The 72,089-nt window shown below is 37.5% G+C and overlaps 1 protein-coding gene across 8 annotated transcripts; it reads left to right on the top strand.

Annotated features, from left to right (window-relative positions):
* Window positions 1-23,318: 23,318 nt before the first annotated feature.
* On the top strand, window positions 23,319-54,991 carry Myb (MYB proto-oncogene, transcription factor). 8 transcript variants are annotated; one of them, XM_026391878.2, is made up of 16 exons: window positions 23,319-23,341; window positions 27,600-27,717; window positions 29,533-29,604; window positions 31,176-31,268; window positions 31,518-31,738; window positions 33,396-33,630; window positions 34,870-34,950; window positions 35,393-35,488; window positions 36,977-37,231; window positions 38,200-38,535; window positions 40,008-40,150; window positions 41,172-41,286; window positions 41,378-41,503; window positions 42,180-42,293; window positions 43,341-43,448; window positions 54,875-54,991. In XM_026391878.2, exons 1-16 carry the CDS (start codon window positions 23,319-23,321, stop codon window positions 54,989-54,991), a joined length of 2,253 nt encoding a protein of 750 aa, XP_026247663.1. The 8 variants fall into 8 exon arrangements, with proteins under 8 accessions (XP_026247663.1, XP_026247664.1, XP_026247662.1 ...); XM_026391879.2 differs by having other exon boundaries at window positions 35,393-35,497; window positions 36,977-37,183; XM_026391877.2 differs by having other exon boundaries at window positions 35,393-35,497.
* The last annotated feature ends 17,098 nt before the right edge of the window (window positions 54,992-72,089 follow it).

Raw genomic sequence — 72,089 nt, 5'->3', positions numbered from 1 at the left:
CCTGAGGTATTCATTCTCCCTCTGCATGTCAAGTTTTATTTTTTGTGGTGCTGGGAACCTAACCCGGGGCCTTGGGCATGCTAGATAAGAGTTTTACCCCTGAGCTATGCCTCTAGTTCTTCAACGTTTTTTGTTTATTTGTTAAGGCTAATTTCTATTTAATGTTCAGAAAGGGAGGTTGCTGCCAAGTCTTTTTAATAATACAACAGTTCTCACTGAGTACATAATTTACACAATTTCATCTGCAAACACAGGTGATGGTAGTGGTAACAGAGTTTTCTTATGGATCATTTAATTCCTGAGTTCTGGATTAATACCAGTTGTAACTACAAACAAGTACTGGAGCTACTCCTATGCACACCGCCTCTGAGAGCATTTATATCTATACTCAGAAATATTCTTAAGTAAAAATATTTAATAACTATGATTATTTTTAGAAAGTTATAATAAATTCAATTTACCATCCCACAGAACACAGCCCCTGATCTTGCTATTCAACACCAATCATTTCCAGAACATGAACCAAGATGGCTAGCTAGAGGTCTGTGGGCCTGTCCATCCTACACTTTTATTTTATTTGAATCTTAGAGTATTTAAAAATATTTTTGTTTGGGCATTTTACAGGACTTCTATCTTCTTATGAAAAATGGAAGATCTGCCTACACTGAGAGAAAATTGATGTATAGCAGCAATCAGCTACAGCTATGCAGTGGCCTCAGATGAGACACGTGCTGTAGTTCTCCACAATCCCCACCCCTTTCCGTTGCATCATTTCTAGGCTGGACACTCATGGTCTGTATCTGACTTATCCCTGTAGAAACATTTTACACTTCCATACTGTTCCCTCCAGCTAGTTCCTTTTTGGGAGATGCTGAGTTTTTCTCTGGTGGACTCCTACTGCATCTCTCCTCTGTGAGGTCCTTTATTTGTCTCCTTCCATGGTCTCCTATACACACTGTTATCATGGGATCGATCACAGGGTTTATTATAAGCATCAGTTCCCCAGATACTGTCTCCTTAGGCACAAGGCTTGGGTACTGTTTATCTCTGTACTGTCAGGATTCAGCACAGATGCTGATGAATGAATAATCGTTCAAGAGATCACAACAGGAGATAGAGAAAAATGAACTAATTCCCATGACATTGAAGGGAAGAGTGATTCTTTTTTCTGAGTCAGGCATCATTTGCTGTCAACAGTGGTTGAAAGTGGGGCAAAAAAGTAGGGTAGCATGAAAGTAAAGAACACATGCAGGATCCTCGCTGAAGAACAAATTCAGAAATTAGGACACAAAATTGTTCATACTTTTCAAATCCAGATACATAAAGAGGAAGAAGGAGGAGGGGGAGATGAAGAAAAAGGAGATTATGACAAGTTGGACGAAACTGTGAAGGAAATGTCTAAGAGGTTTTTTACTTATATTCTCTAGCTGAAAACATTTTCAAATGGAGTCATGTTAGGCTTAACCATTAAGGAAGAACAATTTCAGAAATTGTTTGTAGACCTAGTCTTACATATTACAAACCTACAATTTGAGGTTCAAACTACCAAATGTAGGTAGTGGAAGAAAATATAAAAACAAAGAGAAAGTAATTTTGGGGGGAACATTTACTGCAGAATGAAGTGGGGGAAAATATCAAATTTATTAACATCTAAAAGATTTGACCACTAGGTAACCCCTAGGCCAACTTGTGTTTTTCCAGAGCAACACTTCCCAGTACATAGTTTTAAAATCTCTTATGCTGGTGTATAAATGAATTCTAGAAACAACAAAGTTGGGGAAAATGGTCAAATGGTTGTTGACTGAGACATATGGTCAGTAGAAATTATTGGCACATATCATAATAACAAACTTAATATCCTGTGCTAGTAAACAATGGTGTGGCTTGTGAAAAGGAGTCTTTCTTATTACTTTAAGAGGTACCCCACTGTTGTGCAACCTGTAATCCCAGTGGTTTGGGAGGCTGAGGCAGAAGAATTGCAAGTTCAAAATGAGACTCAGCAACTTAGTGAGGCTCTAAGCAACTTAGTGAGAATTTGTCTATAAATAAAATATTTTTTATATATTCTATCAGCCATCTCCTATTCATCTACTCCTTCTTCTTTTCCATTAGCTGCTCTATTAGAAAAGGAAAAGAAAGATGTAGAAACTAAAGGACAGGTGGCTTTTTTATTATTTTAATGAAAGAAAGGGAGTACAGTGAATGTAAGGTAGCTAGTTTCTGCTGGGAGGTTATTTTGAATGACTTCAAGGAACCTCACATTTGTGTTGTCTAACATCAAGTTGGTAGTGTGCTCTTGAGAGCTTAAAAAAGTTTTCCCTCTCTTACAAAATCCTGCTGAAGAAATAAAACATACACATGAATGTATAAGATACTAATTTCCTCAAGTATCTTCTACAGAGTTACAAAACTCATGATGAAATAACAGCCTCTTTAAACACTGTGTTCAATATCTGGAGCTTCAGTTTGTGCCGTTAGGAGTTCCCCAGCTTTAGAACATTCACTCTCAATCCCACGTCTCCAGGCCTTGGCTCTAGGAGCAAATAAGAGGTAAAAATGATGAGAGGAAGAACTGAAATGGCTTCTTCTGGGAGGAAGAAAGTGTGTCTCCATTTTATCATTCTAAAAATCTATTATCATGGTCAAATCCTTTCCTGTCACCAGCTTTTTGAGTTATATGCTTTATTTTACTTCAATGAACAGCAAAACCTGTAGTCTTTACAGTTTACAACTATATATAAAAAGATGGTTTCTTGAATCCATTTTCTTGATCTTGAGAATTAAATTGCTTCTTTAGGAAAAGCGTCTAAAAATTCACCAGGATAATTAAGACCAAGTAACAATAACAATAGTCTTATTTTCTTCTATTTCTCTTCTTTGCCATAACAGAAATTGACCTTTGACTTTTAAGAATTAGAAGTTCATTATCTCTTTTTCAACAAATTAGTCAGCATGAGTTCTTCTTGCCTATTATTTTCCATTTAAAGGAACAACCTCCAAGTACAGCAGTGCCTTCTAAACCTTACTTAACTGAGCTTGTATTTTTAATAGGATGCTTTGTTTTACTTTTGTGGCTTTATTCTGTATTTGGGCTTGTTACAGTCCCTATTAACCACTTGTGCCCAAACCATTTGCAAGTGACCTCATCTTTACGTGTGGATATATATTAAATATAGAGCTTATATTCTAGTGGAGGAGGAAAAATCACAGAGACAAATAAGTCCAAATATATTGTACATCAGAAAGTGGTTGAGTGCTAAAGAGAGAAACTGAGCCAGGAAAGGGCATTGGGAACATGAAGGTGGGAAACTGAAATGTCTGAAATGTCAGAGTGCACAGGAAGGTCCGTGGTGAGAAGGGAAATTTGGACGAAGACTTAAGGAAGTGAGGGAGCAAGTCCTGTGGATAGAGAAAGGACATCTAGACAGAAGGACAAACGAGTGCAAAGGTCCTAAGCAGGAGCAAGACTAGCATGTTCCACAATCAGCCAAGTGAACACATGATAGGAATCCTGAGCAAAACAATAGGAAGATATAAGGAACAAAATTGTTATGGGGTGCAGGAAAGACGGAAGACAGCCAGTCAGAAGAACAATATTGAGATGGAGATAGCAGAGGCTAGGAACAGAGCGGTATCCATGGAGGTGGTGGTGAGGTGATGTCATAGTAAGAATATTTTTATAGGTAGAGACAATAAGATTTCTTGATGAATTATGAAGAGGGAAATCAAAGATGAGCCACGAGTTTTATAATTGGAAGAATAAAGTTGTCCATGCCCAGAAAGTAAGGATTGGAAGGTGCAAGTTTAGAGAGAAGTCTAGGAAATATTTAGCTATGTTGAATTTGGAGGTCAAAGGCAGATCCAAGCTGGAGATGAAATTCCTAAAACATAAATTTGTAGAAAGCATTTAGAGCCACTTGAAAGAAACTTTAAAGCAATGATGGAATTAACTCCTAACACTGACCTGACTGAGCAGAGCAGAGGACAGCAGAAAGGAACGTACATAGAAAGGAAGGGGATAGGTAAGGATGGTTCACTACTGGGGCTTTGGCATCAGGGTGCCAGGCACGGCCTTCTGTAGTAGAAAACTGGCCACGGGCAGATCTGGAAGGGCTGATGTGCTGTTCTGCCTTCTCCTTGTCCCACAGGCCCTGATAACCTCAGCCAAATCTCCACATTCAAGAAACACCTGTTTCACTTAATTTTTCATTGACAAATTATTGGTCTTACTATAATAACATGTTTTTAGAAGTTTAGAAAGAAATGTTTAGTTACACTTTTAATATGCAAAGAAAATGTCATGCTTCGATTGCCATTTGTTGACGGTTGTTAGGAACGTTCCTAAGGATTTGTTATAGTGGGATCTTTGAATGAGCCATCTGTTATCTCAACTCACGGCCTGTGGAGCCTGATGTTTTCAGGCGGTTTTCTCCCCACATTCTGTTCTTTGCTAGGTTTTCCTCTCTCACTCAGGAGCTCTTGGCCCCTTCCCCTTTTCATCCTGCAAACTCTAACTTGGGAGCTCAAACACCCACATAACCACCATTGTATCTGTTGATACCCCTCATTTTTCAGTTGAGCACTACAATTTCACTTCATGAAACAATGCTTCACGGGCATCTCAAAAGTCACATTTCCAGTCTGTGCCAGGTGTGGTAGCCCACACCTGTAATTCCATCAACTCAGGAGGCTGAGGCAGGAGTATCACAAGTTCAATGACAGCTCTACAACTTAGCAAGGCCCTAGGCAATTTAGGGAGACCTTATTTCAAAAATACAAAATCAAAAGGACTGGGAATGTGGTTCAGTGGTAAAGCACCCTTGAGTTATATCCCTGGTAATAAATAGATAGGTAGATAGATAGATAGATAGATAGATAGATAGATAGATAGATAGATCATATGTTACAAAACAGTATTTTTTTCTCCAGTCCTTCTCCTTATTCAGAATTCCCTCACACACAGGATGTGTCATCTTTAGAGTCAGAAACCTTGGAGTGGTCCTAGACTCCTTCATTTTCTCTTTCTTCAACCAAGTATGCTGTGAGTCTCACTAGTTCTACAAGTTAAATATTATCGCCTCCTCTATACTACTGCTGTAATTCCTGCATCGTTTTATCATCACATACATCACAAGATTTAGCAATTATTCATTTATATGCCTGTGTCTCCCTCAGACTGTGAGTTTCTTGAAAGAGATTACTGGAACTTATTGAGGAGGTAAATTCCAGATTTTAGCAAGATGTGAACAATTAGTAAGGATGAGGATATAGATATCAGTGACTGCAGTGAGGTGTTAATATCATGTAACAACAGAGGATGATGCCCCTAGAGTTTTGCATACACAACCAGCACAGACACAAGTTGGGGTCTTGATTAGATACACTTGAACAGATGAATGACAATTTAGTGACAGCAAACCAACACCATGATAGGCACTGTTGAGCTATAAATATGTAGCACAAACATTCACTACACCCACAAGGAGCCTTCCATCGAGCTGCAGAGAAGAGGTGGGTACAAAATACCTGACAGTATAAAACTGATGGATTTAGGATCTAGAAGATAAAAATTAATGAGAGTTGAAATGAAAGTTTTTATGCAAAAGATGAACTTTAGAAGGGCCTTAAAAAGGGGGTAAAATCCAAAATAAAGGGAGATTAAACAAAGGAAATGAACACATAGGTTTTCAGGAATGTGTTCATGGGATAAGCAAGTCTGTCACTCACTGAAGAAGAGGCTTCATTTTGTGGGACGGTGGGAAATTAGTTAGGGCAGGCGAAAGGCTGAAAAACAAGGCAGAGGATGAAATGTGCAAGCCTACAAGAGTCTAATGACTCTTGAGCAAACTGTAATTAAAATTTGATCCTATATTCTCCTGAGGTTGATATTTCTTTTGGCTCAGTTGAATTTCCTTAGGTCGTCTTACACAAGAAGCACAATGACATGGATCCAGTTGTCGGCAAAGGTGAAGGAAGGGAAAGGGCGTGTGCGGTGTCAATCAATAGAGACAGACCAGCTGATGAAGGAGGAGCACTATTTCACTTTAAACAGAGGCTCTTGCTTCCTCCTGGGAGCTAAAAGGCTGATCACTTCAAGGGGAAAGGCAACATCAAAAGAGCTTTAACAGTGGGCAACCAGTGTTAGAACTCCACAGTAGAACACCAATTACAGACTCTGCAAATATGCATTTAACTACAGAAAGAAAGAGAGGCTGGTCCAAAGAAACATCTTTGTGCATAAGTGTGATGGAAACAGAAGATATCAGTTAAAGACAAGACAAAGGAAATGAAAGAGAGGTGTGAGGTTTGTCAACCTTTTCCCTAAGTACCCTCTCCAATTCTCAGCGAATGCAATATCACTACCCAACATGACACAAAAACTCATCATGAAACTCAAGCCAGTGGCGAGGTAGAATGAGCAATTTCATAGAACAACAACTGACATGAGGTCTGCAGCAGAACTACAAAAGGAAGAAAAGTTAACTGTTAAAACCTCCAACAGTTATGTTCTGCCTCCTTCAGGAACAACAAAATTTAGAGGCCATGGAGTCTGAAATTGAAGCCTCAGATGTAAATGCTTTCCTTTTATAAGCTTGCTTAGAAACTGAACACACCAGACTGTAGGAGATTTTTTTTCTGTAATTTGTTGTGCATTATCAGCTATTTACATAATTACTCTAATTAAGCTAGTTACAGCAGTTCCTGTAAATATGTGAAAGATCACTGAAACATGTAATTATGTCCTTATATCATTAATTAAACTCTATCAGCTGGGAAAATTACTGTAAATACGTCTGGAGGTGTCATTAGTCTGTGTAATGGAGACATAGAGTTCTTTATTGAACAACAATAAAGTGCTCTGCATCAATAATCCATTTAAAACGCCACTTGTGATTTTTTTAAAGTTCCAGATCTCAGCATAAAAAGAAAAATGTATCTTTCATCTCACAATGGTTTGGAAAACTGATATATGTTGTGGGCTTCCTTTATTACCTACCAACTTAGGCGGAATGCAAAAGGGCAAGCAGGCCCACTCCCCTAGTGGTCATTCTTGGCATTGCAGTAGGAGTGGGCAGCTCCTGAGACCTTCCTTCTGGACCAGGCAAACCAAGGTCAACACAGGAAAAAACTCCAAGACTTGTCTGCCTCCTATGCAGGGGCCACCCCAGCTGTTCTCTCCTGGGTGCTCATGCAGGTGCACCAACCAAACTTTGTCTTCAGCATTTATGTGTAAATCAATGTCCCAATAACCCAGTCAAAATGTCTGATTGCTAACAGTGGGATTCCCAGGTAAGGCGGCTTTTTAAAAGACGCAAACATTATAAGTGTGGAAGATCTCAAAGTAATACACTTCTAGAGACAGAATTTCAGACACCATGAGCATTGAAAGTACGGAATCCAGCCCTTCACCCCTTCAAACTCAGACAGTTTCTGACTCCACCTGAGGTGTACCTGCAGTCAGCACTTGGAGCAACCTCAATCCCCAACACCAAGAAACAGTACCCTGAGTTAGTCAAGAAAAAAAGCAGCCCGCTGTGCCAGGGGATAGCAAACAGCTATTGGTTCAAAGGATGCTCACTATGAAAAAAGTGCCTAGGACTGAAAAGATGAGGGGATCCCCAGAGCTTCAGAAAGACACACAGGAAACCCCCTCCTTCAGAAAATAACAAACACAGAAAGCTTTCAGTTCTTCAAGTGCAAAAAATAAAGACTTATGACTAGAATTCTGATTCTGTTTAGTTGAATATATATTTCTGGGGAGAGGAAAAGGTTAACTTTGTTCTTCTACCAAAATCTTACAAAGGTTTTCATCTTTTTTGGAAATCAACATCTACATTTTAAAAGTAAATTCTTTGAAATAGACATGTCTCAGTTTTGGTAGAAAGAACATAATTTTACTTTTAATGGATATGAAATATAATACTTCTACTTATCTCCAGTGGATACAGCAAATAATATACTTGACTATGGTACCATAAAATTCACATTTATGGATAAATAAGTGATTAAAAATAGATTTGGATTAGAATTTCTGCCTTCTTTCAACTTCATTCCAAGAGTGAGGATTAAACTCATTTTACAAAATGACACATAATAATATACCAGCGACTCTGCACTTTTTGGATCCACCAATGACTTCATGAATCTAATGAGTACTGTGGAAATTCTCTCCCTTAAACAATGAAAACTTACATGAATTTATTTGTATTTTGCACGCAATTTTAGAATGTCCCCTAAAGTCTACTCATAGACCTGGGTTAACCCCTGAAATAGACTGAATTTTTAATTTTTATTGAACTGTGAGTGTTCTCTTTCAGGAACTCTGGAGTAAAGTGAAAAACTAAAGCATTTAATGAAAGAAAATTATGGCTGATAATAACATACAATATTAAATTCCGGCAATATTTTAATGTATACACTGGTCAGGAAATTAGACTACCTTTTAGGATACAAACACTGCAAATGTTGTTAATTATCCTTCCTTTCTTCAATTTATTTTCATATGGTTTCAGAATTTTATACACGCACACGCTTTCCTCACATATTCCTGAAGTGGTCTTGTCCATCTGATTCTGTAGTATTGTCATATCTGACTCCCAAAAGTGGGGCAACCTCAAGTAGACCATCAGTAGGTTCTGCATGGTCAGCTTCTGTCCTGACATCAAGATTCACTGACCTTCAGGAACATTCTGATCTTCTCAAGGTGAAAAATCCTCCATAAGGCAGTTTCCTTTCCAAACAAACAACAACAAATAAAACAAAACAAACAAACAAAAAAACACTGTAACAAAAGAAGAAGGGACTGTAAAAAGAAAAAGAAAACAGGAGAGACCTTTTCTCTGGATCTATAGGAAGATCAGGCCCCGATTTTAACTCACCAACCAGGGCATCTCAGCAGGAGACACACTGCAGCCAGCTTCCAAGAAGGGGCCTCAGTCTCCCAGAAATATCTGTTGCTTCCTTTTCACCTGATGACAGCCAAGGCCTGACCTCATTTGAAAGCCCTCAGTGAAGCTGTATAAAGTGACCTTCAAAATCAAATTTCTCTTAGATCTCTATTGAAATGAAAACACAACAGGAACACCGGTTGTTGCATATTGACCTGAGTTCTTCTGTAGCAAGCAATGTTCTTCCTGGCAAGCAATCGTCAAAAGAAATCTCTTGGTCAGCCAGAGTAAATAAGCCTTTGGGGTCACATACCTGGCCACAGAATTCATCCGAGGAGATTGGACTACAAATGGAGTCCCTGATACCATCAATGGATTAACTCATCTAATTTAGGTGGGTATTTGCTCTCAGATAGTAGACCAAGGAGTTTCAGCATGACTGTTTATATTAAGACAATAAGAATCTAGTATTGTAAAGACATCAATGATATTCAAAAGAACATATGTCTTTGAAAATTTTTGTTAGAAAAAACAAACGTTTTACAACACTCAGAGTACAATGGGCACTTACAGGTACTATATTTACTATGAATGAGTGAAAGTTAAAAAACCAGATTAATCCTAGGCTTCCTCCCAAGTCCACCAAGTGAGATTCACTCTCTGGGATTTATTCCCTACTGAATGAGTTTCTTCACTCTAGGGTCTAATTTGGGCCTGTTCTCAGCCAAACTCCCAACTCAAAACTGAAGGCACACTAAGAAGTAATAGTCATCAACAGATCAATATGATCATTTAATTCAAAGCAGTAGTTGGAACAGGAGTTTGATACCCTGTTAGGGTCATCAAGTGTCAGGTGGCCAGGGAAAGTGTCTTTATTTAGGCCAGTCTAGTGAAACACAGTAGATAGAGTTATCAGGGTAAATCCTCACCAATGTCTTACTTGATTATTTTAAAATTAAAGCGAACCTAAGCTTTCTCCCATCTTGTATGGTTATTACTACAAGTTGGTTTTCCCCACTGGACACCTTCAGGTCAGGAACTTATACACTCATCTTTTACTTACCACCTCCTGGCAATTGCCCATATGGCAAGCCCTGAATGAATGTTTTTCCTCCAAAAAAAAAGTGATAAAATGCTCTATTTTTGTGACTATAGCCTGAATGCTGAAAATTATTTTCAAAACCCCAGAAGAAAAAGTAAAAGACAAATAAATTTCTTTCCTTCTGTAATGAGACAACATTACTAGACTGTCTTACATCTTTTTTTGGTACAAATGGGGCCTACAGAAGGTATATAAATATGTAAATATAATAAAACCCTGCCTTATAATTTGGGGGAAGCTGACTTCAGCATTGGTCACCTCTGATCACTTGAGTACTTGTTGTTGACTTCCTTTATTTTCCAACCACCACATCCTGCATTCCATAAAATAAAAGCCTTTATTTACATGAAGCCTGATAATAATGTTACCAAAGCCTGGTTGTTTTCTTTGAGAGTGTACGACTAATCATTGCCAACTAGCACCTATGGCTTCTGGCATGAGTGAAAGCCAGAAAAATCCTTATTAAAAACTGTGGAGTTATCCTTCATTCTATTTGTTGTGATAAGTTAGCCTTCTTATAAACCCGGAATTCTATAATCCCTCTCAAAATCAGTTAAATTATCAGTTTGCTCCTTGTTTAAAATCATCATTAATTGATTATTTTATTCTATGACTGAAAAGAAATCTAAGAATCTCATTTTTTTTTTCCTTTTGGTAAAACTTCTAGGGAAACCTAAAGACTTCGGTATCAAAAAGGCCTAGGTTCAAATTCTGGCTCAGAAATTCGAAGATTGTGTAAATTTTCATATGTACTCAAACTCTCAACTGTTCTGTTTCCTTCTCAATCAAATAGAGTCAGTTTGCCTACCTGGCAAGGATACTTTGAGGATTAGCTTTGGTCCAGAGTGTCTGGCATATAGCAAATGCATAATAAATGGTACCTATTAATCTAGTGCTTCAATCATTCGTTTTAAACCATATTTGTGTTCTTGTAGTAATTCATTTACAGTTTACAATACTAAGAAGTAATAGTTATCAACAGATCAATATGATCATTTAATGACCATATTGACTTAAATTATCCACTTGACCTTCTGTCTTCATGCTAGGCTGCCTTCTATCACTGACCCAGTCAGCCCATTCATTCATTTAAGGGAAAATAATAATTAACTGTTTGAGTCAAATACTAATGTCAAATAATTTCAACCTATTGAGAAAAATTCCCTTATTTTAAACATTCAGAAATTCTGTAATCTGATCCTTATGAAAATTATGAGGGTATGACTAACTTGAAGATAGCTTGTTAATAAGTATGTATCATTGAACAATACCAGGTTCTAGAACTACATTTTTTAATATAGTAGCCATAGCTACCATATGACCAATTGAGTTGTGATGTGATCACTGAGAAACTGAATTTAAAATTTATTTCTTTTCATTCATCCATTAGTAATTTAATCATTAATTATTAATTTATAATTAATTATTGGTTTATTTAGACTTAATTTAATATTAAATCTGACACTTGCTTCAATTACTGGAAAACTCTTAAGTATGTTTCAAATAACTTGGTTATATGAACCTACTTTTCTAACTGTACATTTTATTAATTCTATATGCAAATCAAGTATCTCTGGTGAAAAATTAGCATCTGAATTGAAATGTGCCTTAAGTATAATATACACACTAGATTTCAAAGACTTGGTACCAAAAAAATAATACAAAATATTTTCTTAACAATTTTTGTTATTGATTACACATTGAAATGATAACATTTCTGATATTAGTTTAAATAAAATAAAATGTAACATTGCAACTGGAGTTTTCTGTTTCTTTCTAGTCTTTAAAAATGTGACCACAATAAATTTGTGTAATAGGTATAAAGCTCAGAGTAAATTTACTTTGTCATCACCATCCTATAGTGAAACCCAATTATCTGTGTAACTGGAAAAAAATTGCAGATAATATCCCTTTTCATTTTATTAGCTAATTTTCGGGTTTTTTTGATTGGCCTGAGTCTCAGCTTATTCATTACTCAGGTCTTTCAGAGGTGATATTTTTTTATGAGTCAGCCAGAAAGAAGGAGAAAATGTGAGGAGTTTTTTTGGTGGGGTGCATGTGGATAAACAGTCAAAGACCTAAAAAAATATCCTGAAATTGACGTAACTCTTGAAGTGAAAGCTATATTCAGTTTGACTCAGTGCCTCCAATATTTATGGAATATCTACAACATGCAAGTGACTTGTTATACAAAGTGTACCAGAACCCAAAATTCTCAGGTGCTTACATTCAAGTACAGTATCTCTCAAGGTACGGTCCATAAATCATCACATCATTATCACCTGGTTTTGCCTGGGAATAATGCTAGATCAATGCTATATCCTAGGTAGCATTGAATTAGGCTTCTGGACATCAGAAATCTTATGTTAAAAGATAATTCTACACCACTAAAATATGACTCACTGTTCCACAAGGTGAGAGGGAGGGCAGGGAGATATGAAACATCGGCCATGTGTAAGTACTTTGCTAGAGATAGTGAAGTATTCACAGCATGCCATGGAAGAATTTTTGAGCAGTGGGCCTCTAAATTGAGTCTAGAATGACAAGCAAGAGTTAATCACTAAAAAAGGATTTGAAGAGAATAATAAGAGGGTTAGAATGAGCAAGACACCTGGGCACAAATTCATATGGTGAAATTATTAATTACTTAATTAAAACTTTAATGTGAGAACATTGATGTACCTGACATCTTTCAAACATACTTACCAGTATAAGTCTGAAATGAGGCTATGAAGATCTTAGATGCAATGTAAAATATTTAAGGATCTTTAAGGCCAACAGATTTTTTAAGGTGAAAGGGACGTTGGTGGAAGTCACAGGAGAAACATATATGTAGTTTGAAAAGTTTCCAAATTACCCTGACATTCTGGTCAAGAGTCACTGCAGTAAGCAGGGTCTTAAGTCAAAGGAGTATTATGGCCAGAAGTGTGTTTAGGAATTCTTCTGTCTGCAACTGTAAAAAGGATGCCTTTGAGAGGACTGGTCCAGCATCAGGGAGTTGAGGTGCCTAATTTGAAGAGGGATTTAAAGAGAGAGGGGGGAGGGGGAGAGAAAGGCAGGGGCGGGGAGGGGGGGATCTTTTAGATGAAGTTTAAAGAAGTGAACTTAGCAGGACTTTATGCTTGACTGAATGCTGGGGCGGGGAGTTCAGGGTGACTCCAACTCCCAGGTTGACCATGACTGAAAGGGTGGCAATGCCATTCACTAGGAGAAAATGTCAGCAACCTGGCCTGCTGTCATTTCAAAACTTTACTGCATGTTCTTTTGAGTGAGTCATTCTACGCAAAACCTGTTGACAGTCTTCAAAAGGAACCAATAAAGCTATAACAAGGCACAGGACCATTCACTGCTATGCAGGAACTGCTTTGGGTTTTGCATTTATGAAATCTGTTTCCATACTATGATAGTGTTTTTGTTTGTTTGTTTGTTTGATACCAGGGATTGAACCCAAGGGTGCTCAATCACTGAGCCACATCCCTACCCCTTTTTATGTTTTATTTTGAAACAGGGTCTCACTAACTTGCTTAGGACCTCCCTATGTTGCTGAAACTGGCTTTGAACCTGCCATTCTCCTGCCTCAGCTTCCTGCCTATAGGCATGCACCACCATGCGCAGCCCATATTATGTTTTCTTTTTTCTTTTTAAACACTATTTACTAGTAAATGCTCTTGGGACTATAATCAACAGTATCATGATGAAAATTTTGATATTTATGTATAGGAAGATACTTTTAAGTATATTATAGTAAGGGTGTTTTCATAATTTTGATGTTTGTAACATCTACTTCATATATTTACATACATTCACACTACTATATATGATATAATATATATAATGTCATATATTATACCTAGTGTGATGTGTTATACATACATATGTATGTATATATGTATATATAATGACTATGAAAGTAAATGTTATCTTCTTTCTAAAAGTATTTTTTATAAGCATTGTTCTTTAATGTTACACGAGGACAACATTAACTTTCCTTTATTTACAAGAAAGCAAAAATTACCAAAGGGTCTTTGTTTTTGTTTTTGTTTTGCACAGGGGAGAGGGAGACTGTTTGTAATCTAAACTAAAACACAAATTAGAACTTTTATACATAAAATCAAAACATCACATTGTGCCCCCTAAAGATATATAATCATTATTTGTCAAGTATTAATTAATTAATTAGAACATTTTTATATGAGAACTTGGGTGTATCTGGCTTTTTTCAATCTCAGTATTGCCTTTGATGGCTCTGTGCTGTCAGGCTCTGAACTCAAATGGGATCAGATGAGCTTTCCTGAGTTCCCAACAGCTAATGCTGTCCATTTTTAATAGAAAGGATCATAAACATATCAATACAGTTTATTTATAAACTATTTTCTTTACAAAAAGTAAACTGCTTAGCACAAACATTTAAGTCAAATGAAGATAATTCTGGAAAACAACATTTTTCATAAGCTATTTTATGCATTTCCTTTCTATGATTACTGAAAAGTGAATCAGAATAAGGAATCTCTATAGATGTCACAACTTTGCAGATTGGTTTTACATATTCACAAACTTTTTATATTTCTAGCAATAAAATTAAATGAAAGGAATGGGGGAAAGATGTACTTTAGCCTAACACTATTAACATTTAAAATTGTGTAATCTATTTGATGTGAAGGGTCAAAGATAAATAATAATTACTTTCCCCTCTTCTTGTTCTGCTTGGATTAAAAACTATCTTTTCTTAGACTGGGCAGGGGGAGGGGCAGTTTTGCTTTTCTTTTTGTTTTTAAAGAAGAATTAGGACAAACATTTTAAGGATTATTTTTACAAACACTAAGAAATATTTTCACATGTACTGGAATCAAGCACTCATTCATTTGTTGATTTTATAAATGGATGGCTCCCTGAGGTAAAAGAATTTAGGTAAATTCAATATTATATAAAGAGATGTTAAAGTAAATAAATGGAGATAAATATGCTATCATAGAGTAGGAGGGGAAAATATGATTCAGGAAATCAATGTATGAAACAGATAAAAAAAAAAAAAACTCCTGAACTCACACTGTCGAATGGATAGCAATCTTTACAAATCTTAGAAAGAAAGCCCTATTACTGAGATCAAAATTATGATGCTGCCACAATTTGTAAGCTTATCAACTTTTACCGGAGGACAAAACTGAATTCGTATGAGGGACCCATAATTTGAGAACAATTACAAGTACACAGAAGTATAGGAATTAAAAGTTGCCAAAGAGCAGTGAAAAAACTCGGGATGTGGACTAACAAATCAGGGTTTACATTCCAGCTTTGCTGTTTATTGGCCCTGTGACCTGGGAAAATCACTTCACTGCTCCCAACCCCAATCACCTCACCTGAAAACCAGGGGAAATAATACTGGGGGGTCAAGGAGAGGAACAGAGGCAGAAAGGCAGGAACTACCATGAGCATTAAAAGAAGTGATACATGACAAAGCCTGCTATAAACCAAAAAACCCAAATGTAAGGCATTGTTAAGTGTATTTCAAACAAACAGCTCCAACTAGTTCCTTCTCAATTGTCAATGCCACAATGATGTGCATACTTGTGCTCAAAACCCTGTTCCGGGAACTAAGTATGCAGAAAAGTAAAAGATATGATCCCCCTCTCTAGCTTTCAATCAAGACTCCAGATGAGATAAGACACAGTTAAAAAAAAAAAATAGATGATAGACAGATAGACAGGCAGACAAACAGCAAAGGAAGATAATGGGCCCATGTCCAAGAAAAGGCAAGGAAGTTAGGCATTGACAGGATAGCCTAGGTGGGAGAGACAACTATGGGAAGTTGAGAAAGGCAGCCTGGGCTTCAGCAGGGCTGGAGGGGAAAGATATTGCAGAAGCAGAGAGGAGGAAGTCAGGCATTACAGGCTGGAGCATGGTGCAAGCAAAGGCCTGAGATTGCCTGTGGTGTTTTGGGGGAGGAAAAAGAGTGAAGAGAGTCTGGAAGGAGTTGAAGTTGGAAGGTAGATGTGTTGTGAGGCAAAATGGCACTCAGCCAATGTCCCCAGTGGAGCTTTGCAAGTTGTCTTCAGCAAGCCCTTTCCTGATTGGTTGGTGTATGAGCCATCCTAGCTATTAAATACTATCACCCCTGCGGGTAAGGTAGTGTAGGCAGAGGCCAGAGCAAGCTCCAGGCAGGGAATGCCAAGTTAAAGAGTTCAGATCTTATCTCGTCAACATTAGGGAGCCAGTTATAGGTCTTTACACAGATGACTAAACTGCCAAAAGTGGTTCTAATGAGATTCGTGGAGCAGTGGGATGTAGAATGGATGGGGGAGAAAGAGGCCATAGGGTGGAAATTAATTAGGGGGCTGTTATGGTAGTTCAAGGTGAAATAATGATAACCTAGAAGAAAGTGGTAACAATAGGATGGAAAAGGGGTCCCATGCATGCAAGAATTATCCAGCAAAATGTCCAATTCTTTCTTTCTATGGGTCCATGCCTAGTACAGACAGAGCTTCACATCAAGTGAAACAGTGCATGTGTTTGTTTATTGCAGTACTGGGGATTGAACGGGGCAGGTGCTCTACCACTGAGCTACATCACCAGTCATTTTTAAAATTTGGAGACAGGATCTTGCTAAATTGCCAAGACTGGCCTCAAACTTGTGATCCTCCTGCCTCCGTATTCAAAAAAAAAAAAAAAAAATTACAGGTGTGTACCATTGTGTTCATCAGTGACAAAGAATTATGGAAACATTGTCAGGTGCACAAAGTTAAAATAGGGAGCTATTTGGGGGAAAGTGGAATATTAAAGACTCAAAACACCTTTCAAGATCTTTACTGCATTCTCCACAGTTTGAAGGTCTGTAATATGAAGCTCAGAAAAATTGTGTTCTGCCCATATATTTGGTGGACCTGACCTAGACAGTTTGTTGTTTTTGTTATTCCAATAAGCTCCTAAATGTTATGCATATTTTGTTGTTGTTGTGTCTATTTGCATTTCTATTAATAAAAGCTTGCATTTTGTTGACTGACTTTGAAAGCTGCTATGTTACATTTATAACATATATGGGGGAAGCATAGAAAAGGAGGAGAAATTGACAAAGACCAGTTATGAAGAGACATTACTTCTAATTGGTTTTGATGACTTCACCCCAAAGCTTTGAAAAAATATAGTGCTGTCACTTGGAGAAAAGTTAGTGATTCCATAAAACAGAGTTTAGAAAGGAGAAAGAGGTAAGGCCTTCTCTCTGCAGCAGTATTTTTCAAACAGTGGCTCTCCGCCTATAAGCTCCTAACCAGAAGAATAGAATAGAATAGAACAGAACAGAACGCATCAGATTGCATGGATAGCAGTGAGGGGTTGTTTTTGAAACTTTTTTTTAAAGTGTGTTTTGAGACAGGATATAAAATTTGATTCTTATTGTGAGTCTTAGTAAAAAATGTTTGAAAGCTCACTTCCCAGAATATATTTATTCTCAGAGTAAATGAAAGTTTTTCCAATATCAGTTGAAAAATACAGAATTCTATTAAATGAAGAAATGAAAAAATAGTTTTTAAACTTTCCTTACTCCCCAACAGGTCTCTCCACTTAGCCTCTACCTCTCATTCTCAGTCCCATCTTTCAACCTCTTATTCTCCATGGCTTCCCCTTGGTCATCTTTTTTTCAGCGGTACTGAGAATTGAACCCAGGTTCTCAGGTGCTGAGCTACATCCCCAGCACCTTCCTTTTATTCTTTATTTTTGAGACACAATCTCCCTAAGTTTACCAGGATGACATTGAACTTGTGATCCTCCTGCTTCAGCCTCTGGAGTAGATAGAATCACAGATGTGAGCCCCATCTTTGGTCATCTCTCTAAATAAATGCATACCTAGGACAGAGTACAATTATTACCTTCATGCATATAAACTCCTAAATAAAGCATGTATTAAGCATGGTGCTGTTAAATATTTACCAACCAGTTTTCCAGGGCAAACAGCCCTTGTTGTAGAATTTGTCACTTCGATAGTGTAACTACTCCAGCCAGCCCTAGTCAATTTCAAGCTACTAATATTAATTCACTAAATGTAAAATCAAAAAGAAATGCCCACAACATGTAGTATACAGTGTTTCCACGACAGAGATATAACAATAACCTCAAGTACACAGATAACAGGAATATATAGTAAAACAGAAAAGGATGAGTTTTGAATATTTACTATTGTTTAAACTGTATTTAATTGCGAGTTTGTACAGTTTACTTTTTTAAATGGTTGTGTCTAATAACTGGCTCATAGCTCCAGCCCACTACCATCCTGGCTCAACCTCTCTACCGGGCTCCCATCCCACATTACCACCTGCTCAACAACTCAGTGCAGACCTCTTCCATAAGAAACCACAAACTTAACATACTGAAGTCTAAAACACTTTCCTCTTTGAATCCCCTGGTACACACTTCTCTTCCCCTCTTGACTTCCCTATTTCTATTAATGGTGCTTCCAATGCTCATCGAATCAGTTGCTAAGTCTTGAAGACTCTGCCTGTGCAATGATCTTCTAATCTGCCTCCTCCTTTCCATGTCACTTGGGGTTACTGCCCAGGTCCAGACCAATTAACTGGCCTGTTCCCTTTAAGTGTTTTCTCAGTCCAATCTATCTGACATTATTGTTATATTAATCTTCCAAATGCACAGCTCTGACAATATAACAATATAGCTCTTCTATTCAACACACACACACACACACGCACACACACACACACACACACACACACACACACACACACGACCTTCAAAGCTTTCCTTGTTCCAGGTAATTTGGACAGTTCCACTGTGCTTGGAACAAGTATGTACTTTCTGATTGTGTGCTTTTGCTCACATTTTCCCCTTCCTCTACAATATTCTTCCCTCTTTTTGGAAAGACTCACACCTTTTATTTAAGACTCAGTTCAAATGGTAATAAAAAAAATCTGAGTCGGTTGTCACGGGAATATACAAATGGATGAAGATTTGGAGAGTGGAAGCAAACAAGAAGTGTCAACTCCAGGAATTGTTTAAAGATTAAAAAGTTATTAAAAGGGCTGGGATTGTGGCTCAGTGGTACAGCGCCTGCCTAGCACATGTGAGGCACAGGGTTTGATCCTCAGCACCACATAAAAATAAATAAATAAAATAAAAATATTGCGTTAATCTACAAGTTAAAAAAAAATTAAAACCTTTTAAAAAAGTTATTAAAATGTATTTGATCATCATATCTTACAGAGGCTTTATGAAACATACCACTCTAAGGTAGGAATTATCCCATTGTTATTACTAAGAGGTTTGCTGGAAGCCAACATGAGATCTACCCCAAACCTATGGATTTCATTTATACATGCTACAGCTGTTCTTCATTAACTGAAATGATTAAGAATTGTCTGTACTTTAACCATTTGGCATTTACTGTAATTGTTTCCCTTCTAATGCTCTAAGCCAAATTGGGTTGAGGGGGTGGGAAGGGTAGGCGGTAGAGACATGGAGCCACTGAAGCCTAGGCTGACACCACCATTGAAAATACTTTTATCTTTAGGATGCTGATCACAGTCGTTAAACATCCACCACATGCCCAGGATTTCTCAGCAGTCAGAAGAGGCTAGAATTTTTATCTTTTATATGCCTTTCTTTCTTCAGGCCTTCTCCAATGTTTAGAGTAAAATAAAATGTTTCATGTACTGGCTTTTTGATGGGGAGAATTATGATCAGCAAATGATCAGGTGATTCCTTTTCCTTCAAAACTTCAAATATGGGACTGAAGTTCAGTAGTAAAGAAATGAGGAATGAGGTGCTGCAGTCCTATGGTTGCAGGCACCAACTTTCCAAGGGAGATTTTGAGTTGTGGACAGCCTGACTCCTTAGCTCAGGAGAGGTGAGAGGGAAAGGAAGGCAATGCAAAAAAATGGTAAAAGTATATCAAGACAGTTGCAGTTATCAATAAGGGGCCTGCAGATTTTTTTCCCCCATGATCACCATTTGAATATTTGTTAAAATGAAGATTTTATGGCTCCATGTGAGGCCTACTGAATCAGTTATTAAGGAGACAGCCTAGGACTGTAAATTTTTCATCGGACCACCCACTGATTCTGGTATACACTAAATTTCTTTTGTTGTTGTGTGTGTGTATGTGTGTGTGTGGGTATGTGTGTGTGTATGTGTGTGGTGTATAGGGGACTGAATCCCCAGGGTCTTATGCATGCTAGGTAACAGCTCTTCAACTGGGCTACATCCCCAGCTGGTACACAGCAAAGACTGAGAATCACTCTTCTGTTTCCAGCCAACTATGGCCTGCAGACTGAATACAACTTTCCAGTTAAAGATTGTTTTCAATTTTTAAAGGGTTGTGAGAAGAGGAAGAAAAAGTCAATAACAGACAAGAAAAGAAACAGAAGACTATGTAATATAGCCCACAAAGCCTAAATATCTAGCTCTTTAGAGAATATAAATATATAATATCTAGCTCTTTACAAAAAAGTTCTCTGACACAACCAGTGTGTCACCAGAAAAAGGCTATATCTGAATTTAGCCCCATTCCAGTTAAAATAATGATATAGCAGACCTTTAAAAAATATAGGAAGCAATGACATATATAAAATTGTTGCCAAACAATAAAAAATTTATAACAATTAAAAAGTAGGTGGAAATACATAAACACAGTTATAATGAGCACTCTGTAGTCTTTGAAAATATATTTTCATCCATACAATAATTTTGATAATGCCATTTGATTTTATCCTTCCATATATTTGTCAAATGACAATATATTAACCATTGAGTTAATATAGCAGAATACAACAGTTACTAGTATGGCATTATGTAAAAAGGTGAATGTGTAACCGATGTGATTCTGCAATCTGTATTTGGGGTAAAAATGGGAGTTCATAACTCACTTGAAACTAATGTTTGAAATATGATATGTCAAGAGCTTTGTAAGGTTTTGAACAACCAATAAAAAAATTATTGCATGTATATATTTACTGGACTATGCATGCACTCATGGTAGAAAAAATGTAAAATTTTTACTGTGATACATAAAACAATATCTGAGGAATAACAATATTATGAATTCTCTAAACAACCCATATGAAAATGATTCACAAAGGGAATAAAGACAAATTGAATTTAGTATCTTTCTACTTAAAAGGAGTTTTTAAATCATGAAGTAGTTTTACATATTAAGAATTCGGGAAAGAGACTATGAACTCAATTTAGGAAGGGTTCAGATACTCACATTATGTCCAAGAAGATCTGCAATAGGGAATAATGCCATTTAGATTCATAAAGTGATCCCAAAGTGAGAATGCAATTTCCTTAGGGGTAATTTTTAGATGTTTTGCCATTGATATTTTTTAAAGTTTAGTTTTCATGTGAAAAAGTTCATTATAGGTGGCACACACTTATAATCCAAACTACTTGGGAGGCTGAGTAGGAGGATCCCAAGTTCTAGGCCAGACTGGGCAACTTAGACTTTTAGCAACCTAGGGAGACCCTGTCCCCAAATAAGTAATGAGCAGGGGACATAACTCAGGGCTAGAGGGGTAGAAAAAGAAAAAAAGAAATAAAAAACATTTTTCATTACAGAATCTAGAAATAAATATTGGCCTTAAATAGTTATTTAAAGAGGGATGTCTTTTGGAATTATGAACTGAAATATCTTATTTTTTTTTCTCAGTGTTTTCCCCCCTCAGGAAGAAAAAAAATGTTAAAATTTTAGGCGCAACTAACATTTTAAAATAAAGAGGTAAACTGTGCAATAAATTTTAAGAAACAAAGCTTCAAACACTGAAGTCTTGAAACCTAGCAAGCTTCACCATTTAATAAAATTATGACTCATTTTAGTAAGAACATGCTTTTTTAGTAAGAAAAATGCTTTCTGAGCTAAGTTTGAACTGCTGGGGCACATGGGACACCCACAAACCCAGTCAGCAGAAGTCTCAAACTCCTAAAAGATTAAAGGAAAAATAAATTAGTGTGTGCAGAGAATGAAAAAAAAAATCCCCAATGGTACTCATCTATAAACAGAAGTAAAACTAAAACTCCCCTAAAATCCCCCAATCATCAATCCTTATAAACTCAGCACTCCTCTCTTTACTTCTTCAGGACCCCTTAGTTAAGCGAACACGAAAGTCTGCTGACTTGTAGCTGGTAAAATTGAGCCCTCAAATTACACTAAGCAGGGACACCGACCTCGGTAATCACAAAGTGTTTTAACATTCAAAACCACTCATGCAAGCGTAGGGTTTGCTGAATTTCGCGGGGGGCGGGCTGGCAGGAACCCAGTGGATTTTTTGCAGGTGTGTAATCAGTGTGATCCAGGGCGCGCGCACTAGGCAGGGGGCAGAGGTGAGTGGAGAGCGCTGCCTGGGCGGGGCGGAGTAGGTGGGGCCGGGCGTGTCCCGGGGTGAGAGAGAAGGGCATGTGACAATAGGACGGTGGCGTGTGGGCTGCAGGATCTGGGAGGGGAGTGAAAGCTGGTGGGGGAGTCCTATATGCAAGTGGCGACAGCTGCAGGCCTACTCGTATTTGTGTCCCTTGTCACTATCAAATTAAAGATGTTCTATTAAAAAATTATAAAGACCTAGCCAAACATTGGGGGGGGGGGGGGAACCTCCCATCCTCTATTCACTCACCACCCAATTCCCCTATCTCCAGACGGCTGCGTTTTAAATCCAGTCTAAAAATCCAACCCCCAATGTAAGAGTACTCCCACACCCTTTTCCACCCTCGCAACTGAGAGCGCTTCGAGCTCGGGTTCTCGTGTCCCGGAGCACCCACAATGGGGCTACCGTGGTGCAGCTGCCCAGGAGAAGGGGAGGCAGCATCAGCGGGACATGGCGCGGGCCAGCGTCGCCGTGGCCCGGGAGCGGGGTTTGCCCAAGAAAAGGCGCCGCCGCAGTCCCCGGTCGCCCCTCCCCGGGTTCTCGGCCCGCGCGCCTCCCGAACCTTGCGGCGCGCCAGGCGCAGCTCGGCGGCGCGAGAACCGGCTGGGAGCGGCGGCCCCTCCGGCCCAGCAGCCCGCCGGCTGCAGCCAGGGCGACCGCGGAGGCGGCGGGCAGGGCGCGTGCGCACTGCAGGGGCGCCAGATTTGGCGGGAGGGGGAGTGTCCAAAGCTCTTTGTTTGATGGCATCTCTGTTTACAGAGTTTACACTTTAATATCAACCTGTTTCCTCCTCCTCCTTCTCCTCCTCCTTCGTGACCTCCTCCTCCTCCTCTTTCTCCTGAGAAACTTCGCCCCGGCAGTGCGGAGCGCTGCTGCGCAGCCGGGGAGGGACGCAGGCAAGGCGGCGGGCAGCGGGAGGCGGTAGCCGGTGCGTCCCCGCGGCTCTCGGCGGAGCCCCGCGCCCGCCGCGCCATGGCCCGGAGACCCCGGCACAGGTAACGGGGAGTCCATGAGGGCGGCCCAGGGCAGGGACGCGCGGGACACCGGGCGCCTAGGAGCAGGTGGGAATTGGTTCCCGGATCTTCTGTGGTGCTGTCAGAACCCGGGAGGACCCGGAGCCCCTTGCCTCGGCCGCAGAAGCGGCTGGAGAGACTGATGAATGGAAAAGTCTCTGCGGGAAATGCATCAGGACATTGGGAAGCACGCCCCGCGGCTCTTTTTGCAAGTTGCACGGGTATATGTTTCCCTTTGGGGGGGAAAAGAAGCTCGTTACAGCCGGGGTCAGAGCGGTGTCCACCAGCCAAGGGGAGCCCACCAGGTGCCTGGCGTGATGCCTTGAGTGTCGGCAAGAGAGTCGCAGCCTAATTGCTGGATGCATTGAGATATGTTTGGATTTGAAAGTGCAGAGCATATGGCAGATATAGGAAAATGCCGGATTGTTTAGTAGCTGCAGGTAGTTTATTTAAATTTCATTCATTCATTATGGAGGCACAGAAGAGTGTCAGCTGACAGGCGGCTGGAAAGAAGGTTTTAGGGGACGAAAAGGCTTTGCAAATTGTTATAAGCCCTGGTTGAAGGTTCGAATCATTATTCTCTGGAAGGTTTTTATTTCTACTGCAAACTGCACGCGCACCCACACGCGCTCGCGTTGCACATGTCACCGCACTTGGGAAGGCTGGTCAGGATGATGGGTGAAATGCCCTTACATTTTGACCCTACAGATGGAATGAGGGAGAGGAGGAGGGAAATACTCATAGGAACTGTCACTTGCTGGCGGTCCAGCCTCTACCAGCCCCGGGGATTTTCCAGACTCATCACGCCCGGGCTCCCTGAGAGAACAGGTTGCGGGGGCTGGCTCAGTGGCCATATAGTGGTCGCCACTCGGCCCAAAGGGACAGAGGCCCTCAGCACCAAGGCCGCTGCTGCGCACCTGGGATGCAATCCCCGCGGGCTCTTCTCCTGGGCAAGAGATCCCGAGGCAGTGCGCACACGTGGACGCGACTGAGGTCGCTGCTCCTGCCCGCGCCCTGCTGCAGCTGCCTTAAGTCTCTCGGCCTCCGCAAGGGCGATCGGACAGACCTTCGCGAAGGCGTTCTGGGAAAAATCCCGTGAAGGCAAAGCAAACCCGCCCGCTTTTCTTCGGGTTGTTTGATTTTCTCATACTTATTTGTTTTATGTACTGGTGGGCATTGGTCCTCCTGTGGCTCTGGAAGTTGCAACGAGCGTGGGCGTGAGCCCTGCAGCAGAACCTCGATGCTGGCTGGGGCCTGGAGCTACGCCTGTGCGTGCGTAGCTTGGAGTGGGAAGAAAAGGGGGTCGATACAGGTAAATCCCGGCCCCCTACCCCTCTCACGGGGGTCGACCTCGCGGGGCAAGGATGCCACCCCTTGAGGGGTTTCACCTTCGTTTTTTGGACTTCACAGGAAAGCAATCAAGCTCACCTGTTTTGTTGAGAGCAGAAACTAGCAATAGGAGGAGGGAGCTGGGAAGGGGTGCTGACCCGAGGCGCGCTCCAGGCTCCGCGCCCCAAGGTCTTGGCTGCCCCCGCTGGGCGGGGCTGCGCAGGTTCCCCGCGGCTCCCAGGTAGCCCGGAGGGGAGGGGCGGGAGCCTTGAACCTGGCTCGGGGGGAAGAGAAACCCGGCTGCGGGTTCCGAGCCGTTTCTTGCAGGGCGAGCGTCAACTCGGCAGGGATTATTAACCAGGTCAGCGAAATAGTCTGAACCCCTTTTCTAGAATCACAGTAGCGGCCACAAGGCACTTCCTCCCGCTCCCCTCCCTCTTCCCAACCCCCAGCGCTTCTTTTCTTTTTCGTTTCTTTGCACGGTTTGTTTCCTTGACAGAATGTAATATTCATAGTTGTACTCTTGTAACCACACCGGGTCTAGCAGGTGGAGGAGTCGAGTGCATCAAGCCTGAAATCAGCCTTTGAAAGTCCTTTGACTGTTGGGTCTGAGATCTTGTCAGAGCAGATAAAGGAAAAGTTATTTCAGGTCTTTAGCAGAAATTAATCATGCTACTGAGGCGGGCAGGACAATTTAGTGCAAGGAAATCAGATGCAAAGGTCAAAGCAGAGCCCCCGCGTGAAGCCTGCGGATAACAGTCCTGGTCTGGTCCCGCTGTCCTCATGGCCCTTGCAGAAGGCACATGCCACGTTTTCCCCCAAGACTTTGGTTTTGCACAGTTTTGCCTATTTGCTTAATTTTAAAGAGGCACAGAAGACATAGAGGTATCATTTATGCACGCTGGAAAGTACCTTAGAAATAGAATCCAAACCCTAATGTATAAGCGAGGAACCGAAGTCGCGAGAGAGAGGAAGTGATTTGGCCAAGTCACGCAGCTAGGCGGAGGCAGAACTAGGACTGACACCTTATCCTCCAGAGAACTCTGGTCCTGTTTGATTCTAGTTCTTTCTCACCTGAGGTGGACTGCCCCCCTGTGGGCAGCTGAATATTTTGCTTGTTTCTAGACTGTTGTTGCCAAGGGATATGCCCAGTTAATGGTTTGGGAAATGTCCACAGTTCAGGTCTCCAGGTCTAGCCAAACCTAAAAAGTTAATTTGAGTTGAGCCTATGACTCTACTTTCAAATTCCTTTGGTTTTCTTGCTATCCATGATACTTCACAAGGAGCTACTTCATTTGATGGTTTTCTAAGGAGTTTACTACGAACCTTTCAAAAGAGGCAGACTTACAGCTCTGGGCTTATGTTAATTTTTTCTTTATAATACTGTATTTTATGTTAAAAGGAAATTCTTTTAATTGTTATTGACTTGTCAGTATTATTATTGTAATTATGGTTGATTGTTTACTCCCTCCTGTTTTCAGTATTAAACAATACACTCTTGTTTCAAAGGATAGAAACTAAATGGAAAAAAAAAGACTAAGTAATGGGATTTGTGAGTGTGTGTGTGTGTGTGTGTGTATTGGTAGTTGTACTTGAAGTTTAGATCACATCTTGTCACCATGCAACCTGGATCATCAGATTATTTCTCAAAATAATAGTTTTAAACTATTAGAATCCCAACTCAGAGTTTTTGATGAGCACTTCTGCTTGACTTGTAGGGAGTTGGTAATTTATGCTTCTGAGTTAGGTAAGATAAAACCTGTTATGAATGTAAATTTCCTTTTTTAAAATAATTTGCATTATGATATTGCTTTTATCATAAAGCAATCAGTCTCAGTTTGATGGATTTCTCAATATTACAATGACAAATTTTAATGAAGTTTGTAAGGTAGTATAGCTTTTCATATCTTGTTTTATAAAGAAAATTATAGCTGAGAGTAAGCTATGAAATTACTCTCATCTCTTCGATATATGATAAATAAACTAAGTATAGAATTTTGTCAAAACTCATCAAAATTCATAGTTTTAGTCAACTAGTAAAGGGAAAACCTCTTTTGAAAACAATATTTTTTTTAACCCATAGATTTCTTCTGGGGGAATCCCTTACTTTTGAATTGGGTACATTTTAAGATATTTTAAACATCACTCAAAGATAGAAAAAATAAGAGTAAAAAAGATTCTGACTATTAAGTGGCCTAATTATTCACTCAGTTACTTTGGAAACTGAGTCATGTAAACATGGCCACAGTTGTGTCCTTCAGGCCCAGGGTTTTGAACAATTTGATATTTATGTTAGTGCCAAAACACTTTGATCACTTGATGGTCTTATCCTTTCTCAGGCTTTAAAATGCTTTCCTCTTACCTTCTCCTAAGCTTCTCATCTTAAGGAATGACTATAATTATATTATTGGATATATTATTTCTTGAATTTTTATTGTAATAAAATGCCAGCCCTGTTGGAATAGCATAAGTGATTTGTTTGTTGTATTTGGGAGATATTACTTAAATGATGTGACATATCCCAGAGATTTTGAGAGTGCACTTATATAAAGGACACGGGTTCTTATTCTTTTTCTTGTCTTAACATTAAGTTTTAAATTTAAACCTTCATTGGTTGGAAGGTTGCCAAATGTGTAACTTGTCACTGATCTAACAATAAGTGCAGGTCCAAACATGCAGAGCAGTAAGACAGTGCCAGGTCCTTTGCCGTATCTGTGGATACCAATAACAGCAGAACCAGTTTACAATACTACAGCAACAGAACGCAGAAAACAATCTTGTTGTGCAAGTTTCCAAAGTTTCATCTTCATAACCTTTGAAAAGCTTGTTGAGGAGTTTTTATGTAAGTTTTGTAATCCAGTAGTTTAAATCCTCTTGTTTCAGCCCAAGTCTGCCATTCTTATTTCTGCAGCATATACAGTAGTGACGAGGATGATGAAGACATTGAAATGTGTGACCATGACTATGATGGGCTGCTTCCCAAGTCTGGAAAGCGTCACTTAGGGAAAACTAGGTGGACCAGGGAAGAGGTAAATAATCATATTATCAAAGCATGAAAAAAAATGGTAGTGTATAATTTGTGAACAACAAAAGTCCAGCTCAACTCCAGGTGTTACAGCTCATTAGGAGGCTCTTTGAAAGCTCAGCCTTGACTGCTTATGTCCCCCACTCATCCACGTGTCCTCTCCTTTCTCCTTTGTGCTCCATCTGTTTCCCTCTGCCTATCCAGTTCTCGCTCTTGAGTCCCACCACTTCCTACCATTTCTTCATTAATTACAAAGATATGGCCACTCTGTGAAGCCATCCTTGGCTTCCTCCAAGAGGGCTGGAAGCATCCTCCTGCATTTCTCTGCCCTGGGGTATAGGTTCTGCCTTAGTGTTGATGTGATAGCTACATCTCTCCCAGGAGACTGCAAGCCTCTTGAGGATAGGGCTAAACATCACTATCTTTGTATTTCCTCAACCCAGAATTACTCACTGCAAAGTAGGATGTTAATAATACTCCCTAAATAAATGAATGAATTGCTATTTCCAAAACCAAAACAAGGAATAAAACAAAACATGTATAGAACTTACCCCTTTATATTATATTCATTTAATACTCTTGGTATTAATCTTTCACAGATCCATATATGGGTATGAATGTTTGCTCTAAAACCATCCATCCAGCAATGGGTAGAAAGACCACTGTTCCCCACATTTCTTTTTCTGCTAGTTTATCAAAAGCTTAATCCTTTCAAGAAAGGAAAAGTTCTTCTGAAGCTAAATTATTAAGGTGTGAGGAAACGTTTCTTTGAAACGTTTTCAAAAATATTGAAATTTTTTTTAATATTCTCCAAAAAATTGCCACGGATCATAGAAGATTTAATTTAAATATAAGTTATATTAACTCTCTTCAATTTCATTGCATTCTGCTTCATTTAAACCAGAGTACCTTTGGACAGACAGACAGGATTCCCAGGAGACACATGGGAAATTCATATTTTACCTGTAGAGATTGTGCACCTAGGATGATCATTAGGGAAATAGAAGTTCTGTTGTTAACCTGGTTCCTGGTTGTGTCTCTATTGTACCAGGGACCTGTATTGTGAATGGATGTTACCTTTGCAGAAACATAAAAAGCACATTGAGAACGACTCTTATGAAGTGATGGGACAGTGAATAGTACATGAACTGAAAGAAGCAATTTTTCATGAATGTTTTAGTGTCTTCTGTGTTCTAATATGTTTTGGCCTCATTTAAAACTGCATATATTGATAATAAGAACTAAATTATTTTATTACATTATATATGCATTCAAGTTTAAGAATCAAAAAAGTTATCTTCTATTTTTTTAACATATGAAAGAGATTGAACCAACTGGAAATATTCTATTTTTTTATTCAAGATCTTATCTATTATCATAGTTCAATGGCTACTGAGTCTAATATTGAAATTTATTTCTTCATCATTAAGTAAAACTTCTAACAGTTGTCATATATTATGCACTGAATAGGTGCCTGGGATTATTATAAATGTTTTGCATAATTACCCTGTGTAATCCCCAAACAATCCTATTGATCTCAGCATTCCCATTTTATAGATAACAATACTAAGGTCTGAAAAGGTAAAATAATACATGCAACTGGTACACCTAATCAATAGCTGAGCCAAAATAAAAACTCTAGTCTGACCCTAAATAAATCTCTGCTCTAGACCAGTATAATTTATTTTCTGTATTTGGATACTTTGAGTAGGGTTTTTTTTCCCCCTGAATCCTAGCATTAATTCTGTTGTTCAGTAGAACTTGAGCAGAGTTATTCAGTAAATGACTGATACCCTAGGATTATCTTTAAATGTCCTAGGATGAAAAACTCAAGAAGCTGGTGGAACAGAATGGAACAGATGACTGGAAAGTCATTGCCAATTATCTCCCGGTAAGTTAGTGATTTATTCTCTTTGTAATAGAAAAGTTCCTCCTAAAGATTTAAATAAAATATTCTTATAGAAGCTATTAAGATATCACATATTGCCGGTATATAAGAAGTAGGGGGAGAGATGCCCCTCTCATCATTTACATTTTATAATGCATGTTTTTGGGGTTTCTAAATAAATTTTAAAACATTTCTACAACATCTTAAACAAGTACTTCTTGCTTATCTTTGATTTCTTGAGATAATATAAATTAATGTTCTCATGATTTGTTAAGTAGTAGATGATTAAACTTGATATTTTTTCCTGTTCAGTTTCTGAATTCCCCATTTTTGTAAATAGCCATATGTTGGTACTCAGGTTTGAAATGCTAGGATATTTTTTACTTATCCCATTCCATTGTCCCTTATGTCTAAACAGTTATGAAGGAAGCTGGAATTCCTTGGTAGTCTCTCTTATCCTTTACATTCCATGGTTGGGTCACAAGTTAGGCCTTCTGTTTTCTCATCTGGGCTATTCCAATGGCTTCCCCACTTGTAGCTTTCCATTTTTTTCTCCATCCCAAACACTATTGACAAATCGGGCTTCCTAAAATGCATATGTATCTTATCTTCTCAAAAACAACAATAGTAATTGGAGGTGTAGCTCAGTAGCAGAGCACTCGCCCAATATGTGGAAGACTCTGGGTTTAACCCTTAACCTCACAAACAAAACAAAACCAAAACCCACCAATGGTGACTTACAGTCTTACAAACTAAGTAAACTGCTTTGACCTGATACAGAGAAGTCCCCCTACATAGCCCCAACTTATAGCTCCCATGCTGTTTCCTACTTCCTCTCCATAAGCTCATTTGGTAGAATTCATTTCTGCTTTCCTCCTCTGGAATTTTGATCCTTTCAGTCTCACCTCCTAGAATGTTCTCCTTCTCCAATCAAAAGTTCTGACCATCCTCCAACGTCCACATCCAGAGCTCTTTTGGATTCCTTTCCTTAGAAGGAATTTCTCCTCCTAAGGGAATGCTTTACTGCCCACCTCTATGGCACTTTGCTTTGCATCTCTCCTTGCATATGAATTGAATTCAGCCTTCTGTTATAATTAATTATATATTTGCCTTTTTCTTCATGTAAGATTGCAAGGTCCTATGAAGTAGGCCTACCTTTTATCATCTTTGTTCCTTCCACAATATAATTTCTTGTGCTCCTGAATGCACATCTCTTAGTTTGGGAAGCAAACTTTATTATATTGCTTACTGGCGGGTTTCCATTGAAGTCTGGACAAAATGGGATTTCTAAGAAGTCTGTAACTATATAGGTTACTTCACAAGCCACAGACTGAGGTCAAGGTTAAGTTAAATTGACAGGCACAGGAGGCAAAGCTTCTAATTTTATATGCAAGTTTGATGTATTCTGTACATTCTTTAGCCTGTAAGTACTGAGGGAAAGGTGGGCTCTCTACACATGCCTTAAGGTGTTCTTGAATGTTTTCATTGCATATTTTCTCTGTATGACTCATATTAAGCAAAGTCTTCACATGCATATGGTGTTCTATCTTTATGATGGTGCATACTTTGTCTAGAATCGGACAGACGTGCAGTGCCAACACCGATGGCAGAAAGTGCTAAACCCTGAACTCATCAAGGGTCCTTGGACCAAAGAAGAAGATCAGAGAGTAAGTTTTGTTTTCATGTATGTGTGCATTAAAATTAAGAATATTCCCCAGACATCTTTGTTGGATGTTTCCCCAGCCAAGGAAGCAGGTAAAGTGAGCAAACAGGAAGTAAAGGACTCTGGTCCCATATTTCCAATGAATGAAAGCAGACTTTTAGAAGTTTTCTAAAGAACTTGTAACACTGAAGAATGATTAATGACTCATTACATAACATTAAAACACAGGTTATTTTTGTGTGTTTATCTGAAGGTGATAGAACTTGTACAGAAATACGGTCCGAAACGTTGGTCTGTTATTGCCAAGCACTTAAAAGGGAGAATTGGAAAACAATGTAGGGAGAGGTGGCATAACCACTTGAATCCAGAAGTTAAGAAAACCTCCTGGACAGAAGAGGAAGACAGAATTATTTACCAGGCACACAAGAGACTGGGGAACAGATGGGCAGAAATCGCAAAGCTACTGCCTGGACGGTAATACTATGTCAAAAAATATATTGATTGGGAAGAATGAAGGAGCGGGATTCTAACATTCTGTTTTAAGTGTATGAACAAATTACATACCATCAATCATGTTTTATTTAGAACCAGAAAATATCCTATAGTTTATCTAGTAGAGGACGTTTAGGATCCAGCCAGTGGTGAGCCTTGGGCTAAATCTTTGAACTTTACTTAGCCGTGGTTTCCCCATTTGCAAAAATAAGTAATAATCTATATCACAGAGCCAATGTTAGGATCAAAGTAAAATGAATGTCAGAGCACTTTGTAAACTGAAGAGCTCTAAACACAGAAGGAAACTAAAGGTAGACAGTCTATTGTTGATCTGAGTTCACTCAGCCAGTTTAGTGACTGGCTACCATTTTGGTAGTTGCTCAGCTATTATTTTCCAAATACCTGGCTTCACTTCATTATGCCACATGATTAACTTTTTTTTTACTTTGAATAAAGAAATAATGTATTTCTAGAGTTATCATACTTTTTCCAGGTTTTAAAATAATGTCTATATAATGCTTTTTTTTCAGTGAACAAGGCAAGAAAATGATCTTATATTTATGAGGAATGACTATGGAAGCTCATTTTTGTCCCATGTTCCTCCCTTAAGTAATATATAACTGAATTTTCTTACTTTGGAAAATACTTTTTACTATGGATTTTAAGGTAGAAAATATTAAAGATTTTTTATTTTTGAGCTTTTTAATATAAAAATGGAGAAAGGGTAATTTCAAAAATGAATTATGCTGTGGTTTCTTGTGATGCTCCAAAGCATTTCCTCCCTCAGGGTTTAGTAAAAGCTTAGAAAATTCAAGAGATTTGTCAAAGGTGGCCTTTTCTCCCCTATGGAGGATATACTATTGCCTCTTCTAAAAATTAAAGGGGTGATCCAACTTCCTCTTACTTTATCACACATTCCCTAACCCCCATGGAATTAGGGAAAGGTAGTCTTAAAATGGTTTTTTGGGTTTGGGTTTTTTTTTTCTTTTTTTCTTTTTTTGAATTGAGAAACTTCCTGAGAGTTTGAAAATATCCACGAGTTATCATTTTTCCCTTTTTTCCTTTCCTTTCACCTCTGTCTGGCTGTAAGAACAGTGGATGCTTTTCAAAAGGTAGGAAGGGTTTTTGACTCAAAATTTCTCACTAGTAATATAAGAGCTAAAGAGTAGACACTGAGACAGCGTCTTTGTCATTCCCAAACACTGCCAAGTCCCTAATTTTTGTGGTGGGTAGGCCCTGCTAAGCCATTCTTGAAGGAGTCATTGTTTTAGGACAGCTAGAACTTTTAGGTTGTATTAGAGTCTTGTACCACAAATGGTCAGGATCAACACTGAAAGGTTATCGTGTTGAAAAATACTCCTTTACCTCAGTCACAAAATGATGAAAAGATACCAGAGTTTATGGAAAGCTCCATACATTCTAGATTAAATAAATAAGAGAAATCTATGGATTTTTAAATTTGGCTGCAGGGAAAGCAAGATTTTAGCAGGTGGAAAAGAGCGAAACAATTAAAAAGATAAAACAACTGTTGGTGGAACCAAAGTAAAGATTTCTGTTAGAAACAGTTTTCTGTCAATTAACTCTAATCTGAATTGAAATTTTTGTTTGTAAAATTTTTATATGCTATATTTCTGTGCAGAACTGATAATGCTATCAAGAACCACTGGAATTCTACAATGCGTAGGAAGGTGGAACAGGAAGGTTATCTGCAGGAGTCTTCTAAAGCCAGCCAGCCAACAGTGGCCACAGGCTTCCAGAAAAACAATCACTTGATGAGTTTTGCTCATGCCCCACCTTCATCTCAACTCCCTCCAACTGGCCAGCCCTCAGTCAGCAATGACTATTCCTATTACCAAATTTCCGAAGCACAAAACGTAAGCCATTCCTGAGAATTTACTTTAGTGAAAGACATGGTTATTTTAGCTACCGATAATAATAATACTTGTGGTTATATTGTTTTCAAAGAGCTTTCCTAGACATAAACTAAGATCAATCTTCACCTATACCCCTTGAAATAGATCAGGGTAAATATGGGTATCCCTGAGTCATGTGTCTAGAAATGAGATGGTTAAGTGATTCTGTCCAGGATTACGAATCATGGTAGTGCCAGCTAGAATCCAAGTTGTTTGATTCTAACTCACTACTTCAATTCTAATTTAAAATCAGAGTTTGGATGTAAATTTTCTTAAAGTATTGCTGAAGAAGAATGGGGGAAGGGAAAGATACATTTATAGTCTAATATTTTTCTCTTCCAAAATGAAAAGTGAATGTAATATTACATTTGGAGAGAAAATAGCTTGGCACCAATGGACAGGTTGTTAATTCTGGTAGTGATCTAGCCAAAATGCAGTTATTGATTCAGTAAACGTTTACATTTTTACTCTGATTCAAGAGCAGAGCTTTATGGCATTGATAATCCAATGTTCCCTTTTATCTTTCTTTGGATTGGTGTGATTCCTTCCTCATTTCTAGACATTTATATGTATGGAAAGAAAGGATTTTTAGTGAGTGGAAAAGAAGAAAAATCAAGGAATGTTAATCTTTGAACTAACAATAATAAATGATGAAATTTATCCAAGAATACAAACCTCATATGCAAATGTTAGGCAAAACATATTCATGAGTAGTTTTTACTCTTCTTTCTCTGTTCCATGGATTTGACTACAGACTTTCCAGAAAGGTCTCAGGTGAATGGATTATCATAAGAGGTTTTGTGCTTTTTATCAAAACATCATAATTATTCTCAGAAAAATATTTTGTTGCAAGCAGCTAGTACCATCTCCTTTTCCCATGAAAACGTTACATACATTCACAAATGTATTTTAGGTTATATTTCCATCATGTTTTTTTCTCTAAGGAATGCTTCCTGTTGGGACTGATGAGCACCTTAAATTTCTTTCATTGTATTGCTTTAGCTGTTCAGCCATTTTTAAAAGGCCTGGCTAAACTTCAAATTAAACGAGGTTTTTTGTTGTTATTTAATTGTTTAGAGAATTTTATCAGTAGAGTACTTTTTCCCCTTCAGTCCCAGAATAAAACCTCAGGAAGTCAAATCCCCTGAAGCATATGTAACCATGAATGACTTGGCCTTTGTTTTCCCTTTTTTGATCTAGGTCTCCAGTCATGTTCCATATCCTGTAGCTTTACATGTAAATATAGTTAATGTTCCTCAGCCAGCTGCTGCAGCCATTCAGGTAAGATTCTCTTATAAAGAAACTCATTATCTGGGCAAGGCAGTGCTTTTAAGAAATGCTTTATTTCTTTTATGTTAGACACTTATTTTCACCTGAGCAGCTGAAGTAAAAAGAAAAGGGAATAGTAGAGAGGAAGGTAAAGTTCAGGCCAACAATCTACCAATCTTGGCTTCTTGGAGGGTTTGTTCTGGAGGGTTTTCTGATGTTCATTGTTACAAGTTGAAACAATTCATTAGGCAGCATCCACTCTATAGCCTCAGATTTCCCATCACTACCTTAAGTTTGAAATCTCATTCAGAAAGATTTCTGTAGTGGAAATATTTGACTTGTCTTGGTTTTACACTGAGGCTCCTTGGGCTGTGTGGTGGTACCTTAAGACTCCAGGCTACAACTACTTTCCAATCAGACCTTTGCTTCCCCTCCCCTTAACTTCTAATTTCAGAGACACTATAACGATGAAGACCCTGAGAAAGAAAAACGAATAAAGGAATTAGAGTTGCTCCTAATGTCAACTGAGAATGAGCTCAAAGGACAGCAGGCATTACCCGTAAGAATGTCACTACGTACTTGGGGGGATGGTTTGCAGCTTTACCCCAATACTCTTCTGTATCCTTTTTCTTCTCTTCTAAATATTACCCCAGCCACAATTCTATATATCAGTTAACTATGTTCAAACAGAAGTAGTTGATAGTAAAAAAAAAAAAAATACTCTTGGTATCAGAATGTGTATTAACTATGTAATGCACTCCACCATTGTCATGTATGTAAAAAATAAATTTAAAAAAGAAAGAAAAAAAGAATGTGTATTAACTAAATTGGAAGTAGTCTTTTTGTATTACAGTAGAAACAAAATTCATTTGTGCTTTTCATCAAGCCATTTTTTTCTCCAGGACTGACTGTAATCAGTTTAAAGATTAGCAAGGATAAAATAAAAGAAGTGCTACATTTTTTTTTTTTTTTTACAAAGCTTTGTACTATATGCTATTTGTTTAACTTTTTTTCTTTTTCTCTCACTTTCTTAATCTGTCCTTGTTTTATAATTGCAAACATGATTTGATGTACATTCAGTATTACATGTAAAAAGATTTTATATATATTTTATATACTTATTATTAAATATATATTTATTATATTTTATTTTATATACATATTTTTATATGTATAGATGTAAAACACTGATGCATAAATAACACTGCTCTCTTTTGTTTGCATGCATGAAAGTTGTGTGGATCATTACTGAATTGTGATATCTTTTTTAATAATTGGGCAGCAAACTGAGAAAGCAGCTTGTACTTTGTAACAAATCTATTTAGCCAACAAAGTGAATAAAAGAGAAGTGATACCTAGTAGGTATTCTTAGGGGTTAATTTCTTTTTTGTTAAATAATAAAATGATTATGTGCACATGTTAGTTTGACCACTCAACCACTTTTTAACTTTAATGTTTTGCAATTTCTCCTGTTGCGTGGTCATGCTGAAAGGAGACTTCTGTTAATTTGCTCTTCTGCTTTCCTAACCACGCTGATTTGGCAGCCCTTCACTGCCTCGGTGCAGTCTACATCCTTAGAAAGGGATAGAAGCATCAGGAACATGTACACAGAAAAGCAACTCAACCTCTTGAGTTCTCTAGCTTTTTAGTAGGTTAGAATGCAAATCAGACAATTCTTAACTCAAAGCAAACATTGATGGACCTTTTGCGAATTGTGTTCAAGTTGATTTCCTAAGACAGTCAGTATGAAAACTTTGTACTTTGTAGCATAGTTTGAAGTTTTAACAAAATGATAACAATGAAGGTAACCACATAAGCATAAACTCTAGTACTGTTAAAAAGCAGGGGCTTGCATTGACAAAAAGGAAACATCTTGACAACTGTTTCATAGGCATAAGTTTTGGATGATGCAACTACTTTTATCTTTCCTCCAACAGCATCAGATACCTTGTGCAACATCATTGCTTTAAGTTCCTTCTTCCTTTCTTTTCCCCCACTTTTTCTTTATTTCTACACTCACCCCACCCCCCTTCCTCAGACACAGAACCACACATGCAGCTACCCAGGGTGGCACAGCACCTCCATTGTCGACCACACCAGACCTCATGGAGACAGTGCACCTGTTTCCTGTTTGGGGGAACACCACTCCACTCCATCTCTGCCAGTGGATCCCAGCTCCCTACCTGAAGAAAGTGCCTCGCCAGCAAGGTGCATGATCGTCCACCAGGGTACCATTCTGGATAATGTTAAGAACCTCTTAGAAGTTGCAGAAACACTCCAATTTATAGATTCTGTAAGTAGAATTACTAAGGCAAGTTAATGTTTCTGGAAGGGATTTAGAAAACTCATTTCATAACTCTTTGCCGTTTTCTATAGTAAATGTTATTGGTCTCAATTCATGTATAGGTAAACGTATGAATTTAGACTTAACAAATATATTTTTGCAGAGGTCTCATATCATACCCTACCAAGACAAAAGGCAGCTGTTAAACTTTTCCTTCAAAAGGCATATTTTAAAAAAAATAAAGCTTATAAAGTAGGACTCCAGCTATCCTTCAAAGAACATATTTAAAAATAATAATAATAAAAAAGCCAATGACTTATAAAGCAGAACTCCAGCTATGGAATTGGTGTTTGAGTTACTTTTAAAGGATCTTTTATTTTGCTTACTTCTTTGTGCTTCTCTAGAATATTGCTTTGCTTTTGGATAGCATATTAAGAATTATGTTTACTGGGAACTTAAAGCAATCTTCCAGTGTATTTGAAATAATCAGTTCATTGGTAGATGTGGCTTTCTGTATAAAATATCGAACATTAATTATCCGTCCCATTGGTTCACCAAGATAAATCATTCTTAGTGAAACAAAACTGGAGTTCAGCCCCCACTCAGCAGACACTCACTTCATTTCCTGGGTTTCCTAGTTGGTTAAAAAACATTTATTGTGTACTTGCTGGAAAGGGCATGGATATCGCCACTGTGTGCCTTCTAGAAAGGTTTTCTCTTTGCTCTATATTGCATGTAAATGATAGGATGTCAGGAGCTCCCCACAGCACATCTGTAGGACTAACCTCGAGCAGTTCCCGAACCCCTCTAATGCAGGGTGACAAACAACTGTTACCCTTGCTGCTGGAAAAAGTTCACCATATGGGCCCCAGGTTTTCTGTGCACTTAGCATGTCTTTCTCAGTGCTGTTTCAGGTGATGATGGCACACAACTTGCACACACTGTCTCAGAGTTCTGTGCCTCCCACATTGTTTCAGGATTCTTCATCATGGTGTGATCTCAGCAGTTTTGAATTCTCTGAAGAAGCAGCTTTTCCACCTAGCCAGCATTCCGCAGGCAAAGACCTCCAGCTTCAGCAAAGAGAGGGCAATGGGAATAGCCCTGCAGGAGAGCCTAACCCGAGGGTGAACAACCCTCCCAAGGCTTTACCTCCTGCAAAGCATAGCACAATTCCACTGGTCATCCTTCGAAAAAAGCGGGGCCAGGCCAGCCCCTTAGCCACTGGAGACTCTAGCTCCTTCCTATTTGCTGACGTCAGCAGTGCAAGTCCCAAGCGTTCCCCTGTCAAAAGCCTGCCCTTCTCTCCCTCGCAGGTAGCACACAATTTCTGCACAGCTGTTACTAATTTGCAACAGACACCTGAGCCTTAATAATCTAGAAACTAATCCTTTGGAACAAATGACTACTGCTGCCCTTGCTGATTTCATTCTGGCACTGAATCTAGCTGTGGCTGAGACCTGTTGCCTCTCAGAGTCTAGGCTGGCTGCAGGCTAGCTGATGGTTTTGTCCTGATTCTCTCTTTTACTTTATTTGGAAGATAGTTTGCATGGGATATGCTTTTATTTCCTTCTACCCTAGAATTTAGCATTTCTGTCTCTTTCTCTAGTCCTGTGTGATCCCTTTCTTTTAAAATATTAACATGTTTTCTGCCTCTTTGTTCATTTGTCATTATGTGATTCACTGACCCCAGAAAGGAAGGAACCAAATTATGAAAACATACCATTTGGGTTGCAACTGGAAATTTAGATTCCAATCTGTCTTTGAGTGGGAAGGTGGAGGGAGAGGATGAGGAACAAACGCTTAAGGAAAATTTAAAATTTTCATCATTGGCTCTTTTGAGTTGTGTCATATTTTACTAGTGAAGTTTTGGCCAAATATTCTCATTTCATATAGTGTTTCTAAGGCATAGAAATTATAATCTTTATCAGACACTTGTGTTCCTAAATTATTAAAATAATTGAAATTAATAGATAATCTGGCACTTTAAAATGTTTTTCCAATTTTTTCTGTTGAGTTTGTTTGGAGAACAGCTTTAAGTATAAACAAATGATACCTCCACCAAAAAAATATATGTATACATACATATGTATATACATACATATTTGTATATAAGTATATATATGTACACATATGTATATATATGTACATATCTGTGTGTGTGTATATATATATATATTTTTTTTGGGGGGGGGGTTTGTCTGTATTTTCCAAGCAGTGTTATGCAGAATGTTAGTTCTGCAACATTTTAATAGGTGATGTTCCAGAAAAAAAGTCTAAGTATATAGGTATGTACATCTGAGAAACATGGACTCAAAGTTAAAAACAGTTTCTTTACACAAGTACCCTAAGTTAGTTTGTTGTCATCACTATTTTTTGTTTTGTTTTGTTTGTTTTTTGGTTTTGAGACAGGGTCTCATAAGTTGCCTAAGCTCCTGTACCCAAGTGGTCCTACCTCAGCCTCCTGACTATTAGAAGAAATACTTTATAAACTTTTTAATGTTAGTAAAGAGCATGTCTCATTTTCTTGAATCGCAAGTGTCTTTTATTGATAATATTTTCTTAGGATTTTGCAAGTTTTTCAGTATTGACCCTAGTTTTATTTTGGATGCTCAATTGAAGTAAATTAATACCCTCTTCAACACCAGATGATTGTTAATATCTATTATTTTGCATAGTGGGTCAGTAAACCATACTTGCTTATTATCTAGGTGTGATTTTGAAGTTGGGCTGAGTAGAGAATCACTGTTTAATCTAAGTAGTTCTTTTCTCTCTCTCCTGTGTTTAGTTTTTAAACACTTCCAGTAACCATGAAAGCTTAGACTTGGAAACACCTTCTTTAACTTCCACCCCTCTCAATGGTTACAAATTGACTGTTACAACACCGTTTCATAGAGACCAGACTGTGAAAACTCAAAAGGAAAACACCATGTAAGTTCTTGGGTCAAGAAAAAAGTATTTATTTATCTTGGTTATAACTAATTAATGGAATATAACCCCCAACTATCTGATATATTTGTATGTAAGTAATTTTGCTAGTGTATTTATATGTATTAAAAATATTACCTATTCCCAGACAGAATATGTCTGTCCTAGGAATGTTAGAACTAACTAGAAGTAGAAGCTGGGATAATAAACAAAATTGCCTTTTATAGTTCACTCCAATTTCTGTATATGAAGAGGCAGTTTTAATAAAATGTTTCCATCTAGTTTGTTTGTTCATTCAGTCCCTACTGAATTTTTCTCTCACTGAAAAAGATTTTCAGCCTTCTTTCTTCTCTGATTATAAGCTTCAAAATAAGATTGATCGTGGTTCTTTACATAGTTTGTATTTTTAATCTTAAATTTTCTCTGACATCTTCAGAAATATCATATGATTAAAAGCCAAGGTGTGATTAAACAATCATTTTTATTTGATGAAGGCTTAACCTATTCAAATAAATGGAAGAGAAAATCAGTTTGAATTATAAGAAACCTTTGAAGGAAATCCATTCTTATTACTTTCAAATACAAAAAAATAAATTTTAAAAGGTTAACATGTTTTCTAGTGTGAATCTCCTTTTAATGAATAGATAAATTGATTTGTCAATGACATCAGATATGGCAAGGTTTATTATAGTTATTATATAGATTGAGGGCATTTTCCCATATCCTCTGAAACATTAAGGAAAGATAATATTTTAGCACTTTTAGTCTTAAGACTTTATAATATTTTGAAATATTATATACTATTATTATATAATATTATATATTATATATATAATATTTTGACCATATGTCTACTATTATCTTCTCCCTAGTGAATGTATATGATTTATAAACATATCCAATTCCATATCAGTGGTAGAGTTTTTTGTGTTTATTGGAAAAAAATTAAATTTGATAGATAAAACAAAGTGATGAGCATCACATTTCTTTTATATTAAGCCACTGCTTGTTCTCTTTTTTAAAGGTTTAGAACTCCAGCTATCAAAAGGTCAATCCTAGAAAGCTCGCCAAGAACACCCACACCTTTCAAACATGCACTTGCAGCTCAAGAAATTAAATATGGTCCCCTGAAGATGCTAGTAAGTTTTGGAAAAGTCCTTGAGTGTAGTTGACTTATTAGCATAGATAGGAATTTTCCTCTGATGCAAAAATGTCCACTCTTCCCTACAGCCTCAGACATCGTCTCATCTAGTAGAAGATCTACAGGATGTGATCAAACAAGAGTCGGATGAATCTGGCATTGTTGCTGAGTTTCAAGAGAATGGCCCACCTTTACTGAAGAAAATCAAACAGGAGGTAAGTATAAGACCCTGTGGAAGGAACAAGCTGTGACTCCTGCTGCCTTTGTTCTTTCGTGCATTTTGATGTGCCTGGCCTCGATGCTGTGCAACAGCACCACTTCTCAATGTAATATTTTCATACAAGATGCATTCAAAAGGTACTGCCAGACTGTAGGCAGCAACCTTTCGTTTGGAAAGCCACACCACTTCTATCAACTTCATATTGGGATAGAGAAGATGCTAGGATAAGGGAAAAAGAGGGCAGAAGCTTTTTATTATACTTAAAAATATAGATAGATGATAAATATTCCATTTTCTCTCTCCCTTTTTTAAGGGAATAAGAACAGTTTATTCTGAGCCAAATATGAATGACTGTCACTGGGAACACAAATTCAAGTTACCCTGAATGACATATTCCCTCACTTTCTGAGACGATAGAAAAATAGGAATTCACATTCAAATGGTAGTATTTTTAATTCATGTATTATAGAAGAAAGGAGATGTAACCTGCAAAGATCAAAGTAGCTTTTTGGCAAGAGGCATCTCTTAACAAGTTGGATAATTTGCCTCTTGGACTTATTTTCATGCAGGGTTGAATGTTTAAGAGACTGACCAGAAATTTACTACTGAGAATAAATACTTCATGAAAGTAGTACTGGTAGAAATGACAAGCACTTGCTGTTTGCTTTTAGGTAGAATCTCCAACTGATAAAGCGGGACACTTCTTCTGCTCAAGCCACTGGGAAGGGGACAGTCTGAATGCTCAACTGTTCACACAGGCATCACCTGTGGCAGAGGCACCACCAGTAAGTACCCCTGCACCAGTGCCCAAGTTGCTCCACTAGTGACTCAGAATCCTATGTGTGGTATGTTGGGCCATTGTGGTTTCAATACTCACTCTTTAGTGCATCTGGTTTCAAAACAGCCTCTCATGCATTTAAAAAAAAATGATTATTAATGTTAGAATATAAAGTTGAAATTTTTATTTATGTATTCAAAACAGATTCTGTCTATATTGTTTAGTGGATAAAGACCACAATAGTCTGTACATATCAGTATATGTGGATTTTCTTCCCAAGGTTTGGTTGCTGAATACATGGGTGCATAGGGCCAACAGGATTGCCTTGCCTTGGCTCCATCATTTTTCCAGTTTACTATTAGTGAATAGTGCCCTTATATCTTATGGAGAATCTAAGCAAACAATAATTACTAATACTTATTCAGTATGTATTAAGTGGTGAGTCCTAATCTAATGACTTTAGATGAGTTAATTCATGTAATCCTTGCAGTAACCCTGTAAGATTGATAACATTATCACTTCCATTATAGCAACTAGAAAATTTGGTATCTTAGTCATTTATTCAAGTTTATATTCCTCATGGGGCTGGTACTGGATTAGAACTCTAAAAATGTGGCTCTAAATTCTAAAAATCCATAGAAGTGTGGCTTTTTGTCATTGAACTATACTGCCTTTAATACAGCTATAAAATATTTCTGTCCCAGTATATGAAATAAACAATCCATATCCAAGAGCTTAGAATATCCTTTAGTTTTAAAAGCATGGATTTATGAATTCATTTAGAAGATGGATTTTAAGTGCATACCCCATGCTTAGAATAAGATGGGACCCAAAGCTTTTTGGGTTCTGGTGGTATTTGCCACAGTGGTGTGAGGGTTAGTACATCATTGAGTTCTCCTTTTAGCTCACAGGGAAGAAACTTTCTGGAAGATGCCTGCATTTCTTCATGCTAATGATTACCATCTCATAGTAATCTCCTCTCAACAGTGTTAGGATTGTTGGCTTTCATATTATCCAAGCTCATTTAAATTTCAAATATTCTCTTTCTTTTTAGAATATTCTTACAAGCTCTGTTTTAATGACACCAGTATCAGAAGATGAAGACAATGTTCTCAAAGCATTTACAGCACCTAAAAACAGGTCCCTGGTGAGTCCCTTGCAGGTAATTATTATTCCATCACTGGTGTCTTAAAATTCATTCACTGAAAAACTGTTATATTATTGTTGTTTTTAACATATTAGACATATAGGAGTGGTATCTTAAAGTGACATCTAATGTCTAGAAAATCTCTTCTAATTTTTGGTACTACTCATATGAGACAGGCTGGAAATTTTCATGAGAGCTGGTCCCCCAAGCATGATGAAGGAAAACATTTTTTACTGTGACTAAGATCATGGATCACCCTTGGGTCAGTATCTCCTTCCTCTTGAAAACATTTTTTTTTAAATGTCTACATAGTTTACTTTTTGTTTCAAAATTCTTGTTTTCTATGCTCTATCACTAGACAATCAAAGCTCTGAGATTGGTTAGATTTAAAATGAAATGTGAAGTTATCTAGACAGAAAATAATTGCAATGTATTTGACCATCAGAATAAAAAAAGCAACTGTCAATGCTTGTGACTAATCCATGATGGACCATCTGCTCTCAGGTTTTAATATCAAAGGAGATTTTCCTTATAACCCTGAAGTAGATGTGTGTTGAGAATATACAACAAATTCCCAAACTAATCCGAAGCCAAATGTAAATAAGAATGCAAATTTGCTCCCACACATTATTTAAAGCAGTTCCCAACATTAACAAGCCAGCTGTAGGGTCCTCCCATCAGTCCTCCTGTGCTACTCAGAGGAAAACCCCCTCACTCTCCTGCAGATGGAGATTCAGAAGGGGAAAGTCATATTTGATGCTGTAGGTTGCAAGCACTGTAGCTGGAGTGGCCTGGTCCCTTATAGAACTTTTTTTGTCATAGTGCTGGGCCTTCATATTCCAACTTGTGAGCATCTTAAAACTCCCTTCTTAAGTATTTGTGACACTTCGAATTATTTTTTAAAATATGAAAATACAGCTAGAAAGGTTGTAGGCACATTTGTTTTTAATTCAGCGAGATCACTTTCTTGTGGCCCCTCTCAGATACCATGTACTTTGGTAAAAGGTGTCTCGGGGCTGGAGTGTGGGACAGGGAGTGTCAGAACATGTGGACAGTCAGAAGTTCCAAGTGAGTCAGGCTTGGGCAGGCCTTCTGCGGAGAGGATTCAGCATATCACACAGAATTGAGAGGTGAGAAAATAAACACCATTGGGATGTTAGAGGGGCACTGAAAAGGGATTAGAGGCTTGTCTGGGCAAAGTGGCAGCCATTTCAAAATTTTACCTAGACCTGATCCTGGGTCTACAAGAGAAACCCTTTCTTTGTTTTTCTTTGGTCCTTGGTATCCAGAGCATGGAATTTGACTGATGCTATTAGTATTTTAGTTAGATTAAGAGATGAACTTAATAGTTAAGTTTTATGCATATTTTGTAACCTAGCCTGGGACACAACCTGTATTTGTAGTAGTAGAGAAAAAATGCATTTTAAGCTGATTATGATGGCACATATCTATAATCTCCCAGCTACTCCTGAAACCCAGGCAGGAGGATTGCAAATTCAAGGCCAGCCTCAGCAACTTAGTGAGACTCTGTCTAAAAAAAAACAAAACAAAACAAAAAAAAGCCTCGGAATTTCCAATACCACAAAAACAAAATTATAAGAGAAAAATGCATTCTGTGTGTCAAACAGCAAGCATGTAAGTATATCTGGGAACAGTAATCATTACCTAAATTGAAAAACCCTGATTATTTTTCTAACATAGAATCCTAATAACTTTTGGCCGATCCAAACACTGTTTAGGCAAAAAACATTGACAATCGAATATGATGCTGATATAAAATATATGTTATATAAAATATATATTATGAGTAATAATGTCAATATTTATTAAAATAGTTTGATATTTTTTGCCACAGGACTTTTAATGTTATTCAAGTTTTTTAAAATTTTAGTATGGGAATATATTAACATTTAAATTTTATTTAATGAAATATTGGTTATCTTTGAAACTCAAAATTGAGTAGCAGCTCTATTTTGTTAACTTGTGTTTTCTAGTACACAGTGGGTTCTATTTGCACACATTCTAATATCTGAATGCTGAAACTAAGTCCTGTATGTACATTCCATGGTGAAGGTGGTATTTGTCACTTCCAACAACTGAATAATTGAGACATAACAGTCAGTGCTTCTATATATACTGTATGGTTTACTTATTTACATTGATCAAATATTTTCAATAGTCTGCTATAACAGATAACTCAATTTGTTTTATGTCATGGAGCCTAGCTTCTGATACTACAGAAATGTGTGATTTCTAAAATGTTTCAAACTTTTGGGCTAAACACTGGAAGTTGTATCAAGCAGTTCTAACTATTGAAACACTTACTACCAATATTTCATATAATCTTGATTCAAAATATTATATAATAATTCCCTCTATTCAAGGAGTATGTTTTTCCAAGACTCCTGGGCGTGCCTGAAACAATGGATAGTGCCAAATCCTATACACTCTGATTTTTCTCCACACACACACACACACACACACACATACTCACACACAGATGATAATTTATAAGTTAGGCATAATAATAGATTAATAACAATAAAATAGGAGAAGTATAACAGTATACTGTAATAACAGTTATTTAAAAATCATGAATTTTTTTTCTGGATTTTCTGTTTAATAATTTCAGACCATGGTTGACCCTATGTAACTGAAATTACAGAAAGCAAAACCAAGAATGGGGGGAAACCACTGTTTGTGTTTTCATGCATTTTGGTGATTTGCTTGTTTAAAACATAATGCCATTCCATATATTTCCACTGATAATCCAATTTGACCTAATAATGCACAGTTCTCACACATGGTGTTTTTGAAGACATTTTGCATTCATTAAATGAGCTGGCTGTTAACTTAAGAGTACTCCATACAGTCTATAACTTTTGTAATTCGTACTTATGTCAAATACTAACTGGAATTTTGAACAAGCCATCCAGATATTTTTGTCATAGCAATACTTTTAATTGAAACAAAGTATGATTCCCCAAATATTTTAAAATTTGAATACCTCTAAAATGTAAAATATTTGCCACTTATAGTGCAGTAGGTTTTACATCTTATTTTCCAAATAACTTTGCTTAGGCACAAGAACAGTTTATTTTAGACTATAGTAACTGGAATTCTGTGCTCTGTCATTCGAGTTTTAATCATCCTTGCCTAATTATGCCAATAAGGTTTTTGATAGAGCAATTAGTAAACTTTTTAAGACCCGTACACTAGATCTTTATGGTTTTGCTTCTAATATATATAAGAATACACATGTTTATAAATTTGTATAAGTTACATCTGATATTTTAAAATTAGAAATGCAGATTGGCTGGAGATGTAGCTCAGTGGTGGAGTACTTACCTAATGTGTGAAAGGCCCTGGGTTCAATCCCCAGCACCACCAAAAAAATGGAAGCAAAGCAATGAAAGAAGCTGTGAGTTTTGTTATGATATGCTGTGTTCCTAACAATTATTAACATTTACCTTTATCAAAAGTCTTTAATGAAGTATTTTAAATTCCAGATAATATAACATTCTATTCTTATGTACTTGCAGAGAATATCTAAATATAGAGCACCTTTATAAACAACCTAATACTATTATCACACATTATTAACAATAATTTATATTCTAATTCCTAGGGCATATTTAAATTTTCTTATCAATCAAAAAAATGATATTTGCTTGTATGATCAAAATTGAAACAACTTCACACATTGCATTTGGTTTTTAGGTCTCTTAAATGTCTTCTAATTGCTAGCCCAGTGCTTTCCAAAAGAAACTCTGCAGTGATAGAAATGTCTAATATGCTGCTGTCCAGTTTGATAGCCACTAGTCATATGTACTTATAATGTGACTTGTATCACTGGAGAACAGAATTTTCGATTTTATTTATTTTAAGTGACTTTAATAACCACATTTCCTCATTCTCTTCTTGGAATCAGCCATTTCCCCCAAGGTGCTCTGAGTCATTTCAGTGGGAAATTGTATGCAGAGATCAAAATCAGGGTGCTAAGTATGACCATGGTTATGTGGATTGTCATTGACACACAATGAATAATAACTCAGAACTTTCCATATGTCCCCTGATCTAAAATCTGTATGTAGATTAAATTAGTTAACTTAAATAAGTAGAGGCTTAAATAGAGGTTGTTATGCACAATCCTGTTATGTTTGTTTTTTAACTTGTTCTCTCAAACACTTGTGACACCCTGGGCTATGTGATACTTAATCTTTTTCCAAAGAATTTGTGGTAGCTGCACAATCCTAATTGTATTTCTCTGTTTTTAAAGATGCCTTGATTTTAAACTATAAAAGCAAACAGTGGCTGGGATGTATCTTAGTGGTAGAGCACTTACCTAATATGCTTGAGGTCCTAGGTTTGATTCCCAGCATTGAAGAAAAACAAAAATCAAACTGTATACTTAAAGTAAAATGTTCTGAGACATTTTTGATATTCCTTTTTCTTACATGGTTCATTGTATTTGAGATTTTCACATTGTGCCATTGCCAGTACTCAGCCTTTCTCTCAAATTGTGTAAGGTAGAGATGGAATCTAGAATCTTATAAAATGCTCACAAATGTGAGGTAGTAGCAAAAATATTCAGCTTATAAAGCTTGCAATTTGGAGTAGGAAAGACAAATTCACTGTGAAATTCCACTGGATTCTACCATTCAGAAATTACCCTGAGAGATACTGAGGCAGACATGCAGAGACTGCCTATTTTCCTCAATATGCTTTCAATTTGTTGTACATGTTGAAATAAATACATTATGCTAATAAATATTTCTTAAGGTAGACATTTTTTGGTAGATCCAAAATTTTATAAGTTATAACCTCTGAACTTCTGTATTTTTCTCTTAAATTATAATTTCCTTTTATTCCTATTTAAAACTCAAGTGTAAAAGATATGTTCATATGCTTTTTACTCACTCACTTTCCTCTTTTTTGTAACCACAGAATGACAGCCTTAAATTTTAATTTCCTGACTTGGCTTGTCATGGCCTCACTTTTTTTAAAACAGTGAATTTAATTTAAGTAAATTTCCCAATTATTTCCCCATTATTATTAAACACATTTATACAACATCAAAAAATTTTAAAATATTATTACCAGAAATTAAAACTCACTTTCAACCTTGGATTTTAAGTTCTGTGTGTTTTAGATTGCTCCCACCACTATATGATTCATTTGTGACAAAAAATAAGGCAAATACTTTCTGTGTGACAAGTGTTGCTGAGAAGGGAAATAAACTCATATGTGAGCAACAGAACCTGAGTTCTGATCTGGACTCCACCGTTTCCTACTTGAATGAATTTAATTCATTAATTTAATTAAATTGTTTTTTTCTTTATAAACTGGGGAACATGGCATAACCTCCACTCATCACATAAAGTTACTATGAATATCAAATGGACCTAATATTGCTTTCAAGATGGCGGCACACCAGTGTCTGGTGCCCAATGGCAGCACAATGTCTCTGCCCTTAAAAAGGCAAGTAAGAAGACCTCACCAATGGCCCGGTCTTCTTTTCAGCTAAGGTATATTATTTCTTCTAGTGTAGTAGTCCCTGATCCATTCTTACAGAAGAATGTCAGTGGGTCACAAAAGAGATAACCATTTCAACTAATTCTCTGAAATAAAGGCCCTCAGACCTCTTGGTATTAGGGAGACAAAACAGCTGATTTACAGGTTTTCTTTTCCTTTCTGCTGCACTGGCATGGAAACAGTCTGCTTGTGATAGAGATCTTTCTGAGTGTTGACTTAGTATGCCTTATTGATCTGTTCCCCTGGATGTCTCCACACTCATTTGGTTCTCCTTTTGGTCACTTTTTTCCACTTACCCCAGCAAAAATTCATGTAGCTGTCAGTAGTATTTTCAGTAACCTGCCTTTTAATAAATGTTATAAGTTAAGCAAATTTTCTCTGTGAGGTTTTGAGGTTGAACTGAGAAAGGCTAAATGAAGGGAGAAGCTGCATTAATCCCAGAGTCAGGGTACCCTGCCCCAGACATTACAAGACATGAATTTTTCATTTGTTTTGGTGACACTGGGAATAAACACTCTGAGATAGAATCTTCTTTAGGGACACCAGCAAAGATAGAATTGCTTTACAGCAATTTGGCATTTGTCTTAATCTTAATAGTCTGGAACTAATGTGGCCAAGGAAAAAGTTGTTCTTTCAAACATTTGTGACACCCTGGGCTATGTGATATAAACTGTTGGGAAGTCTATAAACATGAGATAAAGAGACCTCTAAAGACATCTGGGACAAACTCCATAGCTGGGAAGGGCCCATCTCCATTAGCTATTATTTATTTCAGTTTGGGAAATGGAGGCCTTGGTGAATGAGACATCTTCCATCTGCGCCTTTAATCACATAAATTTTAAGATTCTTTCCTGTGAAAAATCAGCAACCCTGAAGTTGGAGACATTTAATTGCTTTGTTCTGGAATAGGTAAATATGTTGTTTAAGCACCTGTGGCTCTTTTTTTTTTTTAAATATACATGACAGTAGAGTGTATTTTGACATTTTATATATATGTATACACACACACACACACACACACGCACACACACACTATACCTTAGTCTAATTAGGATCCCATTCTTGTGGTTTTACATGATGTGGAATTATACTGGTAATATATTCATATATGAACATAAGAAAGTTATGTCTGATTTATTCTACTATCTTTCTTATTTCCATCCTTCTCCCTTACCTTCCTTTCAACCCTTTTCCAATCTAATGGATTTCTATTCTTCCCCTCCCCACCTTCCCTTGTTGTGGGTTAGCATCCACATGTCAGAGAGAACATTCGGCCTTTAGTTTTCTTGGGACTGGCTTATTTCACTTAGCATGATATTCTCCAGTTTCATCCATTTACTGGCAAATGACATAGGGAAATATACAAAGGAAAGTTTAATATCCATTGGCCCTACCTTAGCAACACTTCTGCTCAAGTGTGAAGTCAGGGATCTGACTTCAAGATATCACCAAAGATTTCAATATTATCTCTTACAACTAATACATTGTAAAAAGATATCCCTCTGGCAAGGAATCTGGATCTTTGGAATTTTTGTCCAGTATAAGTGCTTTCTTCAGATAGGTTAAATAGTATAATCAAAAAATTCTTATTTCTTATTCTTTCATACACCATTTATACTGGCTTACTATTATAAAACAAAACAAAATAAAAGCATAATACCATCTCACAAGTTTGATATTCCAGAATATTTTTTAGGTTTATAAGAATTTCTTATGAAGTCTTCAAATTGTAAAACACAGGTTCTTGACATCAGTAAATGTTGTGTGAAGCTGCTATCTGAATATGATCATAATAGCAGGTGTTCAGTGTGATGAAAAATACCTCAGATTCTAAATGAAATTTGAAGATAATCTAATTCTGACAGAAAACCACCTGTGGACATGGTCTTTTCTCATTTCACTTCTTCTGTTTTCTAGGAAGGATCTGGGTATTTATTCAAAGTGCTTCAACAGGATATCCCAGTTAAAGCTTTGACAGACTGTTTATAGTTCACTTCTGCCCAGGGGCAATGAAAGGCACATTGCAGGATAAGCAAGGTGACTCTTCAGCAATGGGAGGAGGATGTGTGGATAGGATTATTAATGTTGAAATGAATTAGGATGGTGTGACATGTCTGAAATAGCACCGTGGGTTAGTAATGGAACAAGAATTCAGAGGCAGAAATCTGTAATGCTTATCAGTTCCCTCATGTAAACGAAACTAAAATTTAGGTAGAGGGAATAAGGAGGATGCACAAAAATATATATGACAGTATTAAAAAATATTCTTCTAGGACAAGGTCATTTAATATTTTTCAAAGCTATTCTGTTTAAAAGTTGGTGCAGGGCCCTGGGTTTAAGGTAGGAAGGGAGAAAGGGAGCCATTCTTTTTTACTTGAGTGCTCAACCTTCTTTTCTTTGTGATTACACCATCAGTATGTGTCTGTTCTGACCAGTGTTGTCATGTTCATTGTTGAAAGTTGTTCTTGCTTTGTACTCTCAATATAGAAAAGGGGATTCCTGGCTCGCCTTGCTGGCTTTTTTGTTACTGTACACAGTGGCCAGTACATCCCAGTATTTGTCTATCCTGGGAGAATCAGGTGTTCCTGGCCCATCCCAGGCTCTAAGCATCAGGGTTGTATGTCAAGAAATTAGAATATTTCAGTCATTTTCATTAGTTTCTTAGTACATTCTCTTTGTCTTAAGAGAAGCTGATTATTTAAAAGTTCTCTCCAAACACTAATTAAAAATATATGGCTCAATCCAGTGTATGAAATATGATATGTCAAGAGCTTTGTAATGTTGTGAACAACCAATTAAAAAAATGAAAAAAAATATATATGGCACCTTCTTTATATCAATGTCATTTTAAATATCTGGGCCTGGAGGAAGAACCACATATGAATCAAGTGATGAGCCATGTGGGGAATCTGTCAAAAATCACAGTCACATGTCAAATTGAAAATATATGAAGTTGGAAATGTAGTATGTTGAAAATCCTTAGTGTTAGATTCTCCTGAACAGACTGGGAGTTCTGAATATGATGAAACAAGGGATCGGAACTTGACCTTTACCAGGAGGCGTAGGAAAAGCAAATACGATTATTTTAAGATACTTTAATTTACACATTTGGAAAATGCATTTTATATTAATTGAAGCCCAGCTAAGTAGAAATATTCTTAATCTCAGAAAAACAGAAATAATCCTCTTGTTTGCTGTTCAATTCTTTATCTGTTCTCACTTTCCTTCTTCTTGTCCCTTCATTTGCTTCAATATATGTATTTTCTTGCATAGATTTCTATGTAAATTTTAAATATACTTATAAGATATTAGTATATGAAGATATTCCATTCTGCTTCCTTATTTGTCACTTATTTTAAGATCTGTCCTCTGGCCAGGCATGGTGGGGCATGCCTGTAATACCAGTGAGTCTGGAAGCTGAGACAGAAGGATTGCAAGTTTGAAACTCTAAGCAACTTAGTGAGACCCTAATACTCAAAATAAAAAATAATAATAAAATAAAATAAAAAGGGCTGGGGATGTGGCTCAGTGGTTAAGCACCCCTGTGTTCAAACCCCAGTACCCCTTACCGCACTCCCAATATCCATGCTCGTTGATGTGTGCATCTATCTATGCATTGCTTCTAAGTACAGCTCTAAATAACTTAGTGGTAGATAAACCATACTGACCTTTGACCTCACAAGTAGCACCTGCATGTCCCATTTTGCCACAATGACTGCTCAATAATTTAAAAAGATAACATTACATTTTATTTTTTAAAATCAATCACATGTGTCAATTTAGTGTTTCAGTTAACAATAAAACTAAAATGTAGAATTTGAATGGATAGATATATACAAGAAAAACATGTATATTTAATCCACATGCTCAAGTCTAGGGAAACATCATTTATTTAGAACTGATTCAAAGAATGCTGTAACTACCGTGGTGATTTTGTTCAGGAAAATAGTAAATATGACTCCGTGTGAGAATCAACCCAGAATACCTATCTGTCATCTTTGTCTTGTCATTTTTGTGATCCTCAGTTCTTGGGAATACTAGGATAATCCATTTTGCTATGTAGTGTTTCAAGTTACATATGGAGCTACTGAACTTTCAAAGTAAACATGTGTGCTCAACTGTGCTATTTACATTGGTGGGAAAATGGCACAGCTAAGAAACTCAGGAAGGACTAAGAAACTTCCTGAGTTTCTTAGTCCTAAAGAAGAATATGACACTGCAGACCTTATACCACTGGAACTTTGCTCATGTCTGGTCACTACTGTACCAGTACAGTGTTCATTCAAAATTATCAGACCTCTTTGCCAAAAAGTCTGATGACCCTCACACCCCACCTCCATACTTCCTCCTGGATCCCAAATCCCTGGTAACTGAGTCTCCAAATTGCCTATCAAGACACTTGCATTCTTCCTGACGAGAGCTCTCCTGGAAGCAGCATCTTGTACTCATTAGGGGTATGAGCTCCTGAATCCCACCCAAGTTCAAATTCACAAACCACAGGTGGTTTGTTTGTTTGTTTGTTTTGTGAGAGTTAAATGAGATGAGACTTGTGAAACTGTAAGATGAGTTGGCAGCACAGACTAAGGGCTTTTGAAACTCTAAGATGAGTTGGCAGCACAGAGTAAGATGCCATCATTTAACCACTGTATCCCTTTCTCTCCCCTGCTCCCCCCATACTCCCCACCAACAGTGCACAGATTTCAGATTCCTGCCTCTTTCTTGCTCTCTCTCCACAAGGATTACACTCCTGTTTTTCACCTGTCTATCTCAACTGTGCCTGTTCTTGCCCTTTCCCTACAGCAGTGCCCCGCACTCCCTCCATCTTCCATGCTCTGTTCACCTGCACCATAGCCCCCGCTCCCAAGTTGGTTCCACCTGTTGAGAAACACCTTTGCATTTGATCTCTTAAAGGACACTTTAGGTTCTGGAAAGCAAAGGCTTTCTTTTTCTTCTTTTGTCCCTTGGAAGATAATTCCTTTTAGATCAGGAGTAGTGCTTTTTCCTGAGCCACTGGCTGCTTTTGACTTTAAGGTACCAAATCTTAGACCTGCTTATGTTTGTTTCCCTCTGCACTGACTGCTGGCAGCCTACATCTCTCTGGGGCACTGCATTTCGTGACGTTTTGTGTACAAATCTTGCCCTGTTTCATATTATTTATTTTCTGCATGTTGATTCCCTGTGATCCTGCTTTCTGCACTTTTATAAATCTGTTGTATTTATTTTGTAACCGTATTAAATCCCTTTGGGAACTAAGTGGGACATAAATACTTTACTAAGACTTTACTTTGGGGCAACATGGAGTATATCTTTAAAAAATTAAGCCATACTGAGGGTTGAGGGTGTAGCTCAGTGGTAGAACACTTGCCTAGCATGTGGGTGAAGCCCTGGGTTTGATCCCCAACACTGCAAAAGTTTAAATAAAAATAGCAAAATTAAGCTATACTGCGAAACCGATATTTCTAAATTAATTGTGAAAAAGATGTACTATGCTTAGCAGATATTGATCAATTCCTTCACCTACATGAGCTTCATGGCCCCAGCACTCACCAGTTTGCTTAGTGAGTAAATGCCCAGGCAAGCTTATGGTAGGTGTCTGGAGAATTATGCTTGTTCTTGTCTCCAGCCTCAAGGCATTCCAGTATGAAGCCGTGGCCCCATCTTATGAAATCGGTTGGAGTGGGGTTTCTCTCCTAGGAGTGAGCAGTTCTGACCATTAATGTCACTTAAGGATGCTGGGTTTCTGGATGTCAAGGAGTTGAAATCTGTCCACAAAGGCTTCCTGGTGTCAACCACTTGCCTCTGGCATCCAAAATGTGGCAGCTGGCCCTTCTGGGATTGGGAATCCCTTTTGAACTCTCGTGTGTGCTTCCTGGTCTGACCCTGCTGTCACCCTCTTCCCCCCTCAGCCTTGTAGCAGCGCCTGGGAACCCACATCCTGTGGAAAGATGGAGGATCAGATGACGGCTTCCGGTCAGGCTCGCAAATATGTGAACGCGTTCTCAGCCCGGACTCTGGTTATGTGAGACGTTTCCAGAAAAGCATTATGATTTTCAGAACACTTCACGTTGACTTGGGATATGTCATTCCTCGACATGAAACTTTTCATGATTGGGTGAAGAACCTATTTTTGTTGTGGTACAACAGTTGAGAGCAGCACCAAGTGCATAAGCGCATTTAGTTGGATGAAATCTTATTAGATTTCACTCAACTAAAAGGATTTTTTTAAATAAATAAATAACGGTCTTACCTAAATTATTAGGTAATGAATTGTAACCAGTTGTTATTATCTTGTGCAGATTTTTTTTTAAAAGCATAAAATGATTTATCTGTATTTTAGAGGATCCAACAGATCAGTATTTTTGCCTATGATGAGTTTTTTGAAATTTTACACAAGAGGTACTCCAGTATTTCTCTTTTCTCAAATCACTAAACGTTTGAATAGATTTTTTTTTTAAATCAGTAAAAGCATTACTATAAATGTTGAAAAATATCACAGGACAATAGAGATTGTTAATGCTCATTTATGGTTCATAACATTGGAGGTACATTAATTGTACTAAACCATTTTGAGTTTTTTTAGCTTGCTTTAAAAATTATTACTGTATGAAATAGTTTTATAAAAAATTATATTTTTATTCAGTAATTTAATTTTGTAAATGCCAAATGAAAAATGTGTTTTGCTGCTATGGTCTTAGCCTGTAGACATGCTGCTAGTGTCAGAGGAGCAGTAGAGCTTGGTTGAAAAGAAAAAAAAAAAAAACTTGGTGTTAGATAATTGACTATGCACTAGTATTTCAGACCTGTTTTATTTTTTTATATGTATAAATTTTTTTTTCCTTTTGTAATACATTGGAAAACTTGTTTGGGAGATTTTGCATTTGTTGTTGTTGTGTGTGTGTGTGTGTGTTGTTTTTTTTTTGTAATTGTTTTTTTTTTAAAAAGCATGCATTGCACTTCTTTTTTTGGGAGATCTATGTTGTCAATGTCCTATGTTTTGTTTTGATTTCAACCCCTGACTGTTCTTTAATTCAGGGATTCTGAGTTCCATCAACATCCCCCCGGGATTTCTAAGTGTATGGTTTTGGAACTGCCTCACAGATACTACGTTTGCAGCTGGGGGAGACAAAGACGGAGGTCAATAGTCAGTTTCTGCCTTAAGAACATTCAGTGCAAGATGGCCAGCACTGAACTTTTGATATGACAGTGTACTTACTGCCTTGTAGCAAAATAAAGCTGTGCCCTTATTTTACCTACTTTTGACTTCTCTCTTATTTATGATTGTGAATGTAGTTATAATTTTTTCAACAGAATGAATTCCATGCACTTTTCCTTTCAAAAATTTGCACGCCATCTGAGCTTCATTGGAAGAAGCCAAGATTCATTACTATGGAGAAAGAAGAACAAGCAAACCAAGTTAAATCATTCATAAAATAGTTATAGTGACAACTGAGAAGAATCTTCCAAAATGTATCAGTAGAGGTTCTGGCAGCTTTTTAGTTGGGATAATGCAAAAAGAGTTCATTTATGAAAGTACTCATATCACAGATATGAGCAGAGTGTAGTAGGGCCAATTGCAGGCTTAAACTTAGGGGTCACTTTATAATTATTAACGTAAATTAATGGCAAGAGTGAACTCAATGTTATATAAAGTTAAAATACATATTTACTTTCTCAATAAGTATATAACTCCAAAACTAGTATCTTAAAAATCTAAACTATTTGATAGGAAAACTAGTTAATATAATAACTAGTCAATAAACTTAGATTTTGTATGCAAATGCTAACAAACTCAAGTAGTAGTCATTTCACAGTCATCTCTAAAACATGTTTTTGTCTTCATCTATAAAAGCAAGTAGAATGTTAAAGATGATTGCTAGTAACATAACTGTAGAACAAATTTTCAACAATCTGAGGGTTTTCATAATAAGGAATACTGTTAACTGGGGATAAATTTTAACAGTCACAACTAAAGGAAAGTTAGCTTTCATCAAATTTATCAGGCCCATGTCCCTGATTGTGTGTTAGATTACTTTCTAAAACTAAGATCATATCTAAATGAATCATATATTCTTGAAATATTCCTAATCATTCTGAGAACCAAAAACAATTTAACTCAAATAATTTGCTTCTAGATCATCTCAGTGTGCCAAATAAGTTATTAGAGATGGTAGAGTGGGATCAAAGTACTAAATACTCTTTCAGGGGACTGGGCAGTTAGCTTAGTGGTCGAGGGAGAGCTAACCATGCATGAGGCCCTGGGTTCAATCCCAGCACTGTAAAAAAAATAAAACTTCTGTGAATGTTTATCTATATTTCAAACATAATCACATGAAAGGTGAAATGAAAGATTATTCAAATTCTAGTAATTGCAGGAGGCAGTGGTCAGAGGCTTCTAGTTTATAGTCAAAGTTCCTTGTGTTTTTAGCTCTGGAGGCTAGAAAGTCTAAGACCATGGGCTCTGGTCAAGTCAGAATCTGGTGAGGGTCCATTTCCTGATTCATAGATGGCATCTTTTTTGCTGTGTTTTCACATGGCAGAAGGGCCTGCTTTTTTAAAGAATGATTTTTCTCTCTACACCACAAATTCAGGCAGTAAAATAAATGGAAGTAGAATTTTTACTTGAGTTACTATGTGTGAAGCTGGCAACTACGTATTATATCCAGAGAAGAAGAAAGAAACTGAGAAGACTGAGATTTGGCCCATTCTAGATGAGATGGATAGGTAGATGTCCAGGAAAGAACTTCCTTGTTTCTTAAGAAATTATACATATTAGAACTGGAAGGGACCTTAGATATCTAAGGAGCTCATTGCTTTATCAAAAGAAAATCAGTTTTACAGCTTGACCAATCTTGGTTTTGACTCAAACTTTGTCCTTTCTTTACTAGCTCTATGACTTTTTATGAGTTTTATATCTTCTAACTTCATTTCACTTGTATTTTACTAACATTGAAGATAAAAATACTCCTCAAGATTGCTGGGCATCATGAAGATTACATAAGATAGTCACTGCCTTCTTGCATCTCTGTATTTTGTACAGTGCCTGCCAATTAGCTAAGTCACCATGAATTATGATTAAAGAAAAAACAAGTCTGTTACCCATCAGTGGAGAAGGGAAGGCCTCTGAGGCCCATGTCCCTGATTATGTATTAGATTTACTTTCTGTCTTAAAACTGAGATCATATCTAAATGAATCATATATTTTTGAAATATTCCTAATCGTTCTAACACACATCAACCTTTTTTATACAAATGTATGTAGGAAAGATAGGGCATGTTTTTCCTTAAACTTCCTGGTTTCTAATCTGAAATGTATCTTATGTGTATTTGTTTTCTCCATTGTCCGTAATGACATGACAGTATTTGTTAAGTGGTCGATGTATGCTAGGAAAGAAGAGTGGGAGGGAAAGGGTCTGGTGTAGGAAGAATAATGGTGTCCCCAAATGCTCAGAGTGAAAGGGAAACTTGTTCAACAAAGGACTTACTATGAGCTAGCACTGTGCCCATGGAGGTCTGTAATAGTACAGAGATACTCAAAGAATGCAACTTGGACCTGTAGCATCAACATTGCTTGGGAATTTGAGCCATAGTTAAGCAGGTGGCTCTGATGTGCCTGGATAAGGGCACAGAACACGTATTGGTTTCATTACTAATAAAAAGGCAGGAGGTCCTTTCTAAAATTTCTGCTATTTAGTTTCAAACTCTGCCTTTCTCTTATGGTATCATCAATTTTTTTTTGTGGTGGGGCATACTAGGTATTAAACTCAGGGGCACTTGACCACTGAGCCACATCCCCAGCCCTATTTTATATTTTATTTAAAGACAGGGTCTCACTGAATTGCCTTGGGCCTTGACTTAGCTAAGGCCGGCTCTGATCTTGAGATCCTCCTCCCTCAACCTCCCAAGCCACTGGGATTACAGGTGTGTGCCACAGCGCCCAGCTGGTGTCATCAATTTTAAGACTGTGGATTTAATAACTGTTTTCAAAGAAAAACAAATTGGACTGTGTTAAAGATAAAGACTGAAGTCAGAAAAATTTAAAACATGAAAAAGGACAATTTTAATTTAAAGAAATACTGTTATAAAAAAGTAAATATGACACAGGTCTTTCTTTCTTAATACTTTTGGGGGTATCCAAGAAAATTGCTCCATCTATAATTATATATGTTGTATATATATAAACATGTACATATACTTTTTTTGAATTCTGCCTTGAATAGGAAGTGCTCAACAGATAATTATTGAATAAATGAATGACTTAGGTTCTAATCTGGATAAATGAATGAGTTAATTCTTTCCACTGTTAGTTATATGGGGTCATTAAAGAACAGGTGATAGATTTACATTCTTTAGAACAGTGCTCAAATGAAAACAAATCCTTACTCCATCCTTAGCAACTGCCCCTAAACACAGGCTGAGGGCAATTTCTCAACCTGTAAGTTCATTTCAGAGGACATTTTCTAGCAGGAAAACCCCACAATTCTCTCCCTAGTATTCTGGTGTCTTTGGGCTCCTGAAACTTTCTTTGAATTTTTTTTGTCTTTGATTTGAAGACGTCTGTTTGCTTTGTAACTATATACAGGATTAAATACTTCTTCCATTTAAATAGAAATCCCAGAGCACAGAGGTGTAAAGTGACTTGAGCAAGGGTTTTTGGCAAGTTGATTAGAGACTTGTTTAGAACAAAGGACTTCTGAATGTGTTTTGTTTTTGTGTATTTTTTTTTGCTTTGTTTTCACATTAAACTTTTTGAGATATGTATTTCCTTTTGCCAGAACTTGTGCAAGAGAATCATAAAAGAGGTTCAGATATATTGAGAATAAAATTATCTTTCCCCACATACTGTAAAAATCAAACAAAAAACAGATCTGAAGGCCAAGGTTAGTTTTAATTACCAACATCTGTGACATTATGTTATGATTCTTTGTATTTAAGAAAATCTTACAGTTAGGGTCTTAAAAATGTTCTAATGTTCTATAGACCAATGGACATTTTAATTAAAAAAACATGGGCTCCCCAGGCACCGAAAGCTATTGAAAAATATTCAGGTAGAAGTTACAGGGTTGGGGAATAACAGATTTTTCCTAAGGCAGGGTTGTTGTTTTTTTTTTTAGTATGGTCCTTGCAGAACACCTGTATTACAATCACCTGGAAGCTTGCCACACACTTGACTCAGACATCAGAGTTGCTAAGGAATAGGTGAAGAATCTCCATTTTAAATAAGTTCCCAGGGACTGGGGTTGTGGCTCAGTGGCAGAATGCTTGCCTAGCATGTGTGAGGTACTGGGTTCGATCCTTAAAGGCATGCTGTCCATCTAAAAATAAAAAATAAAAATAAAGAAGTTCCCAAAGTGTTTTTGAGGCTCAATGAAGTCTGTAAACCACTAACTCTATGAATGTGCTCTAGATTAAAAAGTGAAATAAAACATAAAATCATGCGGAAATCACCTTTAAGAAAAAAAACATAGGCAAGATTACTAAATGGGAAAAAATATCAAAATATAATCAAGAATTATACCATATGAAAACTCAGGGACGATTTGGTTTGAAAAAGACAAGGAAGGTTTTAGACAAATTATTGGTTGAAGCTATTTTGCTCTTAAAGGAGAAAAGTGTTTATGCAATCAACTCGTCCTGAACAAATTACTTTGTTGAGTATAAAATGGGGGAAAAAAATTATGAACTTCAGGTCAAAAGGTAGTTTTTCAGTAAGATTTCTAGGATTAAAGCACACTCTTTTGAAATTAAGTAGCTGGAAATATGTGATAAACCCAATTACCTGGGTATAAAATTCAGACTCTGTAACAATCTGTCTCTGCTAATCTGAGGTTTAATTTTATATCATCTACAATAAAGGATTTGGACAGGATTATTTGTATAAATCAGCTATAATTAATCATTGTACTTCCCTGCCTACTATTCAATGACTCCCCCATATCTCTAAGGACAAAGTTCAAGGTCAGTTTACACAGCTTCCCAGCTTTGTTATCTTTTCCTGTTCTCCAAGTTTCCCTTTCACTCTGAGCACTGGGACACCGTTATTCTCAGATGCTGTTCCCACCCAGCCTCTTCAGCCTTCCCCCTATGAGCACTCTCTCCAAAGACCCATTTCTCTCTCTCTCTCTCTCTCTCTCTCTCTCTCTCTCTCTCTCTCTCTCTCTCTGGTTGTTATCTCCCTAGGAATTAGCATGACATGATTGCCTTCATCCTGGGCTTAATTTTTTAAAATTCTTTTCTATAAACTATTATTGGTCTCATTTTTCAGGCCAAAGTCAGAGTGATCTTGTCTAAGGGAAATCAATAAAGAATATACTACAATAATACATTTTTGTGGAGTAGACTTTTTAATACTTGCAAGACAGTTGACTAAGTCCCTCCACAGATCTTTTTCCATCCTGTTTCCATTCATCTAGTCGCTTTCCTCTAGGTGTTCTCCTGATAGGTGTTAGCATTTTCTAAACCCTGGCTTGTGGTTTTAGCAGGGGGAGGAGGGGCCTCTGGACTACACTTACTGGAGAAGATGTCAGCAGCCATAATCAAGCAGAAGAGAGCTTACCCCACCACAAATCCTAAGCCACAAATCTCAAATCCATTCATAAATCTGGTTACTAATTGCCCACTGTGTAGGTAGAATGAGGCACAAAGTAGCATGTTCTGGAGGTGTAAAATCAATCATAGTGCTAGGTGGGCCCTACTATGGCTTTAAAACAGTAGTGGAGTCTGTCAAGGGCCCCACTTTCAGACATCAGTTGCTTGTGGTGATACTTCTTCCCATCAGCCACGTCATTCTTCCGGAGTTCCTTTGCCTCCTCTCTCCATCAGGACACATGTCTTTTAGTTTTCTCCATGCAATGGACTTTATTTACCCTTTATTCTGGACACCTGGCCCCTTTGGCAGAGTCACAAGGCTGTCTTCTGCCATTCTGTGTCCTATAAGTTCATGATTCCTCTTCTTTGCCTTTTACCTTTGTTTATTTCCCTATTGAAAGGGAAGTCCCAGAAGTTAAAAGAAAAAAAAAAAAAAAAAAGCCCAGAACATGACTCAGAATTAGAGCTTCAGTAAAGAAGTGCTCTCTGGGCCAGTGGGCAGGAGCTGCATTCTTGCCAGCCCTTTCTCTGAGCAGGTGGGCACTGCTTCCATGCAGCCTACCTAAGTCATTTTGAAACTGATTGCAATTGGTGCTTCTTCCTTTGAAGTTAACTTTTCAGATCATCAGTGGTTTTGTCTGCAGAGCCTGGTGTCAAGGTGTAGTGACAAACCTTTGCTCACACAGCAATACTCTTCACTGTCTTTTGTTGTGGGCTGCCTACCATTCTGTCTGATTAAAGGTGAATGTAGATAGATTGGTGGAAGGATAGGGATGGTGGATGGATTGATGATATTATAGAGCAAATACTGTTAAGTGTTAACTGTAGACTCTAACAGTGTGGATGTGGATGACTGCCTTAAACTTCAACCTCTCTGAGTGTTTAAACTACTCCTAATAAAATGTTGAGAGAAGGGCTGCAGCTGCAGCTCAGTGACAGAGCACTTACTTAGCATAGGCAAGGGTCTGGTTTGATCCCCAGCACTGAAAAAAAAAAAAAAAGAAGTTATGGGGAAAAGAGAACTGATCACAGTATCAGCAATGAGGTCAGGGATACATAATAAACACTTGAAAGCTGAGCTTGCAGGTAAGACTAGAGAGGAGAATTTTTTTAAATTAAATGGCTATTGTTTTAAGTTAATGATTTTTTTCTACTCATTATGTTCCACATTAGAGACAGATAGTAATTAACATTTTGAAGGCCTTAAATAAAATATACTTTCAAATTTGTCGGGGACTAGAAGGACATTCTCCTTCAAAGATTAGCCTGACAGCCCCCTGGGAGACATCCTGCCCGGAAGGCATCCTACAGCTACCTATCTCCCTGGAACATCCTGCGGTTATCAGGATCATCAGACATCTTGCAGCTGGCAGTTTTACCACCCACATCCAGCAATTGCAGAGACCTTCCCCATCCCTAGCATATGAATACCCACCCAGAAATTGCTGATTAGAGAGCTTCCCCATCCCCAGCATATAAATACCCCTGTGTGAACAATAAAAGTTTGCAGCTTGATCAGAACTTTTGTCTTGCTGTCACCTTTCGTGTCTCTTGTCCCTTCATTCCTCCCCATCTAGGTTCTCTGCCCACGTTGATGTGTCCTGCCAGACGGGACACAAATTCCAAACCATTGATCATCTACTAACACATGGGCAATGCATGGCTTTGGTGTTAATGGTAAGGGAAACATATTCTGCCTTTTTCATTAGGCAAAGTGAATTTATCTATCAAAGTCTCAGTTTTCTTATCTGTAAAATGGAGGGGGGAACTGGTAATATATACTTCTTAAATTGTAAGGTTTAACTACTGTGCTAGGCAACTCTCTTCCACTAGAATGAAATACCTGATATAATCAATTTATAAAGAGAAAACTAGATCACAGTTTTGGAGATTCTGATCCATTACTGGTGGCTCTATTGCTTCGGGCCCATGGCAAGAGCACATCATGGTGAAAGCACATGGCAGAGTAAAGCCACTCACTTCATCAGGAGGTAAGGAACAAAAGAGAGTGAGGAGGAGGCCAGGGTCCCACAAACTCCTTCAAAGACATATCCCAAATGATGTACATCTCCCACTAAACCCCACCTCTTTCAGGATCCCCCACAGGCAGTCATATAATACATGCCTATAATCCCAGCTACACAGGAGGCTGAGGGAAGAAGATCAAAAGTGTGAGCCCAGCCTCATCAATTTAATGAGATCTTGTCTAAAGAAAATGAATGGCATTGGGGATGAAGCTCAGAAGCAGAGAACTTTCCTGGCATGCACAAGGCCAGGGTTCAATCGTCAGCACTGTAAAAGGGAAAAAAAAAGTTTCTACCACCTCCCAAAAGCACACCCTAGAAACTAAGCCTTTGACACATGGGTCTTTGGAGAACATTCAAGACCCAAACTACAGCAAATGCTCTATACAGTGTCTCACAAACATTGCTTATAAGCCAGGTGTTGTGGTGCATGCCTGTAATTCCAGCAAATTAAAAAGAATAACAAAAAAAAATTTGTTGTTATCATTTCAAATTTGGTTCGTGCCATATGAATGGCATCATGAATGCTCTAGTGATCCCAGAGACTCTTTATTAAATTTCCATTTTATGATCTGAAGCCCCTGAAATTCATTGTACATTTCATGTTTTTTGATTGGCTGTTTTTTCCTCTTAAAAAAAAAAGATGGGAACAAAATATTTTGGCTTTTAATAAAGATCTTCAGTAAATATACTACAAACTCCTCGTGGACCTATCACAGAAAGATAATTTGCACGTCATTGAAACAAATAGATCATGTTATGCTTGCAAGGTTCTGTGAGAAATTGTTGTCTCGGGTTACGATTTAATGTTGCTCCTAAAAGAAGAGTAGGACTTGCCTTTTTAACTTGCCTCAGAAGAGAAGTGGAACTATGATACTATAACAAAGCAACCCGAAATTTAAATATCTTAAAATAACAGACGTTGATTGTATCTTGTGAATCTGTGGTTCTGTTGACCTCAAACGACTGTCCTCCAGCTCTGCTTCTGGATGTGTTTGGATGGGCTACCTGTTCTTGTTCACACGGTGACTCAGCAGAGTTGCCAAGGGACAGGAAGAAATGTGCTGTGTCTTCTGTGACTAGGTCTCCAAGACTCAGTGTCATTTCTTTTGCCTTCTATCATGATCACAAGATCAGCTGAGTATCATGGAGTCAGGCCATGGCCTCCACCTCTTGATGGGAAGAGCTAGGGAGTCACTCTGTGAATGTTCTAGGTGTTGGCTTTGTATCACTATGACATAAATACCTGAGAGAAACTCAGAGGAGGAAAGGTCTCTTTGGGCTCATGGTTTCAGAAGTCTCCGTCTTTTTTGGACTGACTCTATTGCTTTGGGTCTAAGGTGAGGCAGAACATCATGGTGGAAACGTTTGGCAAAGGAAAGCTGCTCAGCTCCTGGCAGCCCAGAAGTAGAGAAAAGGAAAGAGGTCAGGGACACCCCCAATGACCTACTTCTTCCATCTGTGCCCCACCTGCTGCAGCTTGCACCACCTCCCAGTGGTTGATTCAGATTACTAACCCATCAAATGGATTCACCGGATGAGGTTTGATCCCTCATGACCCAATCATTTTATTATGGCTCCACCTCTGAACACGGCTACACTGGGGACCAAGGCTTCAAACATGAGACTTTTGGACACATTCCAGATCCAAACCATAACAATCTATGAAAGCAAGCACCACACCAGCCATTTCTACCCTGAAGGGATCAGCAAATCTTCCCCTTTAGAATAGAAATGCAGTTATGGAAACAATGCTGTTTCTGGATGGCTCATCAAAGGTGGGAGGTCTGGAACAAAGAAATCTTGTGAGCAAATGCAAAGCTAGAGTGATGATATCTGAGGATTTTGTGCTACTATATTGGATAGAGCAGAACACAGTAATAGCTGATCTGCTGGCTAGTCTTTGAGTCTCTTGATGTCATAAATCTGATGTCTGCATGTCATGGATTATTTTTCAATAGTCAAAATAAGATCTAACTCAGAAAACAGAGTTATCCCTGCATGGGGCATAAAAGTAGCTTTCATATTTTGCCAGAGCATTAATATGCATGTTGTAGAGGGAACTTAAGCAGGATCTTGATAAATTGTTCTTTTGCTGAAATTAGGAAAGGCCTAGGCTGTCCACCTGCCTCACCTTATGAGCTGCAGCCCAAGGAACCTTCTGGATTTTTTTACTTTCTTTCCTCTGACCACAAAAACCTCACAAAGCATTTCATTTTTTCTCTTTTTATCCTTTACATATATACCTTATCTTTCTTGCAAGATTTTTGCATCAGATCTTTTTGTTTTCATCTTCCTATCTCCCATAGCTCTCAATACAGTGCTTTCTCTATAATGGAACAGAGCACGGCTGCTGTTCAGCTACCCTGCCCCTTCAGAACTGGTGTCCATTCTGTTGCTGTATCACTGGTAAATAAATAATAAATTCACACACAGATTGACTCAGAAATTAATAAAGAATCCACTAACACTGAATCTGTCAGCAGAGAGGATTATGTATTCCAACACGTTCTCCACTGCAACATAACTAGGCCCTGTGTAAATGTCAAAATACTTTGTAAAAGAATTTTTAGCCCCACAAAAAATAGTAGAAATTTTCTAAGCCTCCCACTCAGAGAAGACAAAAATGTTAAGGAAGCAGAACAGACAAAATCTAATGGTAAGCACCAAGTAGCCTCAAAAATTGAAGTTGCCCTGAGAGAAAAATACTTATGCTAGCTCTGAAATATGGACATGTTCATATTCATCCAGAACTAAAAGTGCTTCTAGTTGGTAGAGGTAGTAGGCAGCATTCTATACATGATCCCTTGTCTTCAAGATACCTGTGCCTTAGTTATTCAAACACTACTTTTAGAACTGCTAGGAGGGCTGGGGATATTGCTCAGATGGTAGAGTGCTTGCCTTAAATGCACTAAGGCTCGGGGTTCAATTCCCAACACCACAAAAAAAAAAAAAAGAAACTTCTAGGAGAAGATTTTTCAGACACAACAACTCTCAGATTTCCTTAATGAAGATTGTACTTTTCCTTAATGAAGATTGTACTGGTAAGCTTAGCCCAGCCTGGCAAGTCCTTAATACAGATTTTGAGCTGGGAGTCTAGCTTAGCAGTAGAGCACTTGCTTAGCGGTAGAGCATTTGCCTTGCGGGCATGAAGCCCTAGATTTGATTTCAAGCACCACAAAATAAATAAAGCAAAGCAAAGAATTTTCTCTAGAAAGTAGCAGAAAGAGCAAGCCAGAGATGTTCAAAGTGTGAGGAGATTCATGTGCATTGCTGGCTTTAAGGAGGTCAGTGGCTTTGTGCCAGGGCGAGAGAGAAACCTCTAGAAGCTGACAGTTGCCTCCAACAGATAGCCAACCAGTAAGTGGGGACCTCAAGCCTAACCAATCAAAAAGAACTTAGTTCTGCACACACTTAATAAATGCACACACAGATTGATTCAATAATTAATAAAGAATGGGCTGGGGCTGGGGCTTAGTGGTAGAGCACTTGCCTAGCATGTGTGAGGCCCTGGGTTCGAACCTCAGCTCCATATAAAAATAAGTAAATAAAATAAAAATGATATTGTGTCCAACTAAAAAATAAATATTAAAAAAATAATTAATAAAGAATCCATGAACATTGAATCTGTTAGTAGAGGAGATGACATATTCCAAAATGCTCTCCTATGCAACATAACTGGGCCCTGTGTCAGCAGTCTGAAGAAGCTTGAAAGCAGATCCTCCCCAGTGCCTCCAGATGAGAACTCAATCCCAGCTACGCCTAGACTTCAACCCTGTGCAACCTGAAGCAAGAATCCTAGCTGTGGGCTAGTGGCTGAGAGCTGACCATGTAACTGTGCAAATAAATGGATGTCATCTTAAGTTGCTAGGTTGGTGGTAGTTTGTTATGCAGCAACATATGATTATGGAGTTGAAAGGGGAGAAGGTAACACAGCAATCTATTCTTGAGAACTGGCTAGGAGGGAAGCTGTCATCAGGCAAAAGCAAGCTTCAGTTAAGGCAAAGACGTAAAGGCAGCATTAAAGTTTCATGTGTGCCTGACAAAATGAGGATGATATGATGACAGAAAGATGGAGATGTAGAGTTATCAAACGTAAAGTCAACCTCCCTTCCTTCCTTCCTGTTTTTCTTCCTTTCTCTTTTTCCCCTCCTTCCTTTTCCTTTTCCTTCTTTTATTCTTTCTTTCTTCCTACTTTCTTCTTTCTTTCAAGGAATTATAAATAGAAGATTAAATTTACAAAAATACAGTTGTCCCCCTGCTCCTTATCTGTGGTTTTGTTTTCTGTGGTTTAGGTTACCTGAAGACAACCACAGTCCAAAAATATTAAATGGAACATTCCAGAAATAAACAACTCATAAGTTTTAAATAACTTTTATTAGAGTATATTGTTATAATTATTATAACAATAATTTATGAGGTTGTTACTCTCTTACTGTGACTAATTTATAACCTAAACTCTAGGTTCGCATGTATAGGAAAAAGCATAAAATACATAGGGGTTGGTACACTCCACTGGAGGTCTGGAGGGGTATTCCCATGGATAAAAGAGATGCCATATATGAAAATAACACATTTTCTATTTTTCATGAAGCAGAAGATAACACAGACAGAGGTAAAACTTTTTCTCCCAAGCAAAGAAATCGTGCAATCTCTTCTATTCACATGATTTCACGAGTTTTCCATTTATGTGGACATTTACACAGTTTTGTATATGTTGTATTTAGCACATGCATTTTTTTTTTAGTTTCTTATTAATTGATTTGAGCAGTTCTTTTTTTTTCCTTATTGATAACTGTGTTTATTTGGGGAGAAAAATCAAAAACAAAAATCCTGGTTATTTTTCTCAAAAATTTCTAAGAGATTACCCAGCAAGACAAGCTCTATTGCCAGGAGGAGTAATAAGCAACCCATGAGAGTTTAATTCTTATGAAATCATCAGTGTACATATGATGCTAATATAGATGGGGCTGGGCCATAAAGACTCAAGGAGTGAGACTGTGAACCCCTGAAATCTTGTGCAAAATTATGTGGGACTGTATCTTTTTCCACTAAGAGGATCTTGAGCATTGGTGAGCTCGTTAGTCTTTATCATATTAGTTAAGATTTTCTTGGATGTAACCTAATTCAACTATCTCAACCACATCTTCCAAGGAGTAGAAATGGAGATAGTCTCAAATACAGCTAGAAGCAGAGCCTGCAATACCACCAGGGTTTTCCTGTATCTTTCTCTGGGTCAGTTTCATGCACTCAAACCACCAACAGCTAAAGATTCACATCCTGATGAGCTTTCTACTTTCCACATGTAGGTAGTCATCTTAGTGACCCAGGCTGAGTCAATCCTGGCTTGGGTTAGATTCCTTGAAGAAGAGCTTGTGATGAGGCTATATGTGCAAGTGTCACTTATAAAGAAATGCTCTCAGAAAAAGAGATTGCAGATTAAAAAAAAAAAAAAAAAAAAAAAAAAACTCAACCTGCTTCTGCAAGGAAGCTCTAACGCATAAATGATTCTTTGAGTTTGTCTAGACACAAGACAAGTTCACTGGGCTTTTAGACTCCCGAATCCATCAGTCATTGGCTAAACGTCACCCAAGAAAACATAAATTCTTAGTGCTTTTGACTTTCTGAATTGCTTGTAGGTAATATGTAAAATTAATATCTCCAGTAGCCCAGGAGCTCTTAGATGCAAAGTACTGAAAAACTAGGGACACAGGCACACAGGCATGGGTGTACCGCCAGGGATCAGTGCAAAGAACCAAGAGGGTCAGTAACGTGGCTTTTCCAGGATCAAGTGCTACAATCAGTGCCTTAGGATTCTCTGTATCTTATGTTGATTCTGTTGAATGAATAGTCACTATAGCCAAGGATATAGAATTACACAAATGATGACTGCTACACTTGGATCTCAGTGCTAAAACCAGAGAAAAGAGAAGTTACCTAAAATGAATGTGATATATAAAACCTAAATGTCAATGTTAGCTATTCCCAAAAGTTTGACCAGTGAAATATTTTCAAACTAGAAATTTACAGATAACATTGAAGTTTCAAAGAACCCTGGTATTGAGATCTAACATTGAAATATAGTATTTTGAGGAATTTAGTTTTTTATGACCCTTCTTTTAAATATTTACCTATAGAATAAATATTTAAAATTTTTATATTTACATTATACAAAGAATTTATAATGTAAATAAAGAATTCTGGAGAAAATTTCAGAAAATATTCATAAATAAAATGTCTTTGAACTCATAGCAATGTTTGAGTAAATGTATATTTATCGGAAACTTATCTGACATATTATTGTCTGTTTATCTTGATTTAGATTTCAGGAAATAGAAAATACCTAATTTTTTAAAAAAAATATTTTATTCCTAGCAAACAGTGTTTATAGTTAAGAAAGCATCACATATTCTTTGGATTTTTTTAAAAGCAATTTCAAAGTGGGATAAAAGATAAAGGTAAATATTATGACTTCAAAAGAGTATACATTTCAAAACAAAATATTGCAGAATTTATTAAAGTAGATGTTTATTCAGCATATTTAAAAGTATGTAATCAACTGAGTATGGTGGCACAAGCCTATAATCCCAGAGACTTGAGCCGCTGAGGCAGGAAGATTGAAAGTTCAAGGCCAAGGGCAACTTAGTGAGTCCCTGTCTCAAATAAATAAATAAATGGGACTAGGGATATAGCTAAGTACTTTAACACCCCTGGGTTTGCTCCTCAGTACTAGAGGGGGTTAAAAAAATGAGGCAATTAAAATGAGAGGCTGTCAATTTGTCTAAGATTCATACAGAACATCTCAAACACTGGAAATCTGAAAGAAACTTGGATTTCATTGATGCCGACAGTTTGCACAGAAGTATAAAAGCTTGTTTCTAGTGTGTAAAATGCACAGCCAGGCCTATACTGAGACTGCTAATACAAAGGGAAATCCAATGGAGTTGTGTGTATGAGAATACCAGGAGGAAGCACTGAGAGCTAGGTATGCACTAAGGTCATGCCACCTCTGTTTTCTGACTTATTCTTGCTCGTTGGTTCTGGTTTTCTTGATATTCTTTCTGCCTTTCAAGGTTACCTGATTCTTAACATTTCTCTCTGGTATGGATTTGGAATCCCCTCCTTGGCTATAATTTATGTGGATCTCTCAGTTCATGAATGCTTTAGGCTGTTCTGAGCCAAAAACCTCTGTAGTCCTGCGTGGCTTGAGATATCCATTGCTAAAATACCCCAGTCACCATTTGCCACCTTATCCTGAGTAGCTCAAGGTAGAACTTCTCAAGTTTAAAGCAAGGTCATCAAATTCCAACAGGAGGCTTTTTAATCTGATGATATGATTTTAAATTTCATTTAAAAGAAGGAAGAGACAACTATATGAAGGAATATTCTAGAACAAAAAAAAAAGATGAAAAAGAAGGGTTGTATATTCTAATACTACCCTATATTCCAAAGCAACCATAAATATGTGTGCAGCCTCAGGTTTTGGTAGCTTTACAGTTTTCAGAATTTAATGTATCACCAGGGAGGTCTCATAAAATGACCAGGCAGGAAAGGGGCTGCTGTTAGTGATAAGCTATTAGAACAGAAAATCCATTTATAGTTACGTCACACAGTATAATACAGTGGAAAAACTAAATATTATTTAAATTTGTAGGAAAAAAAAGTTGAATATCAGACATCTAAATAGACTGCTTTTAACTTTAATTAACTTTAAGGCTTAATCATAAAGCAAGAAATCAATGAATTTAGCAGAAAGGATCTCGAAACCCTCATCACCAAAAAATATCTTCCATAACCAAAGTAGAAAGGCATGCAAAAGGCTGTGAAACTGCACATGGCAAAAATAAAGTGGTGAATTCTTTGTTATTTTAAAAATTCATACAAATTGGAAAGGAAAACAAAATCCCAGTAGATAAATGAATGATTTGAATAATTTTGAAGCATAATTAGTTTTTAAAAAAAGGACTTAAAATTATGAATCATACTGATAACAAAATTATATGCACAAAAACAACAGTGGGAATTTTGGGCAATTTAAACTGCTATAAGAAGCTTGTAGACTTTGATACATTTGTCTACTATTTCTGACAATGCCAATTGCTATGAATGTTTTGTAAAACAATTTAATAACGTATATAAAGAACAATAAGAAGCCTCATTTGCCTTGACACAGTAATCCCACTTTTGGAAAACTGGTATTAAAAAAAAAGCCTAAATAAATAAGAAAAAATAGGGATTGTAACAAGGAGAAATCAGTGTTGGAAGTTAAGAGGTTGGAAAGAAGAAAGATAGGAAGAAAAACTACAACTCAATTAAATGATGGCACAACGCAGCCATTTGAAATACTACCTACCCTGCAGAAAGCAAGGAAAAATGCTTACTCTGGAACGTTCACTAAAAGAAAACAGAGTGTATACTTTTGCTCATATAAAATGGGCTACTACAAATAAATAGCATGCATATAACCTAACATTAGAAGAATAGTTGGGGTTTACCATGATCAAAAACACAG

Source organism: Urocitellus parryii, chromosome 8 (assembly GCF_045843805.1).
Source record: "Urocitellus parryii isolate mUroPar1 chromosome 8, mUroPar1.hap1, whole genome shotgun sequence".
NCBI lineage: Eukaryota > Metazoa > Chordata > Mammalia > Rodentia > Sciuridae > Urocitellus > Urocitellus parryii.
Note: the sequence above shows the minus strand (reverse complement) of the source record. Positions and strands in the feature narration are given on the sequence as shown.

What these genes read in the sequence shown, in the direction of transcription:
- Myb (XM_026391877.2), top strand. Translation starts at nt 23,319, where the DNA reads ATGGCCCGGAGACCCCGGCACAG. An exon ending in GCCCGGAGACCCCGGCACAG is followed by an intron (nt 23,342 to 27,599) that starts GTAACGGGGAGT and finishes TTATTTCTGCAG; the next exon opens with CATATACAGTAGTGACGAGG. An exon ending in AAATTTCCGAAGCACAAAAC is followed by an intron (nt 33,631 to 34,869) that starts GTAAGCCATTCC and finishes TTTTTGATCTAG; the next exon opens with GTCTCCAGTCATGTTCCATA.